At 33.7% G+C, this 72,089-nt stretch overlaps 5 protein-coding genes and 1 pseudogene across 19 annotated transcripts; 2 read left to right on the top strand and 4 right to left on the bottom strand.

Moving 5' to 3' along the window:
* Window positions 1-6,695: 6,695 nt before the first annotated feature.
* LOC108329081 (DNA repair protein UVH3) lies at window positions 6,696-18,058 on the bottom strand. 13 transcript variants are annotated; one of them, XM_052872365.1, is made up of 21 exons: window positions 17,922-18,058; window positions 17,582-17,832; window positions 16,727-16,878; window positions 16,557-16,646; window positions 16,292-16,406; window positions 15,943-16,056; window positions 15,482-15,660; window positions 15,285-15,408; window positions 14,694-14,771; window positions 14,555-14,608; window positions 14,075-14,259; window positions 13,293-13,912; window positions 13,062-13,157; window positions 12,205-12,755; window positions 10,554-10,748; window positions 10,382-10,467; window positions 9,943-10,234; window positions 9,702-9,838; window positions 9,030-9,114; window positions 8,324-8,866; window positions 6,696-7,548 (listed from the first exon to the last, which is right to left on the bottom strand). In XM_052872365.1, the coding sequence occupies exons 1-21, from the start codon at window positions 18,007-18,009 to the stop codon at window positions 6,874-6,876; spliced, it is 4,710 nt and encodes a 1,569-aa protein (XP_052728325.1). In that variant the 5' UTR covers window positions 18,010-18,058; the 3' UTR covers window positions 6,696-6,873. The 13 variants fall into 13 exon arrangements, with proteins under 13 accessions (XP_052728325.1, XP_052728323.1, XP_052728324.1 ...); XM_052872363.1 differs by having other exon boundaries at window positions 12,978-13,912; XM_052872364.1 differs by having other exon boundaries at window positions 13,062-13,912.
* A 17,564-nt stretch (window positions 18,059-35,622) lies between these two features.
* On the top strand, window positions 35,623-38,436 carry LOC108327469 (6,7,8-trihydroxycoumarin synthase). The gene is made up of 2 exons (XM_017561165.2): window positions 35,623-36,585; window positions 37,642-38,436. The coding sequence occupies exons 1-2, from the start codon at window positions 35,692-35,694 to the stop codon at window positions 38,248-38,250; spliced, it is 1,503 nt and encodes a 500-aa protein (XP_017416654.1). The 5' UTR covers window positions 35,623-35,691; the 3' UTR covers window positions 38,251-38,436.
* Window positions 38,437-40,428: 1,992 nt separating this feature from the next.
* LOC108327073 (NAC domain-containing protein 17) lies at window positions 40,429-44,023 on the bottom strand. Of its 2 annotated transcripts, none has more exons than XM_017560777.2 (5): window positions 43,706-44,023; window positions 43,329-43,606; window positions 42,801-42,947; window positions 41,441-42,691; window positions 40,429-41,096 (listed from the first exon to the last, which is right to left on the bottom strand). In XM_017560777.2, exons 1-5 carry the CDS (start codon window positions 43,848-43,850, stop codon window positions 40,833-40,835), a joined length of 2,085 nt encoding a protein of 694 aa, XP_017416266.1. In that variant the 5' UTR covers window positions 43,851-44,023; the 3' UTR covers window positions 40,429-40,832. The 2 variants fall into 2 exon arrangements, with proteins under 2 accessions (XP_017416266.1, XP_017416267.1); XM_017560778.2 differs by having other exon boundaries at window positions 43,329-43,509; window positions 43,706-43,845.
* A 1,424-nt stretch (window positions 44,024-45,447) lies between these two features.
* On the bottom strand, window positions 45,448-47,225 carry LOC128195582 (protein NTM1-like 9). Its single transcript, XM_052873623.1, has 5 exons — window positions 47,044-47,225; window positions 46,653-46,930; window positions 46,326-46,457; window positions 45,922-46,243; window positions 45,448-45,787 (listed from the first exon to the last, which is right to left on the bottom strand). Exons 1-4 carry the CDS (start codon window positions 47,186-47,188, stop codon window positions 45,968-45,970), a joined length of 831 nt encoding a protein of 276 aa, XP_052729583.1. The 5' UTR covers window positions 47,189-47,225; the 3' UTR covers window positions 45,448-45,787; window positions 45,922-45,967.
* A 12,992-nt stretch (window positions 47,226-60,217) lies between these two features.
* On the bottom strand, window positions 60,218-61,096 carry LOC108327468 (heat shock cognate 70 kDa protein 2-like; annotated as a pseudogene).
* Window positions 61,097-64,340: 3,244 nt separating this feature from the next.
* Window positions 64,341-71,845, top strand: LOC108327929 (WAT1-related protein At5g40240). 2 transcript variants are annotated; one of them, XM_017561665.2, is made up of 7 exons: window positions 64,341-64,585; window positions 64,670-64,735; window positions 64,917-65,030; window positions 70,013-70,256; window positions 71,023-71,181; window positions 71,262-71,413; window positions 71,560-71,845. In XM_017561665.2, the coding sequence occupies exons 1-7, from the start codon at window positions 64,389-64,391 to the stop codon at window positions 71,726-71,728; spliced, it is 1,101 nt and encodes a 366-aa protein (XP_017417154.1). In that variant the 5' UTR covers window positions 64,341-64,388; the 3' UTR covers window positions 71,729-71,845. The 2 variants fall into 2 exon arrangements, with proteins under 2 accessions (XP_017417154.1, XP_017417155.1); XM_017561666.2 differs by lacking the exon at window positions 71,023-71,181.
* Window positions 71,846-72,089: the final 244 nt, after the last annotated feature.

Raw genomic sequence — 72,089 nt, 5'->3', positions numbered from 1 at the left:
TCCTAAACCATCATATTTGCCTTAATTTGGAAGTGAACTAGTCAATTTTGAGTGCAATGTGTTTCTTTGGTAGGTCAGTGTCTAAACACCTTCAAATTGATGATACAAAGTTGCTAAAAACATCAATTTATATTTCCAAACTTGTTTATGAAGATTCACCCATTAAAGCACCAAATTTGGCCTAAAATTGGAAGTGGACCACTGATTTTCTGGTGTAATCTGTTTCTTGGCTATTTAGGCTACAACTTGATTAAGTTAAGTAGTCTTTTAAAGTCCTATGGTACTACACACATTCTCAATGGAATGAGAATGGTGAAAGTATCTTAAACACTTACAATGTACATAATATGTTGAAGTACTGTATAAAATAGAACTTCAATAATGTCAGAAAGTTGACTCCCCCAAATTTAATACACAAACACTTAGGATGTCAAACACATTTCAATACTGAGGACTTGTCTTTGCACGCCCTTATTGAATGCCTATGACAATAGTGTTGAAATTGCCTTCCATGTTCGACTTGAGTAGTAATAGGTTTATTACTTATGTCACATGGATTGTTGTTGTATTGGCTAAGTTTTGATTACTTATGACAGGACAAGGTTCAGAGCGTCCTGATAAAGGAAAAGGGGTAGCAAGGCCTACAAAGAGGCAACGGCAGGCACCAAAGTATGTACTTAGGGTGCCTGCTAGACTACCTACCCCTGCTCCCGGTAGTACATCATCTGTGGGGCCTCCTCCTACCCCTAGTATACAGACTCCTACACCTGTAGTAGACCCTACTCCTCCTCCTGCAGTACACCCTTCTACAACCACTGCAGTAGACCCTTCTCCTCCTCCTGCAGCACACCCTTCTACAACCCCTGCAGCAGACCCTCTTCCTCCTCCTATTATTGCCACCCCCACTCCTCCCCCTATTGTTATTACCCCCACTCCTCTCCCTGACCCTACTTCTATACCTTCCTCATCTTCTGTACCTCCTTCTGAGACTGTCACACCACTTGGTGATCCAGATTCAAGTGGTGATGCTGAAGATCTTGAACCGCCCCTCCATGATCGACCATGGATTGAGCCCTATGGTAAAGGGTAAGTTTATAATCTGTTGATATCATTTGATGTTTAAACCATATTGTAATTGAAATGAGTTTTGTTATGCAGGTTTATTCCATCTAGGGTTGCTTCCCAGGCCATCACACGTTCAATAAAGCAACAGTTTTTAAGTCCATGGCCTACTTGGGGAGCAATACCTCATGACGACAAAAAGGCATTCTGGCAGCGCTTTCAGGTGAGCAATCTATTACACTAATGTCCGTCTTATTTTAGTATGTTTTGTAATCAATGTTTGTTCTCTTTAATGTTACAGATGAAGGTGCAGTGGAAACCTGAACATGAAAGTTAGATACACAGAAATTTCCACATGAAAGCATCTCATCGGCTATCAGAGATGTTTAGGGATGCCCGCAATGCAGGACAGGGCCCTAACTGGCTGGGTGAACACATTTGGAACTCTTTACTGGCCCATTGGAATACAATAGAGTTCCGCAATAAGTGTGCCAAAGCCCAGCGGAACAGAGCGTCTGAAAGGGGTGGCGCCCTACATACTGGTGGGTCGATCACCATTCATGAGCATGCCATTCGTATGGTATAATCTCATTACATAACTTTTTCTTTCATACATAAGTTATGTATATTCTATTTCATATGTACGCTTGTAATTCTTAATTATGTTACAGGCACAGGCTCTAGGACGGGCGGTCCATGTTGATGAGGTCTTTGCACAGACTCATGTTCGGAAGAGAACTAATGAATTTGTTGATGAAAGATCTCGGAAGACTCATGTAAGCAAATAACACTATTACTATTACTAATTGTTCATTTATGTTATACTATCGTTCCCTGACATTGCTTTTAATGTTTCAACAGGAAGACTTTTCTACGAGACTTTCACAGGTTAGATCTGAACATGAGTCAGCTCCTACACCGGATGATGCCAATAATGCAGATGATGACATCCGTAGGACACAGTGCTGGATCGACATCGTTGGTGGGAAGAAAAAAGGACGAGTGTATGGTGCGGGACAGCTTGCTGCAAACTATACAGCATCCAGAGGAGGTACTCTGAAGCACCAGCCTTCTTCTTCCACCAGTACTCCTGACGAGGTCGTTCTTCAACTCAGGCAGGAACTCCATCAACGTGACCAGGAGATCACTGATCTCAGAGCAGAGTTTACAAACTTTAAGGCCCTGGTCATGAGAGTCTTGCCTCAAACCTCACAGGACGTACAAAATATCCCTCCCACCCAGTCACGACCCTCCTCATCACCTGCTGCCACTCAGCAGCCCACATCAGTCCAACCCTCATCAGTCCAACCCACACCAGTCCACCCATCAGTAGAGGAGCAGGATGATGAAGATCATTCTGATGATAGTTATGTACATTATTAGTTTCATTTTTTTATTATAACTTAGACAAACATTTAGATATTATAACATTTTGGACTTTATATCATTTTAGTGTTAATTTTATCTACTTCCAGACTTTGGATGTTAGAACATCCTTTTGTTACATTGTTTTATATTTGAACTATAATTACATTATCTATACATTAATGGATGTTCTATGGATTAATTGATGTTCAATGTATTCCTGATAATTGATTGCATCTTTGAGATGCACATTATGCATGTTTGTATGTGCTTGAAAACTGATATGCAGGTTTGTTTGTAATTGAAATTTGATATACAGGTCTGGGTTGCACAAGAAATGTCATTTCTCTGAAACCTGCTCTGCAATTTACCGAAGGCTTTAGCCCTTCGGTAAATTCCCACTGTTGGTCATTACCGAAGGCTTCTGCCCTTCGGTAAATACCCTCGTTTGGTCATTATCGAAGGCTTTTGGCCCTCGGTAATTACCGAGGGCTTCTGCCCTTCGGTATTTACCGAAGGCTTTCGCCCTTCGGTAATTACCGAAGGCTTTTGACCCTCGGTAATTACCGAAGGCTTTTGGCCCTCGATAATTACCGAAGGGCGAAAGCCCTCGGTAATTGTTAGCGACAAGGGATTTACCGAAGAATTTTTGGCCGTCGATAAGCCTTCGGTAAACACCCATTATCGACGGCCTGTGGCATTTACCGAGGGCTTCTGGCCTTCGGTAATGCCCTACTTTTTTGTAGTGAAAGATATTCACGAAATGTTCTCTATATCAAAAGTCGTGCTATAAAGTTCCTACAACCTACTTTTGGTAAAAAACTAAAAAAGCATACATGCTTTGACAAGTTGACCCTAACCAACGGTTGCTACCTACGACAAGGCTAAAAAGATTCGAAGATTAAAGCAAAATATTATCTAACGAACATTTTCTTGAAGCCTATATTTTGAAGAATGTAAAAGAAAAAAACAAGAGAATAAGCACATGAATATGAAAGAAAATATTTGTGAAAAAAAGAAAAGCTCAAAAGAAAATAGAAATACTCTCAAGTTTCATAAAATCATAAGCTTAATTTTGTAAGAAGAAAGAAAAATTTGAGAGTCTATTAGATTGAATTGTATTATATACACATCCTCTCTATGAGAGTAACGATCTAAGGACTTCAATTCAATCTGTTTGATTGTAAATTTTGAAGAGAATTCAAACATTTACGCTTAACTTAGTGATGTTAAACGGTAGCTAGACGGGTCTAGTGAAAACCAGGAATGAGTAAAAATTAACTAGACAATGTATCAAGAAGATACCGAGAGTGTGTGGGGATACCAAGAGTGGTGAAGAATACTACGCAACCAGGAGTGAGTGAAACTCGGTTCTAGTCAAAGTAACGAGGGTTACTTGGAGTGACTAGGTGATATTAGGGTGGTGAAAATACTCAGTTGTAATCTTATTGAAGATTATAGTGGAACCTTCTAAGATGTCATAGAGGAGACTAGATGTAGCTCGGTGGAGCGAACTAGTATAAAAATATTTGTGTTTATTACTTTAATCTTGCTAAATGCTCCTTTTACAAACTCTACAGTCGCACACTCTCTTAGCCATCATAAAAGCTCTTGTCATCAAACATTATTTTTATTATAAGAGCTGGTTATATCAAAATGTTGCACCTAATTCGTTTAAATGACAGAAAAATATTTGTTGAGAACTTATAGTTTGAACATAACTTTTAAGTCAAGTGTTTAACAACTTATATAAAATTCTTTTAATCCTTGACAAATCTATTAAACTATTTCCTTTGCGAAAAGTTTTCTTATAACACTATTCAACCTTCTTCTAATATTGTCTAAGTACTTCACAAATATCATAATAAAGAGAAATTGTGAAGTTAAGAATATTTGCTACTTTGAACTGAAAATTCAAATATAAAAACCAAAAATTCTAATGAAAAATTTAAAGATACTTTAAGATGTTTTACTAATATTTATATATCTATAAAGAAGTAGTATTTTTATAATAACAATAATTTATAATTTTTGATGTTAACAACTTAATATATATGATTTTAATTGGATCCCTACAATAATAATCATATATTTATTATGTTTTTTAGAATTATTGTATGCTTTTCTATATACATATATCACCTATCATATCCTATCATTTTTAAAATAAATATAGGACACATGGATCCGTGTATCATAACTAAAAAATCTTTAATTACAAGAACTATAAAAAAAAACAATTATGAGACCTAATAAAAGAAAAATACAAAAATCTTAATAGAAAATTATATCTTAACCTCAAGCCTTTATGTTTCATCTGTAACGTGGTCACAACCTCATATAGTGCAAGACACTCTTAATGATTTTTAGAACTGAACAAAATTGTGGAGATCCTGATCAATAATATGTATTTGCAAATAATGAATTACCAAAAAAAGTGATTATAGGAGAAAGTAATCTTTTGAAAGAAGTCATGGTGAGTAAATCATTATTGCTAATTATAATTAATTATCTACTTATGATAATTAATTATTATAAAACATAATTGATTAATTGGTCTATTAAATCTTTTACAAAGTTTGCCAAAACCATTGAACATTTTTGTGAAAACTTTAAAGATTTCTGTTTAAGATATCAAACAATTATTATCTGCATGAATCACACATGTTGAATTATGAAAGCTTATACGAATATATGTTTTCTCTGATGACTTCACGAATATGGTTTTCTTTCAATTTCATTGGTTGTCTTGCATTGATTCAGGTATCTAAAACCTCATTTATAGCGGTAACACACTTGGCTTTTATTAGATTTCACTAATTTTGTTATTTTTAAAACAAAAAATTAAAAAGCTTTTTCTTTCCTCTAGAACCAAAAAGTTTTTTCTTCCTCCATAAATGATGAGAGTCACCTAAACAGTCATAAGCCACTACATTCACGAAAACATTGTGAATGGCAAACCAAACCAACACCTAAACTAACAACCACGACCAGAACCACTCTGCCTCCATTGTCTTCCTCAGAGAAAAATGTGAGTTCACTACCATCTAACACCTTCGCACCTGCAAAAATAGATCTAGGTTCCTTTAACCACAAATTAACCAACAGTTCAAGAGTCTCATCCTCAATCTTCTCTCACAAAACAACAACTCCAAAATGTAGAAGTCAAATAGTGGAAGTCATTTGAATTTTCAAATCACGTTGCCATGGAAACCTTCTGCAGAAAATCAGAAACCAACATCTCTTCATCCACTACAGGTCTCTCGCACCAACAACCATCACAATCCTCAATTTCACTTAATCAATCCCAATTTGAATGATAAAACACATAAACCTTAATTTCGCCAAATGTAAATTCCTTAAAAGAAATTCCAAATTTGATTTTAATTATATTTTACTAATTTTTTTGTTTAAAATATCAAAATTCACATCACTACCTCACGTAAAATATCCTAAGTCTTCAGCCAATTTAACAGCAGCAAAGGTTCAATTGTATCATTTTTTTCAAAATTAAAATTCAATTGAAATAAAAAATAACTGAATGAGCTATTTAAGAAAAATAACCATAAATAAAAATCAATGGTAAGATTAAACGATTTTATTACCAACTCATGTAGCTTCCCACGAGTATAACCAACAAACTTAGGATCTTTGAATAAGGTTTGCGTCATGCTTGAGTTTTATTTGTTGGAAAACTAGAGCATGCACATGCTTTCTTGTTGGATTGGCACACTGCACTGTAAGATCATCCTACCGGGATGTAAAATTAATTTTACAATTCAGAATATAAATTTTATATGAATTATATAATTTGTAGATTTTATATTCCAATTTGTATAATTTGATTTGTAAATTTTATATTTACGTTACAAAATTTAATATATATATATATATATATATATATATATATATATATATATATATATATATTTGGTTTTGAATTACATAAATAGAAAGACTAACAGATTATACCATTCAAAACTTAAATTGTAAAATGAAAAACAAAAAATATAATTGGTATTTTAAAGATTATGGAGATGACGAAAGAAAACATGTGCAGGAAAGCAATGACCTTTTATAAGTATGCTGATGACGAAAACCAACTTCTATCGAATTAAAAACTACAATGAATTCCAAACGCACTTATGGTAGGATTGGTGGTCATCCAAAACAGATACATTACTAACAGCTATACGTCTTAGGATTTAATGTAGCCACTTGACAATCAAAATTTGATAGTCACTTGACAATTTACATTCTCTTCGATATTAAGTTAATGAATATGCAAAATATATACCTCATAAGAGTCACCATGAGTGTAAAGCCAAAGCTTCCAAGAATCCCTTCTCGTAACAATTAAATAACAAGAAAATAAATAACTAAAAAGTCAACAATTTGGAGGGTTGACCAATATGTGCTCAAGCCTCACTCTAAGTTAGAGAAGTTTCACTTTTTCCTTCTTTTCCTCAAAAAAGGCATAGCACTGAAAACTCCAGCGGAGGCTCCACTATTGTTATGAACATTCTCTGGTTTCAAGATCCCTACGTCAGAATGATCATAACTACTAGTATTTACAAGGTCATTTCGCTTTATACCAAAGTCATAAAAGTCTACTCCACCTTCTGACCCATTTTCAGGCTTTTCAGTGCCAGAAAATAATATATCTGAACTGTTTTTATCACGGTTAGTTTCATCCAAACAATCAGAAAAGTGTGAAAAGTCTTGAGTAGAATCCACTGTGGCAGTATTGACATCGTCAATTGTGTCCAGCTTGTCTGTCTCACCATCATCTAAACAGAATCCACCTCCCATTTTAAGGTAGTCATCAGAAGAGTCATGATTTCCAGTAGAAGAATCATGATTGCCAGTACTAGGATGATTAATTTCACCTGCATGCACGCAAAACGGACCTTCTGACTTGAAAGGGTCGGTTGGTGAGTTCTCCCTTAAAGGAAAATTCATTGCACTGAAATCTGTTGGACCATCTTCAGATGCACCATGAATCTGAGATAATTTTTCTTCAATTGGACCAGTCCGATTACTACGATCAAAGGCATCATCGGCATCTTCATCTTCAGGATCTTCGAAAGAATAGTTGACAGGTTTCCGAGATCGCAATGACTGCAAAGTACACAAATTATTAGTGAAACATTCTTATTCATTTTCATACTGTTTTTTTTCCGAATGAGATCACATTCAATCATCTTCAAATGTTTTCAACACACTATAGAATTTGTCTCATTCACTCTGATTTTTTGACAGTGTTAAGATAATGATTCTGTTTTACTTGAGAAATTTCTCATTCCCGTTCTCTTCAACGAAACACTAATTTAAGTAACCAAATCAAGATTTCATACTGACAACTGACAAGTAACAGCAGGTTTAAATCCAGTTTATCAGAATGGCGGGTTACTTTTTGTTTATTACCATTTCACTTAGCACTGAACACAAGTGTGGATCTATTCTTTTACACATAGAACTTCATAGAGTTGAGATGACTGCAAGGACTAAAGGGCAGCTGTCTGTTTATTACTTTATTATTAGTGATTAAGAGAATAAAGGAAGGTTGTCAATAAAGAAACAAGTTGATTACCGTATAACTGTCCTATTTGAATATACTTTTCGACAAGTACTTGTAAGAGAAGAAAATAATGTAAAACAAATTGAGCTTCTCACATAAGCTAAAATCAACTTGCAAGCTTAACTTTTATAGAAGCCATTTTCATTTAACTTCTCCAAAAGCTAAGGCACATAAGTTGAATATAGGCTATGGAGAGACTCAGTAATAGTAGTAGTACAGTGTTTTTTTTCTCCTACATGTACTGGATAAATTTATCAAAATAGAGCTTATACATCTTTCATTTCATAAATCAGAAAACTCAAGATGGAGGTTTACCTTTCTCACGTGTTCTGAAAACTTATCCACATGCACTCTTGATCCCTGATCATCAATGTCACTGCTAGCAGATGAACTGAGATTCTCATTGTCCCTTCCTCTTTTTATTCCCATACCTCTATGTCTTCCTCGGCCACTTGTATTCTGAATTAATGCCTTACCATCACACTGTTCTTCTGTCTGCATACTTGGCTGTAAATTCTCCATCTCTGATGTACCAGGTGCTGAAGACGGATCATCATTGTCTTTCTTTTTCTTTGACTGTTCCTTGGCAACAGTATCATTCTTTCTTTTCGTTGACTGTTTTATTTTTGATTTCCTTTGACGTTCAAGACGTTTGTCTGTTCCCCCTGAAATCTCTAATGTGCTATCCTCGGGTTCTCTCCCAATCTTCCTACTCTTGGACAACACCTCTGCAGAATCATCTATCATATCTGAAGGCAGCTTACCAGTTATTCCTTTTACTGCCTTCTTAATTCTTTTGCTACGGATTTTCGCAAATCTCTCATTAAAACTGTAAAATGCTTCCAACCGCAATTGAGTCTGCATTAAAAGATTAACGTTTTCATAATAATATGAAGATTTGAGAAGACACTAGACAATCAACAATTGGAAATCTTGCTTATTTAGTGATCACAGTAATTTTTTAGTACAATAAAAATGTCAGTAAAAACAGGGAGGAGATTATTAAAACAAAGTTTCTAACCTCACGTTTATTATACTCCTTTAACACAGGTAATAGCAATTCGTCTGCTTTCTGGCCAATCCAGCCAAATTTCTCCCAGCACAATCTGTGGACAGGAAGTAACTTAAAATTTCCAAGAATATACAAACATATTACATACGGGTTTGATAGAAAAAGATTAAGTAAATTCCAAAAGTGAGATCAATAGTGTCTCAAAGGTCAATATATACAATAAATATTTTTAGATTTATAACTTCAGAAGAAAAGCATGGACCAAAAGCCTGCAAGTTTATCAAGCCATAGTGCTCACGTACAAAAAGTATCAACCCATTTGAAGAATCAAAGATAGTTTTCAAAGAAAAGCATGGACCAATATCAGGGAAAACTTAAAGTTTATCAAGCCATACTGCTCACACATGGCACAAAGTTTCAACATTCAAACCCATCAAAAGAATCAAATCCAATTCATGTACAAAGTAACTGTCCAAATAAGCACCAAAATACCTTAAACTCTCAACTAATCCCAACCCCCTAAAGGGCTTGGTAATCAGGCAAAGTGGATTTTCCCAATAGAAAAGTAAGCAGTTGAGGAATAGAAGCACCAATAGATGAATAGATGAAGAGAAATGAGAGGCTGGCCCATTGATTTAACATAAAAGTTATGGAAACAAGTACATTAACATATAAACTCACTTCCGAAGAACAAGGTGATCTGGCTTCCCCCATGTGAAAGGCTCGGTTGATTTATCAACATGTGGAGAACAATAAGCAGAAATAACTGTTTCACTTGGAAAAGAAGAAGGGATGTGCCAATTCTTGCTAACATTTCTCTATTAAAAGAGAAAAAGAAAGTCACAAACAAAGATGATCTAATAAACGAAAACCTATACTTCATTATTTTAACGCAGAACACCAAAGGCTGAAAATCAATTACATGCTTATTGAAGAAAGTTTGCTTTGTTTCTTGAATGTAATCTGGCAACTTATTTTGCTCCAGCGCATGGGGGAGGTTCTGCTCTGATGGAGACTCTTTAGCATCACAATTTAAGGAATTTATCTTTTCTTCAACTTTTGATCCTTTCTTTCTGGAATTTGATCCACTTTTTGCATCCAACCTTCCAAGGATGGTGGGATCTGGTGACTCAACCCATTTCCGGAATTTCAGGAGGCCATCTTCCTCAGGGAATGCATTCAAAACCTCAATAGCATTAACGATGCCAATCCCACTACATACATGCAGCAACACCAAAATTATCTAGTCAAGTTCATCGATGCAGAATATATATGTGTGTATGTATATATACATAAATTTACAAGGACATCTACTAAATATTTTATTATAAAGAGTAGGACAAAGGTAAGAATGTTCACACCTTACACCTTCGGTATAATCACTCCCAAGAAGTAGAGCCATGCGTATTAATTTTTCTCTAGTCAGTCCAAGCTCCTTTTCAATGTCCTGAACCAATCATAAAGAAAGGCATGAAAACAAAATGTTATTACAACTGAAATTTATTTAAGCTACAGTATTTAGCAAGTCTAGACCTCCATGAAGTATGTCTCTACATATTTTCGGTCATCAAATATATTTTTGTAGACACTGCGTGCCCCAAATAGAAGGACATCAGAGTCATCAGTTACAACACCATCAACTAGTTTCTCAAGTTCCAAATAAGCACATTGAGCTTCTGCTTCCATTGGAGCAATAATATATGGCAAGCCAAACATTTGCAGTAGTTCCTACAGAGTGTCAGATGCATCAGAAACATACGGGATTAACATACTAAATCCATGGAAAATCATTACTGATCAATGGCATTTGTGAATAATAACCGATATATAAAGCCATAGTCTAATCCAAAAAACTTCCAAATGGGTTCGTGAGGTGGTAGTAGTAGTAATACAAATGATAATAATAATAATGATAATAATAATAATAATACAAATAATAATAATAATAATAATAATGATGATGATGAAATAAAAATAAAAAGTTTGCTATTAATAATAAAAAAATATTAAATATCCATTGTGGGGATCCTGACTTCATCTAATTGACACACAAATTGTTATTAGGCTTATTGGGTCATGTACTATTAGACTATTATTGGACAATTCATGGATGTTTTGGTTCAGGAAAATTCACATGTACAATGTCTAATACTCAACGCAACTGGAAGTGTTAAAGATTCCACATCATCCAATGATATAGTAAAATTAAAAATATATAAGCAGGGGCAACTGTTAAACTAGAAACCGGTTTCAAAGGATTGAACCACTACTAAACCCAAATTCTAAAGTTCATTTATGTTAGATGGGTTTAACCTTGCGCAACCTACTAATGCAGTAATCAGATATGTTACTTCTTGATTGCACAATAAGATATACAAGCATAATAATCATCTTTAGTCACAATAGTATTCGAAGGTAAGAAATATTTGTGTCAAATATTTGTGTTCTAATTTTAAGAGTATGAATACCTTCTTTCAAGACCTAATTTCGAGCAGAACCTTTCACATATAACAACTAGGTTAAAATTCTAGTTCAATGTGTGCAGGTAACGTTTCTCTCTGTTATTCTGTGAAACATACAAGTTCCATCCTTTGTGCTGTCAATGCCAATTAATTTCTGCTATATTCTTGAAGGCAGAAATAAACAATCAAATACGAGATAAAGTTTCATACTCAATCACGCACCACAAGAAGGAAAAATACATACCATACTACATTTAATTTTTTGACTACCACACACACCTCCAAGAACTTAGCATATGTGAGTATTTGACAGGGGAAAACTAATTGTATGTTTGGGTAGCACTTGAAATCCTGGTCGTGGGACAAAAACTGTTTTAATAGTACATTTCTTGTTTGGGTGCCTTCCAAAATTTCAAAATGAATTTTGAGGCAAGAATTGATATCAAGAACTGGAAATATTTAACTTTTTCTAATAAAAGAATTCATTGTGGGTGAGAGATCTTAAATATATCTGCTCTTACATCTAAAAGTGATTCTAACATACCATCCATACAAATTCTTTTAACCTCACTTTTAAAATATCCTTCTCAACCTAAATCTAGAACAAATTAGTTCCTAAATTGGATGAAAAACAATGAAAATCCAAGTAATAGGTTTTATGAAATTTAATAACTAGTCACAATATAAATCACATGTATTATAGATCAGACTCAGTTTAGCACCTGACATTCAGTGAATAATTCACTGTTTACTGACTCTGCATTCCGCTCTAGCTTCCTCTGCTCATTCTCTAGGTTAATATATTCTTGACCAAGAATGTGAATTTCTTTCTCCAGGCGAACCTGAGTTGCTAGAGCAGGAAAATCCCCTGGGCTGTTAACCGTATCACTGCCATGGCTACTGTTCCTTTTGTCAAAAAAAATTCCATTATTACCCTCTGAAGCCAAGTTTGGCTCAATAAGCTCTTCTGTTACTCCTTTCAAGGATGACTCCCCCAAATGAATAGTGGGTTTGGTAGTGTCAGTACAATTACTAAATGGTTCAGGTTCCTTAATATAGTTCTTTTTCTCCTCTTCAGTTGCGCCAACTGGAACAGCCTTGGGTGTATTCTTATGATAGGAAGACACTTTATCATTATCATGTTCATCAGATAACTTCTTTTCAACCACAGGGACCTGGTCCTTCGTCATTATATTTGTATCTGAAATTGAATCTTCAGAACAAGGGTGACTGTCCCATCTGCAAGTTGTGTCAATCAATGTCTCAGCTTTATCTGAAATAAAAGTCAAAGCTGGCTTTGAAGGACTTCCATGAAAATGGAAAGTTTGTGCATTATTAACGGAAACAAAATCATGCGTTTTATCTCTATCTTCAGTTTCAAGTAATTCCTTTTTTTCAGTACCATCTTCCCTACACAAAGTGATTCCCTCCATTTTATTTTTATTATTCAGGAACCTAGTGTTCTCATTTAAAGCCATTGGGTCAGAATGATCACCATGTTCAGAATGATCACCATGTTCAAAATCGTGATCCAATTTGTTCTCATAAGTATTTGAATGCGCATCAAGCAATGACATACATTTGTGTTTTCCATCCCCTGCACTTTCTAGACTTCTCCTTATTGCCTCTTGCAAATTGGACTCCTCCTCCAACTGCCCTTGGGATGCATATTTTCCTGACAGTAAGCTGCTGTTAGCACCATCACAATCTCCTTCCTCCCATTCCACTTCACTTTCATTATTATTATCGTCATCTGCAACAGAAGACTTCAATTCCACCTTATCCTGTTTGGGACAAACAGTACTCTTACCTTCAACTATTCCTTCTTCCCAATCAGAATGAGAAGGTTGCACTGTTGCTGCAGAATCATCAGTGCCAAATATCGCCAATGGATTTCCTCCTACTAAACTAGAAAATATATCATCCTCACCATTTGCAAACTCATTTTCGCAACCATATTCAAAAGATATATCGATAGAAGCATTCTGGTCTAGCATAATTTGTTCATTTTGCACATTCTCTCCAACTAAGTCAACATTCACCTCTTGTGATTTACCAACAGGCTGGATCCCAGAACTTTCTGATGAACCCTTATTTTCTCCATTTTTAATTGTTCCAATATTTGAAGCCTTGTTCACCTGTGCACTTTCCTGCTCGAACTCCTTCATCAAATCCAAATTTCTTTGTATATCCCGGGTCATACGCATCCCCATTGCTCTCAATCTACTTACACGAAATTGACCTCTGTCATCAATATATGTCTGAATATTTTCATCAGCAGGCTCACCAGGTTCATTGCAAACCAATTCACTTGATTTATTAAAATCATTTCCAGCCAAAATGCTATTTGCAAGATTCTGAGAATAATGTGTTCCTTGTGCCTTCTGTTTTGTACTTTTATTTTTCTCTAAGCCGGTGGAGGTAAGTTCACTGCCATATTCAGGAATGCAAAGGCCAAAGAAGTTGTCAATTAAATTTCACAGATTATCATAATACACAGGAAAAGCACCCAACCATTTTTAAGACTAATATTTATTAGGACTAACAATTTATTCAACTATGGAAAAAATAATTGAGAATAAGGTTACTCACTGTTTATCACCAGTAAAAGATGATGAAAATATATATTCTCTGTTGGCTTCAGATGCAATCCGTGAAGTCTGTACACCCTCTACTCCTCCTCCAGCTGCAGCTTTCTGCACTTCATTTATCTCCCGTCTGAAAGCAACAGTTTTAAGGTAAGCTTGTATTTGTAGCTCAGAGAATTTTGCAGGATCCTGGAAGGAGCCAATTAAATGATATATTTAGTTCAGTGTGCAATCACAACTAGTACAAAGGAAAAGTATTTCTCATGCCAAAATGAAATAAAATAACAGTATCAATGTCATCAAGAATCAGTATAGTGCCAAACAAAATAACTTAAAAGAACATGAAGAAGCATAGGTTTTACATTTTAACTATCCATGTCAACTCTAAATAGATACACAACTATCCAAGAAAATTTCAATATTGAAAAGATACAAGTTTTACATGTCAACATATCAAAATTAAATACGAGTTCTTTCCACAAACCTTCTTGACTTTCTGATACTTGTGTCTGTTCTCTGCAATTAAACGCTCTCTCATCTGCAGAACAATTATTCCATCACTGATGACAGAATAAAATGTAAGAGGCACTTGAGCTAAACAATAATTTTAAGAACTCAACTACCTGAACAAGAAGGTCCAGCTGCATTGATGGAGGTAATGAGGCTAGAACAAGTGGATCAACTTCACCATGCATAGCTGGCTGAAAAAAGGAAAACAAACATAAACTATTTATTTTTGTTTTTTATGCATAGATTACACATCAAATCATGCCTTTTAGGTACGGAGTTGGGGAAGCAAGGTGAAAGAAGTACATAGTTAAGTGTGTTCAGGAGCTGGAGGACAGTTATATCATGTAATGTTCGACGGTTACATGTGCATTTCTTAAAAGAGCCATGTGATAGATTTCTAATTCATTGTGTAAAATTAATAAATTGTGTTTGAAGGATGAGACTCATTGTTGCTGCTTAGGCCTGCGTTAGTATTATTTGCTACATATATGGATTAATACTAGAATCCTTTCAATTAGATCATGCAGATTGTATTTTCAAACTCAAGTCTAACACAAGGATTGATACTAGGGCAATCAGGAATCAATGTGGTTTTCTATTAAGATTACTAAAATGGAAAATGACCAAGAGCTGTCACCTAAACTCTCAGGCACAAACTAAATGAACTAACTGAAAGTCATAGATGTCTCAAAATATAGACTGACCAGTATCATCTCTTCATCTTCGTCATAGTCAACTTCATCTTCCTCAATAGTGGAAGCCCCAACAGAAGTTGATGCATTATTTACTAACTTTTCATTTTCCTCCAGAGCAATAGATGCAGCCAACCTAATACCCATCAAAACTAACAAATAAGAAATAACATTATAAATCCAAAATTACAACATTAAATGCAGCCTACATTTCGTCAATTGAGTCTTGATTGTCAGTCCTTGGTGCAATAGTGTCATGTCTGGAGCTACAACCAACCATGCCAGCTTCACTGAGCAGAATCCCTTTGCCCTTGCCCTGATAATCGACATCATGTTGTTCGTGATTGTAAACTTCCTTTAGTAACCCTTCCTTTTTCTTTCCTTTTAGCTGATATCAATAAACAATTTTATTTTTACATCTAAACTAAATGAAAGACAATATATCATATGTAGATGAGTTGTTGGCATGCCAATATTTCATATGATGCCTTAACACAAATATCATTCGAAAAATGAGAAAATAATCTTGAAAACATTCTATCTAATCCTTTATTTCATGCCAATTAATTTGTTAGTTAGAAGTGGCAGAAAGCTTCTTTACAATAACAAGAGCAAGACAAACGGCCAAATGCATGGCAGAAGGTAATATCCTTTATATTTAAAATCTGACCTGTGCAAGAATATCGAGTTGCATAGACTGTGGCAAAGCAGCCAATACAGCTATATCAACTTCTGCATTTACTGATGGCTGAGGAGGAAAAAAATATAGATACAGCCACAAGAGCTGAGAAATCAGAAAATTTACTAGCAATTAACAAAGAAAATACAGAGTAACAGCAAAAAGAAAAAAAAAGGATGAAATATTTCCTCATTCCCCAGCAATCTCTCTATTGTTACAAGATTGGAAAATTCATGGGCTTGATCAAGAAACAAAATTATATACACAAAGATAATAGAAAAAGCATATCATGGTAATGGCTAATTGTAACTATTCCATTCTTCTACATTTGCAAATTTACCAGTAGAATCTGTTCTTCTGCGCCATGTTCTTCCTCTGAAGGATTAATTATAATAGACGGCACTCCTTTTCTTGCATGTTTTCCACTTTCCTCTGCAGCTATAGATGCTGCCAACCTAAATGAACTCGGCCAAATATTATATATACAAATTATCAGTCATATTCAAGATCAAATACATTAAGATAATATTTTATGTATTATGTGAAAGATAATTCAAGCCTTTTAGTCCCTTTCATTTAGGAAAAAAAAAAATAAGGTTGATTACATTTCATCAAGTTCCTCCTGGTTGTAACTTGAGGATAATGTTGCCTGTGAAGAATTTATGTCCTCCTTAGTTGCAAATTTAGCTGCAGACCTAAACAAATAGTTCAAAACAATAAACATAACTCTGATAGAAGAAGACATCTACAATATACACCAGCATATTCAGATTACATTTCATCTAGCTCTTTCACGTGACTTCCTCTTGAATCACTACCAACAAAGTCCTTTTCTTTAGATACATTCTGACCCTTAGTATTACTATTCTTCTGCATCCTCTGGCTCTTAATATCATCAGCCAGTTCCTTCAATCTTAGTGTCTTTAACTGTAAGCGAAGTAGAAAAACAAACGTTAAGATTGAAATACGTAACCAAAATCTCGATACAATGGACCATATTAACGTCCGAATATGCGATAACTGTATACACATTGGCATAAATGATACAACAATTCTTTGTTTGGTAGTATTATAGGAAAGCAGAGTGGAAAATGATAATCTAAATTAGCTACCCTCAAATATACAAGGTCCATCAAATAAAAAATGTTATACATTCCAACATTAAGATTTAATGCAATTGAATTCTTTTCACTTTGCAAGTAACAGAAATAAGCACAAGCGTCCCTCAAAATTACAGAATCAAAACGCTTTGAACCACACCACAATAAACTCAACATGCAAGTGAGCAAGAGACGATGAAAAATAAACACATTGCACCACCATCACATGGACAATAAAGTAGGAGAATGAGAACTCAATGGATGAAGAGTTTTTGTTCTTCGTCACTCATCGAGGTACATCAAAGAATGGAAAATCATTTATAACTTATAACTCGCTTTCTTACTACAGAAATACCCGACAATCGAATGAATAAGCTGCTCTCGATTCTAACCCCTCCAACACTCTTCTACTTCAAAGCGAATTGAGCTATTTTTTTTTCCTTCTATCGGAATCGAACAACCAATTAAATCACCAAAATAGGGACAAAAAAGTGATCATAGTTTCACACTTGGCAACGAAACGATCGTACATGATTGAGCAGCATTTTCTCCGCAGTTTTGCGGACTTTAGCTTGAGCGTTTTCGCGCTGCCGGCGGCGGGCAATGACGGTGCGGCGCTTGAGGGCGGGGGTCCCGCCGTCGAAGACGAAGACCGGCTTAGTGCGGAGGAATAGAAGCTTGCAAATGCGTCGGAAAAATCCCAGCAAATGGGCGTTGCGAACCATTTCCCCCTTCTCGTCGCGCATCGCTTTCATAAACTGCACCATCCATATGCTCGCATCTGCAATTAGGGGAAATAAAGAAAAAGGATCAATTACTTAATGCGGGGAAGAGAGATATAGAAAGAAAGTGATAGGGTTTGAGGAGTACCAACGGCGAGGGTTTTCCCGGCGAGGGTTTCCACGGAGACGCGGCGACCGACGGGTGAGAGTAGTTCCCAGAGACCGTGGACTCCCATTGTATTTCTGGTCAGTTACGTTAACGCGCCAAACAGCCAGTCCAAGTAATAATATAGTTCGGTATTTAAGTCGGTTTATATTTTTCTTAATACAACAAATATAACAGGGTAAATTATGCAAATGCTATTTTATCTTGCTTTTTGTTCAGTTCATTTCCTTGTATTTAAAATAAAAGTCAAATCATCTTACGGACTTTTTAATTGATTACAAATAATTCTTTTAACTTAAATTTAACTTCGTTAATATTTAAAAAGATTAAATATATTTTTAGTTCTTAAACTATCAAGCGATTTTGTTTTTAGTCTCTCTTGTAAATTAAGTTACATTTTGATCTTTCTTCTTAAGGAAACCATAATTTTTCGTCCTCCAAAATCAATGGCATTAAAAAAAGTCTGAGTTGACTAACGGTGGAGTGTCACGTCATTTTTTTTTCTGAGTCAATCTCCCTTCCTCACTGGTGTCGTCTCGACTCCTTCGCGATCTCCGAGTAGTTCCTCCTCTCCAACTTGGCCCTCCACGGTGAGACCCGCCTTGACTCCTTGGCGGTCTCCGCCGCCCCTTGCGGCCACTACCGACAGTTCTTCTAGGAACTCCGCGACACCCTCGATATCTAATTCCTGATCACCTCCCACGCCAACCCTCACTTCACCCCTCTCTCCCCCTTCCTCTCACACCGCTTTGGCCCCCACGATCTTCTCTACACTTCCTTCACCCTAGAGCGACCCTCAGATCAACACGTTCTCGTTTTGCTCGATGATTTCGCTGTCAAATCCTCACACTCTTTCTTCTTCAACTCCCTCAAATCTCGAGGCTTCGATCTCCATTTCCACCTTGACGATGACCCCCAATTTCAGATTTTGTTGATTCGGGTCATGATTTGATTGTTGCTGTTGATAGCAATGCTTCTGATTTAATCAAGGAAATCGCCACTGAGTGTGGAGTGGACTTCGATGAGGTGCTTGCGATCTTATTAACTGAATTGATTTTGTGTAGATGGTTTTCCTTCTTGCACGGTTGTCGTGTTCCAGTACTACAGTCTTGTAATTTGCTTAGTTGTTGTTATTTTTTGTGTTTTCAACTCAAACGATAAGGAAGGGCATCCAAAACGAAATTAAGAAGAAATTTTCTGAGTTTCTGGGTTTGATTTGGGGTTTTTTGGGCTGTTGCGTTTTTTGGATTTTGTCTTGCAGGTCAAGAGGAGAAAGTCGGGAGGAGCTTCGCCATTTGGATGTTCGACGATGTTGCTTGCGGCGTAGGGAAAAGTCTCACGGTGCAGGTTTCCTAGAGGATTGGGGGTTTTGCGATTTTGATCGTTATGCTGTGGAGGCTCGCGACGACGGTGAATGGTTGGTCATGGTGGTGGTCCGATGCGAGCTTGTAGAGGATGAGGAGGTTTTGATAGCGGCCTCGCGATGATGAAGGGAGAATGGTGGCAGAGAGATTGAACTTGTAATGGCACTGCTCGCGTTGGGTGGTGGCGCGATGAGGTTGCTCGCGTCTGGGTGTTGATGGTGGAGGTGCGTGATGGAGGATGGCGGTGGCTAGCGTTTCTACTGTGGCGGTTTCACGGCGGCATGGTGGTTGGCTGGCGCGACATTGTGTTGGCAGTGTGGTGGCATTGACGACGGGAAAGATTGACGTGGCAGAAAAGCGGGGAAGGTTTGCTCAGTGTCAGAAAAAAAAATGGTGTGACACTTCACCGTTAGCCAGCTCAGCTTCTTTTTAACGCTGTTAGTTTGGATGACGAAAAATTAAGGTTTCCTGAAGGAGGAGGACTAAAATGTACCTTACATTGAAAGAGGGACCAAAAGTAAATTCGCTTGATAGATTAAGGACTAAAAACATATTTAACTCATTTAAAAATTGACTCACGTTTTTTTTTCCTTCCTTCTTCTCTCTTCTTTCTCTACCTTTTAAGGAAAGTCTCTTTCTTTGCCATATTTAATCTTTTATTTTCTTCCTCCTCCTTATAACCTCTTCTTCTTTACTCTCGTCAATGTGCAAAACAATTTTCTTTTAGATAACCTTTTCTAATATTTGATAAAAGATGCTCCTGATGGCTTCTCCTATGGTTGCCGTATGATTGTTTTGACTGCTTTTTCTATAAAAGTTGATGTTCTCTAACTTATGACTTATTAGGCTAATTGGTATAGCTTGTGGGACAAATTGACATAACTCAATTAGACAATTTAGTCTTCTTCATTAAGCGAATTGGGCCAAACTAATTGGCTTGGAAAGTTTACTTAAATAAATATGTGATTTCTTCTCATCTACACAATATTCCACATATATAAATAAAATACTTCTCTTTCCAAAATTATTTAATAAAACCTTAATAAGTAATAATAAAAAGACCAAAGGATAAAAATAAATATAATAAAAACAATGATAAAATATCATTGTTGTATGTCCGGAAAAGAAAGGCTTTCTCTATTTAAGTTGCTCTCTCACACCTATATCATTCCTTTTTTTTTTTATCTTCTTCAATTAATAATATTTTGTTTTCCTTTTTTCTTTTATGTCTTCTTTTTCTTTTTCCTTGTTCTAGTTTTCACTTGTTTTATTTGTTATCATGTTACATATCACTTTCATTGTCTTGAACACAACCTCTTTGCTTACTGATTATCATAATGTTGACTTTGTTATGGTATCAGAATTCTTATTTTGAAAAGCTTTGTTGAGTGACTCTGATTCCTTTTTTTTTCTCATGAGTGCATATTTATTTCTGCATTTTAAGTGTAATTTCGAAATTTTGATGGAATTATTGTGTTTAAATGATTTATTTGAATATGATTTCTGACAATTGAACTTATAGAGTTTAAAAATCAAAAGGTCTTAAAAAGTAATTTTTAGTTACATAAATTATTTTTGGATATTCTAATGTTTGTTAATGCAACTAAAGTTAAATTTTGAATTCATTCAAAGTATGAAATTAAATTTTTCGAGTTACAAAATAAGGTCAAAATTAGTTTATTCTGGAAAGAAATATACAAAGAGCTAAATGTACCCCTAGTTTTCACTTATATAGTTTTTTCAGCATTGGATCACAAAATTAAGGTTTACACCTACTGATTTTCCTATTCCACAACCCTCCTACTACATATTAAATCAGGTCCTTTAAGATGTTGCCACGTGCTGTAGAAAATGCACAGCGAAATGATTAGAGCGTATGAAAAACCAAGAGGGGATGAATTAGTTCGAGTCAAAAATCGCTTTACTTAGAACATATTTTTCCTTTTCAAAGTTTCTTCGATAGAAATGGAAACTCACGTTGTTCAAAAGCAAATAAGTAAAGTAGAGTAAGGAGAAGAAGAATTACACAAGTAAATTTTATACTAGTTTGAATCAAAATATTTTACATCCACTTGTTAATCTCTCTAATGGAGTGATTAACTTTTCCACTAAAAATGTAAAGTAATTTACAAAATGATAATAAGAATGAGATTAAAAAACACCTCTCTTAACGGATAAGAGATGACAACACCTTCCTTTGACCCACAAAGGAATGAAGAACTTGATTTTGCTTGGTACAAAAACACCTCCAACTTAGACACACTAAGTAATAGATTTTCCTTCTTCAAGCACCAAAAACATAAGCTAGCTTAAACAATAAAAGTATTTCAGACAGTTATTTGTACTTTGCAATAGTTTAAGTCACCTTTAATGAATTATGAAACATATTATATATAACCCAAGGTTCGAGCTAGGTCAAAAGTTGAACAGACAACTCCCAACTGTCAGTGATAATCGATTATCCCAATTGATAATCGATTATCCCAAGTGATAATCGATTATTTGAGAACCTTGATAAGCCATGCTTTCAGTGATAACACATTATCCTGAGTGATAATCGATTATTGTCGAATCAAAGTGTTTTATTGATTTTCTTGTGATAATCGATTATCCTTAGTGATAATCGATTATTGTTGTAAGCTTTCTATACTAAATAATAGATATAAGACTTATTTGAGTTACAAATGAAAATCTAAAGCTACTACTATGAAATCTACAACAAAAAGCTTTAACATGAATTCTTCCAGTCATGTAATTTGTTGTTCAAGTCTTTAAGTACATCATCATCAAAATCTCTCAAGGCTTCAATCCATCCTATTGGTAACAATCTCCCCCTTTTTGATGATGATAAAAAATTCTTTGTTTAAAGGCTTTTTGTTGATACCTACATGATTTCCTTTTAAACAGAACCAAAATCATTAGTTGAATAAAAATCAGCAAAAACAATTATTGTAACCTGTTTCTCCCCCTTTTTTTATCATAAGCAAAAAGACCTTAGAGACTCCCCTAAAGAGAATATCCCCCTTAATATGACAATCATCAAACAAGAAAACAATTTTAGACAACAGTAAGCATAGTTGTACTGATATTGAAAACAACATTACAAGTTCTAAAAATTGGCACTAGGGGAACCATTAGAATCGTAATCTAAGTAACACTCAATGTTTGTAAGCCTATTATCTAAATCACAAATAAGTCCACAAAGATGATCATGTTGAGTTACTTGAAGATTAAGAAACTCTTAATGTCTAAACCACTGAAGATTACACAACTCCTCCATTTGGCGTGTGAGATTTGCAAGATGTTCACAAAGGAGCATGGGAGACACCAACATGAGATGGACCAACTACATTAAATAGTTCAGTCAACTCAACATCTTCATCATTATTATAATCTTCTTTGTGAACGAAGATGTTATCCCGTGGGACAAAACCCATCTACTTCAAGGCGCCTTCCCCAATCTCGTGTGTAGACAAGACATGAGAGACTTTTTCTCCAATAAAATTTATGCCATTGTAATCACAAATTCTTGAGACAAGTCTCAAGATACTACAAGCTTGTTACAAGACAAGCTCATCTAGCAAGGGTTTTGAAGTTTAACTAACTAAATTGAAATGAAGAAGCCTATGTGTATAGAAAACTCTAAGTTATCTCTAAGCTAGAAAAACACTTAACAAACCAGCCAGTTCGAAAACACCAAACATTGAATTAGAAAACCCTAAATTAGGATACCAACCTTAAAAACAAAAAATAGACACCAAACACTAAAGTAGAAAACTTCAAGATCAAGCTTAGGATAAGAAACAAACATTAAATATTAAGGTAGGATATCCTAGTTTAGAAAACCAACTTTGAATTAGGAAAACACTAAAGAAATATACTAGGTCAGAAAACACTAGGCTAGAATACTATAAAACTAGAAAGGTCAAATGAAAATAACAAAATAAAGAGCAAAAGCTAAATACTTAAAATGCTAAGGTAAAAACCCTAAAAAGAAAATCGTATAGGAAAAAGTCCAATGTAGAAATCCAGAGAAAAATCAAACTAGGATAAGAAACTTAGGATAAAAGAGAAATAAGAAAACATAAGATTTAGAACCAAAACTCTCAATATAGAAAATCTAAAACCAACAATAAGAAACCTACACAAGACATAGAACCTGAATACCTACATAGAGAAAACCTACACAAAAAACATAGAATGAGAATCCCAACATAGAAAAGCTTAGGAAAACACTTAGGTAATAGATAAACATATAGGATAAAACACTCAGATGTAAGACCCGAAAAAAAATGAGGGGTTTTAGTAATAAAGTTTTGTCAAGACTTAAGTATGTTTATTTTAAGAATTGATATGTCTAGTAAGTTGTTGTGTGTGAATATCTTTATTATTGTTAAGAAAATCTCACAATACACACTCAGATATTTTCCTAAAATTAAGTCTTCTATTCATTGATAGTTGAAGGACTTTAAATAGTTGTGATACTTACAATATTACAGAAATAAAAATAATATCTGAAAATAAAATATCAATTATCTTAAAAATAAAATCTGCTTAATCTATCATAAAATAATATTGTACCTAGATAAACAGAAAATCATAACTACATATCCCAGTTTTATCTCTATCAAATCAAACTAAATATTATTATACCCAAAAACTAATAAAATAAGATTTAAACAAAATTATTAATAAAACCTTAAAATTTAAGTTTATCCCAACAAACTCTACCATAAACTTAAATTCTTCCTTCCTTCACTCGGTTTTCCATGTGTATCATCCCACACCGAGTTTGCTTCTTTCAATTAGATTTGAGTTATTCTTTTTCCTTATGACCCTCTTGTCTTTTGTTTTGGTTGACCTCTTTAATGCTTTGACTGACTTTGTTATGCCCGACTTCTCAATAACCTTGACCAACTCGTTTTTGACCTTAGGCGACTTCTCAATAATCTTGGCCGACATCTTCATCGGGTTCTTCTCAACATTTTCATCTTCCTCTTCGTCTAGTTCAAGAACACTAGATGCTTTCTCTTCCTTTTCAAGAGTCGCCTTCTTCAGCTCCTCAAGCTCAACCTTCTATTTATTCATAATTTCATTAGCTTCATCTAGAAGTGTCCCTATCCGCTGAATCTCTTCATCTTTTTTTTTTGAGTTCTTTCTCCAAGATTTCGTTTTCCAAAATTGTTGCATCCTTTACCGAGATTACTTCATCCATTGTTGGGATTGGACTCTCCATGTCCACTGCATCTGAGCTCTTAGCCATTAAGAGAATTTCATACCCTTCTTCTGCATCTTCAGTAACGAGATTAGTCTCCCCCTTTATCTCGATCTTGTAATACTTTGCAATATGACCAACTTTGCCACAATTGTAGCACTTGCTTGATCTACACTCGTTTGCATAGTGGTCATACTTGCTACACTTAAAACACTCAACTCCTAACCGATCTCCTTGGCCTTTCCCTTGTCCTCGATCATGCCAATTCTGTTGACTGGTTTGCTCTTCTCTATCATTCTCAAAATTACCTCAGCCAAGTCCACCTCGTTCTCGGCCTCCTCGCCCTTTGCCGCTAGGACCTCGACTTTGAGTAATCCGAGTTTTATTTGAGTCAAATTGTACCTGTAGTGTTTGATCGTCGGGTAGAACCTCATCATCCCAACTTCTTCTCCTTTGTTCGTGGGCTTCTAATGACCCAACAAGTTCATCCACTGTGAGAACCGACAAGTCCTTTGATTCTTCGGTGGCGCACACAATACTTTCAAAATCTTTTGTAAGGGATCTCAAAAATTATCCCACAACCCGGTTAGATGGCATTTGTTCTCCATTCCTGCCGAGTTGGTTAGCCACCTTCTTCACCCGAGTTATGTACTCGGTTAATGCTCTTTGGGCTCCATCTTTAACTGTTCAAACTCTCCTCTTAGAGCTTGTATTCGGACTTGTCTAACACATTTATCACCTTTATATGCAACCTTCAATATCTCCCAGGCTTCCTTTGCTAATTTGGCATTCACTATTTTTTTGAATCCCGACTCATCTACTACATTATAGAGGAAATACAATGTTGACCCATCTCTTGCACGTGATTTCTTTAACGCGATTATTTGTGCCACCGTCTGATGTTCGTCTTCATCATGTTCAACGTACTCGTCTTCCACCATATCCCAAACATCTTGGGATCTTAATAATGCCTTCATCTGTAGGCACCAATTATCATAATTGGCTTTTCTCGTCAATTGTGACACACTCATACCATTTACAACCTTTGTCATCTCCCTCACAAAAAAATCAAGCACTTAATTTTTCTCTCACGGTGTTTGAGTCTTTCCTCTCTCTCAGTACTCAGAGCATAAAACTCTGATACCACTGTTAAGAAAATCTCACGATACACACACTCAGATATTTTCCTAAAATTGAGTCTTCTATTCATTGATAATTGAAGGACTTTAAATAGCTGTGATACTTACAATATTACGAAAATAAAAATAATATCTGAAAATAAAATATCAACTATCTTAAAAATAAAATCTGCTTAACCTATCATAAAATAATATTGTATCTAGATAAACAAAAAATCATAACTACCTATCCCTATTTTATCTTTATCAAATCAAACTAAATATTACTATACTCAAAAACTAATAAAATAAGATTTAAACAAAATTATTAATAAAACCCTAAAATTTAAGTTTATCCCAACAATTATAACATAATTGTGTTAATTCTTTAACTTATTATTAATAAATTGTACCACAAGGTTGATATATTATCATTTTGTTGATTGACTAATAGAAGGGTTATTTAAGATTGAATAAATATAAGTTCTAGAGAAAAAGAGAATTAAATGAAATTTTTGTTTTGTTGTATTTTGGGTCTCGAACAAAAAGGTTGTTTACCTTTATTTAATTGGTGAAGAAATTAATTAGGGGTACGTAGGAAGAAAAATAAATAAAATATAATAAAAATGTGGTTAGTAGACGTGAGATTAATGGGAGATAAAGATTTAGATAAATTTAACTTTTAAAATATATTCTTATAAGTGAGGAGATATTAAAGATAGAGTGAAGTTATTTTATAAATAATAACATATGGAGGGAGAGATATTTTTGGTGTTGAGTTAAAAACTCAAAATAAAAAAGAAAAACATAAAATAGAGACTTTTGAGAGAGAATAGAAAGAACATAAATCCTCGAAGATTTGTCAAGAAGATTTGTAGTTTTAAAAGTGTAGAGAAAGAAAACTATAAGATTGACCAATATATAAGAAAACTTACTTTGTTTTATTACATGAGGAATGAGAATACGTGATTTATTTTATGAAATTGTTAGTGTAATTGTGAACGTTAAATGATAATTGCTATAATTGCGTTTCAGTGTAGATTGAATGGGTATATTGTTTCTTAAAAATTACTAGGCTTTTATCATATCTATACAGGTGTGGGCGGCTTATGTTCTGCAAAGTTTTGTTTTGGTTAAGCAACTTATAGTCACGGTGTAGTCCTTGAGTTCTATCCTAAATATCCTATGCAGCTTTATGAACCTTTTTGTGGGATACGGTGCAGTTAAAATTTTCGGCATTTGACATGCGACGTTTTTCTTACTCCCTTCAGATATTTTTTTTCCTATTTCCCTTAGTGGTTTCTTTTCTTTCAAAGTGGTGCTTTGCAATTTACTTGAATGACCTTTTATATAATAAGGAGAGACAAAAGAAAATAAAAGTTTTGGTGCATTAAATTCTGGGATTTCATCAAAAGTGGGGGACACTTACTTGAATTAATAGGTGGGACCATTATAAATTTGATTCTACAGTTTTGGGATTTGCATAAAACCCTGGTCATGCAGGCAACATTTTTATTTGGTTTTATCTTACGGTAAAGATTCTTTTACATATCTAAATATTTTAGATTGATTTGATACTATCTTACTTATTTTCTATTTTCTTGTTTTTTTGAAACGATATAAAAATTTATATTTTTTTTATCATTTTAATTTTATAATGTGTCAAATGAATATATTTATGTGATGTTATAAATGCTCTTTGTCTTATTATTCTTTACTTTCAGTGCATTTATTAGATCATTTAATGCAGGATCGTGATACGGGTGACAACGCAAATTTGATAACATTTTGACAACAACATGTGTCAGCGTTGTATTGGATCATTTTGAATTTTTTTAAGAAATCTGATTTGAAAAAGATCAGGGTTTCAGATTTCATTATTCCGAAAGCACCCTTCTTCATTCAACACTCTCTTTCTTCTCTCAATTTTAGGGTTTTCATGATTTTCATTTGAACTTTTCTCTCCATTTTGTGCATTTTTCTCTCGACGTTCAGCAATCTCTCTCGACACTCAGCAATCTCCGTCGTCGTTGGCCCCATTCGAAGTCTCTCTTTCTCTGTCGAGTTCGTGAATTCGACGATCTACGTTCACTAATCTCCGTCGTTGCTTTGTTCAAAGTGTCTCCTTCGGTGTCGATTGTGTCGAAGTTTTGAGCTTTTTTTGTGCAATGGGTTCGTCCGCTGACATAGGTTATTCGAACAAGGTATGTACTTTTTTCCTTTTCCGAATTCGTATTTTGGGGTTGGGTTTTTGCTTTTGGCTTTTGTTGATCATTTTGGTGGTTTTTGTTGATTATTTGTAAGCAAAAATATATTTTTTTTCTGCAGTTTGTTCGTCATTCATTGAGAGGTGAGGTCTTGCACCATTGACACAGGACAGATGCACTTGTAATCGATTATTGGGACCCTGTAATCGCTTACTAGGGAAAAAAAATCCCCTTTTGTATTGAAAGCTGACAAGAACTACCCAGGCCTGGCTTAAGCACTCCCAAGGTTATTTTGGAGTCCTTATGATTGTGTTTTCCGGATGGATCACCCTTGTTGCTAATGGTTCAAGGTGTCCACAACAAGAAATGTGAAGTTTGGTCAGTCCTATGTGTAGAGAAGACCCATTAAGGGTGTTTATAGGTTGACAAGTGAGGTCCTACACCATTGACACATAACAGATGCACTTGTAATCGATTACTAGGACTGTGTAATCGCTTACCAGGGAAAAATTCCCCTTTTGTACTAAAAGTTGACAAGAACTACCCAGGCCTGTCTTAAGCACTCCCCAGGGTTATTTTGGAGTCCTTTTGACAGTGTTTTGAAGGTTTTCTGGATGGATCATTATTGGAATACTTCAAGTTGGAATACTTCAATATTAAACAAATAAAAAGGAAATAATGAAGGGTATTGAGTAATGAAAAATTATAACAATATTAAAAACCACATACATTAATAGGAAAACGTAACAACAGTTCATCAAACCACAAACTTTGAAATTAAAAAGTACATAAAAGTATTTACAGGGGTCTTGTAATCAATTACCAGAGGAAAAAGGGTCATTTGTACAAAAACTTCAACTGTACTCCCCAACTAGATGAACACTACTCCTCATGCTCTATTTTTGTTGAATTTTTCATTTTTTGAGATGGGTGAGTGAGTTCAATGTTATTGGGTGTGCTCCGTGCATCAATAATGAGGTTAGGTCATTTATTTCTTCAAAAAAATGTCCATTTAGGTAGTTTTTTTCAACTGAGTTGAGGTGCATGACCATTGTTGTAACACCCCTTCTCGGAGTCTCATAGGAAAATTTTTCATTTTATTAATTAAGAAATATGTCATCTAATGTTGTTACAATGCACAAATTTTAAAAGGCATTTTCAATAAATAATACATCTGTCAACAAGAGGGAAAGATATATGTATAAGATAACATGCTATCAACTTTGACCTTTGCTGACTATTTTAATCATAACTTTTTTCACAGACCTTCAAATGATGAGATTCTTTTTTTATTAGAAAGTAGGCTCAAAAATCAATGACTACTAATTTATAATTTTTGGACATCTGAGTAGGTGCATTTAATTCCTTAAAGTTAATTTTTTATATATTTCTACCACCTCTAACCTTTGCTGGTTGTTTTGCTCATAACTTTGTCCACCGAACTCCGAATGAGTTGATTCTTGTTTTGTTGTAATGTAGACTCAAAGATCTTTCAAATGATAACTAACTCATAATTTTTAGACAACTTTAGTAGATGCAGTTAATTTCCCAAAAAAAACTTTTTCTAAGCTTCCCAAACGAGTTTACTTTCAAGTTATTGTCTCATGTTTCTTATATTATTCTAATTTATTTTATTTCTTTATAAAATGTCCATAAGTGAAGGTAAAATAATAGTATAATTAAGGTGTGATGTGATTCTACTAGCACAAGCCAAACACTTATATGGACTTCACCTACCTTGGTTTAAACACCTATATGAACTACTTTGTCCATAATTGAGTGGGGTAAATTGTGTTTTGATGCACTTGACACCATCAATGATTAGCAACATGAGACATCCATGCAAAAACTGGAAAAAATCACCCATAAGGACATAAAAATAACCCTGGGGAGTAGTGTTCCTCTAGTTAGGGAGTTAAGTTGAAGTTTCTGTACAAATGACCATTTTTCCTCTGGTAATCGATTACAGGGGTCTTGTAATCGATTACCAGAGGAAAAAGGGTCATTTGTATAGAAACTTCAACTATATTCCCCAGCTAGATGAACATTATTCCCCATGGTGGTTATTGCTCTATTTTTGTTGAATTTTTCATTTTTTGAGATGGGTGAGTGAGTTCAATGTTATTGGGTGTGCTCCCTGCACCAATAATGAGGTTAGGTCATTGATTTCTTCAAAAAAAAATTCCATTTAGGTTGTTTTCTCCAACTGAGGTGAGGTGCATGACCATTGTTGTAACACCCCTTCTCCGAGTCTCATAGGAAATTTTTTCATTTTATTAATTAAGAAATATGTCATCTAATGTTGTTACAATGCAAAAATTTTAAATGGCATTTTCAATAAATAATATATCTGTCAACAAGAGAGAAAGATATACCTATAAGATAACATGCTGGCAACCTTGACATTTGCTGACTATTTTAATCATAACTTTGTCCACAGACCTTCAAATGATGTGATTCTTTTTTTTTATTAGAAAATAGACTCAAAAATATTTCCAATGACTACTAATTTATAATTTTTGGACATCTGAGTAGGTCCAGTTAATTCCTTAAAGTTAATATTTTATATATTTCTACCACCTCTGACCTTTGCTAGTTGTTTTGCTCATAACTTTCTCCACCGAACTCTAAATGAGTTGATTCTTGTTTTATTGGAATGTAGACTCAAAAATATTTCAAATCATAACTAACTCATAATTTTTAGACCACTTTAGTAGATGCAGTTAATTTCTCAAAAACAATGTTTTTCTAAGCTTCCCAAACGAATTTACTTTCAAGTTATTGTCTCATGTTTCTTATATTATTCTAATTTATTTTATTTCTTTATAAAATGTCCATAATTCAAGTTAAAATAGTAGTATAATTAAGGTGTGATGTGATTCTACTAGCACAAGCCAAACACTTATATGGACTTCACCTACCTTGGTTTAAACACCTATATGAACTACTTTGTGCACAATTGAGTGGGGTAAATTGTGTTTTGATGCACTTGACACCATCAATGATTAGCAACATGAGACATCCATGCAAAAAATGGAAAAAATCACCCATAAGGACATAAAAATAACCCTGGGGAGTAGTGTTCATCTAGCTGGGGAGTACAGTTGAAGTTTCAGTACAAATGACCCTTTTTCCTCTAGTAATCGATTACAGGGGTCTTGTAATCGATTACCAGAGGAAAAAGGGTCATTTGTACAGAAACTTCAACTGTACTCCCCAGCTAGATGAACACTACTTTTCATGGTGGTTATTGCTCTTGTTTGTGACTTTTGCATTTCTTGTGAATGGGTGATTGAGTTCCATGTGAATGGATGTGTTCCCTGCACCAATGAACACATTAGGCCATTGAATATATGGCAAAAATGTGATGGATCTCATCTAGCTTATATGAAAGCACATAAACGACCTTTTTTTTCAACAATTCAATGGCCTAACGTGTCCATTGGTGCAATAAAAACCGCCCATGACCATGAAACTCACTCATCCATATGAAAAATTGGAATAAAGAACCCAATTGAATGATGAGGGAACTCCCTCTTCCAAGGAAAAAACATGACAAAGCTTTGGAGAAATGGCGCACAAAAAGCTAGTCGTAATCGATTACACACGCACAGTACTCGGTCTTCTACTAGCTACTCGTAATCGATTACACACGCACATAACTGTCTATCTTCCTCTTCCTCACAACACCACTTGGATGCAATCATAAGCAACCAATTTTGTGGACACCCTAAGTCCTTTCAACCACTACTAAGTACATCCACACGTCCTTGGTCATAAAAATCAACCAACCAAGTGAAGATATTGCAATAAATTTCACCAAATTAGGTCCAACCCCTCAATGGGGAGCTCTTCTTCCATAGTAGGGGAGTGGCGCTACACTTTCGGTACAAATTTGTGATTTTCCATTGGTAAGCGATTACAGACTACTCGTAATCGATTACACACGCACATAACTAGGAACAATTGTCTTCCAAAAACAGAACTTCCAGGCAATCAACAACAACCAATTTAGTAAACCTATTGTTTTAGTCCAACTCGTCATCAGTACAGGGACATATCAATTTTGACCCAATAAGTTAATGATTAAACTCACTCAACCAAAAACACAGACAAAAAAAATGAATATGAAGAATAATTAATCAAGAATAGTTTAGCTGTATTCATTTGTTATAATTCTGTACAATTCTGTAAAAAAATTTAATAGTATAATTTTGTACAATGTCTATTCATTTTCTATAAAATTAGAATCTAAACCAAGAACACATTTCTAATGCTATAGTAATCCAAAATGTTGCAGCGTTTGAAATCTTCGGACGTTGTCTTCGTCTAGGATCCAGTCACATATATACTTCTTCCTAAACGCAGCCAAGTCCTCCTAAAATGAACATTTTGAAATTTAGAAACAATATGAAGACAACGATAATGTAATATTTATAAATTCATAATTTTACCTACATTTGTATAATAAGGCACATGCAGTAAGAACTTGGAGAAATTAAAGTGAGGGAAGAGAAGTTAAGTCATGAACTACTCAAGGGAACAACTAGACTCTACATTTTTGTCGTTAATGACACATTATTTGAAGAGAAAGTCTATGAGCTAGCCTATGCATGTGAAGATCTTGAACCTAAAAGTAATTTTAAAGACATGGAAAGTGAAATATTCATAGAAAGAGTTTGCAAGTTGGAAGGGGAAAATGGGTAACCACATCCATTGCACGATACAGAGTACAAAGAAAGGAAGAAACCATTGACAAACCAAAAAACTACAGGAACGAAGCGCGATACAGTGTGCGAATAAACAATACCTTTGGATAAAAGACGAAAATCGTTGCTGACAAAGTGACCACCGCACCCAATCGACGAAGGACCAACGGCGACGACAAAAAAGCGAAACCTTTCGACAAATGACGCCAACGATGGACCCAAGCGAGACTTCCTCCCAACACTTCAATGACGGACCGACACACACAACTTCGTCCAGATAGAACGGTGGACCCAAGAACGACTTTCACAGTGGTGGACAAAGAGAGCGAGAGTTTCGAATGGAGAACGAAAAACTGGTGAGAGAGTTTCGTAGGGATGAATTTCACTTTGTGAAAGGCGCCAACAGGTTCAGCATTTTTTCTTTCCAAAAACACCCTCGAAAACAAAATTAAACTTTTAAAAAAAATCATTTAAAACAACAAATGATAGAACGACACGTGTTGTTGTCAAATTTGCGTTGTTGAAGAAACGTTTTCCTTTAATGTATCATGTGACATGCCATTATATTATACATTTTTCTTATAATATGTTAAGTATATAACATACGAAAGTAGAATTATATACTTATACATATATAAATCTTTTGAATGTTTCGAACATAACTGAATATTATATTATTTTAAATAGGAAGTTAGCGAAAATTAATAATTTAGAAAGAATTTTTAAGATTCTAATTAAACTAAGTAGACTATAAAAATAATATATATATATATATATATATATATATAAATATTTTTAATGTGGAGAATTTATTTATTGTTAAATAAACAGTGGTTGAGATTTTTTTAATGGTATTGTAAATGTAACTAAATTAAATTTTATGTTTGACAATTGGATGTATTATTTTACGAAAAATTATAGAGTTTTGTAGTGTGATTGGTATAACATGGCAATATGTATCTGTTTGAAATGGTTGTTGGACTGGTTCTACTTTTTTTTTATTTTTTTTTTTTGTGATTTTAGACTGTTGCTATATAGTTTGAGTGTGTGACTATTACTTTATTATTTCGATGTGTATCCAGATTATTGCTATGTAGGTTGGGTATGTTGTCGTGTTTCTTTAGGACGTGGTCGTGTTGTTTGGCTATGTTAACAAGTTCTTTCGATATTTTTCAAGGGGAGTGCTTGATGTTGTGTGGTATGTGTTTGTGAAATATTGTTCAAGTGGAATTCACATCGGGTCCATATCGGGTCCATATTGAGTTCACATTGGATTTTTAAAAAGGACTTTAGATGTTGAGGGTTGAATAATGTTAAGCAGGGAATGAAAATAGTTGTTGTGTTTAGAGTTAGGTTTGACCTATAGTTGAGATTGGATTATGAATGAGTGTTGTGGTGTATATGAATAGGTGAATGATGAGCATGAAGAGTGGAGGATAAAGTTTACTTGTTGTAGCTAGTAATTTCTGATGCTATCTATGGATATGTGTTTCCTTTTTCCTTGTGTGCATTGGAAAGATTATTCGGATATTGAACCTTCCTTGTGTGGGGTGAAAGTGTCTTCCTTGTCCTTGTGTGGCAAGATTACATGTTCCTTAGCTGGATTGCGGGACTACTCGAATGTATCTATGGAGAATTTTCATATTGGGCTATAGGAGCAGCTATAGTCGATGAGGTAGGGTACAGGAGTGAGACTGACTCTTTCCACTATGATGTTTATGGTTTGGTGATGCTCATGGTTTGTTTATAACTGGGATAGTCATGGTGGTGGTATATCTACAATGATGATCGTGGTATGGAATGCTCCAGGAGTTGTTATGCCTAAAGCATCTAAGAGAGTTGAAGCCAAACACTTGATGATACCTGAAAAAGGTACTCAACGTAGCTGTCGAAAACAGAATAGGTCGAGACAATGTCCCTGACAAAATATCTTAAAAGACATAAAAATAAAAACATTAAAAGAAAGCTTAAACAAGTTAAACGCTATTTGTCTAAAAAGAGACAAAACCAAAAGAAGCGTCACAACTGTCTCCCTCAATGGTGATAATTCAACACAAATGAAAAATATAAAAGACGATACAACATCGAGCAACCAAAGTATAGAACCCCTTCGCAACTTATATAGTGCAAGGGCTTGGGGTGTCGGTGTACAATATGTCTTGTTTGGTTAATTCTTAGTCAGACAGTTAGTTATTCAATTTAGTGAAATCCATTCCAATCAGACGAATGGTCGAAGTATCTTAGAGACCGAATAGTCAAGCCGAAGGGGATTAATTCCAAATCATTTTGTTTAAAAACTTAATCACGAGTAAACATGTTTGTATCGTAATTAAGTCGATCCTAATCAAAAGTCCATCAAAAAGTAAATAGAGATTGGAGATAAAGTAGTAGATTATACATTAATACATTAATTACACATCTATTATCCTTGCTAACCGAACCAAACTGATTTTGTAATCGAAACACCTCTGATAAATATTCATCGATTGGTATTAACGAACAAGAATTGAACTTGAAAACTAAAAGCGAAAGAACTCCCACTAAGAAGAAGACTGTATCCATATACCCGAAAGAATTCTGAATTACTTTCTTACTATGTCTTATGCTTTATAGTTGTAGAGTCCTCAGTGATTCCTTACAAATTGAATAGACTTGTATTAATTGCCTGACTCATCAAGAATAATTCTTTGGTTCGTGCAGGATCAGCATGATAACGATGCATACATTTCACAAACGAGTCACATCTCCATTTCTAAATCACATCATGGCATGGACTGATTTGTACATAGCCAATGAAACATTTTACATCATAAATTAAACATGAAAGTCAAATCATTAAAAAGAGCCAAACAACGAGGAAAGAAGATGACATAAACATCTCGCAAAAGCGTTAGATAAACAACTACCCTCTAATAGTATTTTGCCTTTTCACCACATTTTGAAGTTCAGAATCTTTTCTCTCTGTTTTTTCTTAAGAGATGTTATTGACGTTAACCACATTAATAATCAACCGAACGTAATTGTTTTACCAAAACGGAACGAGGGAATTCATACACATATATATTTACCCACTTGATCAAGCAAATCTCATCCCACTGCAACGAAAACTCTTGTTCTCTCTCTCATTTTCTAATCGTTCATGGAAAAAATGTTACCGTTTGTTCTTTTAGCTTTCCCCATCTTGCTATTATTCCTCTTACGAATACGCAAAACATCTAAGAAACCAACCTTTCCACCAGGCCCTAGAGGTCTTCCTTTGATTGGCAATCTTTATCTACTCGATAGTTCTACCCTTTGTTTGAAGCTATATGAACTCTCCAAAAAATACGGTCCCATCTTTTCTCTTCAACTGGGTTCAAGGCCTGCCATTGTTATCTCCTCACCAAAACTAGCCAAGGAGGTAATGAAAACCCACGACCTTGCCTTCTGTGGCCGACCCTCTCTCCTAAGCTCAATGAAACTTTCCTATAATGGGCTAGACATGGCCTTTTCACCCTATAGAGATTATTGGAGACACACCAGAAAAATTTCCATCATCCACTTCCTTAGCCTCAAGCGTGTTCTAATGTTTTCCCAGTTCAGAAAATGTGAGGTATCCCATTTGGTGAGAAAGATATCGGAGCACGCTTCTTGTTCCAAGGAGACGAACTTGCATGAGCTCCTGACTTGTCTCACAAGCGCTGTAGTGTTTAGAACTGCTCTGGGGAGAAGGTATGAAGAGGAAGGAATCGAGAAAAGCATGTTCCATGGCCTTCTTAAAGAAGCGCAGGAATTGATAGCTTCAACTTTCTACACAGATTACATTCCTTTTGTTGGTGGTGTGGTTGATAAACTCACAGGGTTGATGGGTCGTCTTGAGAAAATGTTTAATCTGTTGGATGGGTTTTTCCAGAACGCCATCGATGAACACCTTGATCCTGAAAGGAAGAAACTTACCGATGAAGGGGATTTCATCGATGCATTGATTCAACTGAAGAATGACCCTTCCTTCTCCATGCATCTCACTCCTTCTCACATCAAACCCTTGATGATGGTTATTATATTCTAACCTTTTTGTTTTTTCTAAGCACCTTCAAACTTTTCTACTTTTTTTCTCACGTCAGTTGTCTACCAGGTAAAACAGAAATCAACACTGGATCATCACGTCGTAAATGTGTATCTCCCACACCAGAAATTTTCATCAAACGAAATCACTGTTTTAAAACAATAAATTATTTATAGAAAACTATATCTTTATGAAAAAAAATATATTTTAACGTACATTTTTTTTATAACATTTTAAGAACCGTAAATTTGTCATCTTCTCAGTAGTTTATTATTTATTTAACTGACATATTCTAAATCTAATAAAAAAATGACATATCAAAATGTTATAAAAAAAATGTGTTAACATATGATTTCTCATTCTTTATAGATCATACACATATTTGACACATATAAAGGTAAATTGTCATAAATGAATGAATGTTTGTATTTGTTTTTAAAAAAAATGATATTTTGAGACATAAAAAAAATGATCATAAAAAAATAAATTTTTGTTATTTTAAGAAAAACAAAAGAGTAAAAGATAAAAAAAATAGTAGTATAAAATGAATGTTAAAAATTTGTATGTGGTTGAAGTGTCATTTGTCTAATTTGTGGATTTACTTATTCTTCTCTCATGATATACACTAGTTTTTCTTATGTACAACACCTTCTTTCTAATTTTCAAAACCAAATTATATGAAAAAGTACATACGTTTCCATTTCAAAAACTCAGAAAAAAAAATTATACTTTCGTCAATGAAGAGTTTCAGTAGAAAAGAACGGTGGGAAAATTTGAAATTATTCATTTGTTTAACTAAACATAATGTAACATCATATTCTTAAACTCCACAAAAGTTAAGAGTTGAGAGCCTCTTATACCACTCCCGGCAACCTGTGTTGGTTGCTAGTTCAAAAGTTTAAATATATGGATAATTTGTGTAGATGTGATGTTGTAAGGATCATAGCAACACAATTTTCTTTAAAGAGTTGGATTGTTTTGCTATAAAAAATTTTGGGCTAAAGCTTTCTAACAGAGGAGTTTCGCATATTTTGTGTGAATCAGAATATAATTTTGGCGGGGACAGAAACAAGTGTAGCCGCAGTAGTTTGGGCAATGACGGCACTGATGAAGAACCCGAGAGTGATGAAGAAAGCCCGAGAAGAGATAGGAAATGTGTTTGGTGGGAAAGATTTTATAGACGAAGATAATATCGAAAAACTTCCTTATCTTAAGGCAGTTATAAAAGAATCAATGAGATTATACCCACCACTGCCTCTGCTTATACAAAGGGAAACGATTAAGAAGTGTAGTATCAGAGGGTACGAAATTCCGGAGAAGACATTGGTGTATGTGAATGCTTGGGCAGTGCATAGAGACCCAGAAACATGGAAGGATCCAGAAGAGTTTTATCCTGAGAGGTTCTTGAACAGCAAAATAGATTTTAGGGGATATGATTATGAGCTGATTCCGTTTGGCGCTGGGCGAAGGATTTGCCCCGGCATTCACATGGGAGTTATGACAACGGAGCTTGTGCTCGCTAATCTTCTGCATTCATTTGATTGGGATTTGCCTCAAGGGATGAAAAGTGACGACATAGATACTGATATGCTTCCTGGACTTATCCAACACAAGAAAAACCCTCTCATCCTAGTTGCAAAAAAGCGAGAATGATATGGAATTTGCATGACGATGTTAAATAAGAGAAAATAAGACAAACACTAGAAAATTCTCTCAGCCTTGTCCTACGAGAATTCGCAATTATCATGACAATGCTAATTGTTAGAAGCAAATCATGCACATGTAGCTACTTTGTCTTGCTATATAAATCATTTCTGTCGTCTCAGTGTAACAGTTTAATATGATGTCTCGTGTTTTTCTTTTGAACACGGCCAAAAGAGATAAATTAATATTCTGTGTAATAGTTTCTTAATTAAATCTTACAATAAATATCACTTAATGCAATAACAACAAAATCATGGCCTAAAATATAAAACCCTTGAACTTTAGACAATAGTTTTTCACAGTTTTGATAGGCGTGGTTACATGTAATACGCATATATGGAAATAATTAGTATATAATTATTATTTATGACTTCCAAACCACAACATTTATACAAGTTTAAGTTTGTGCAACTACTTTAAAAAATAGACCAAATAAATATAATTGGATCCATAATAAACAATATATTTCAATATTAGTATATAAACTACATGATCAAAACAATGGTCACATGACAAAACTTTTATTCTTCTGGAAAATTGTCTTTATTTTCTTCAAGCTGCAAACAATACAAAATATATTATGTCAGACTTTATAAACATGTTGTGAATTTTGATAAAAGTTAATTGAGTCTAATTAAAACCAAAGAAAATGTAGCAAATGCCAACATATAGACAACTACATTTTTCATTTAATGCCAGACGACCACATTTAGACAAATGACATCTCCCTCCGTTAGCAACATAACATCACTCAATCCATATCACTAAACTTACTAAGAGGCATATTGAAATTCAAATATGATTATCTATATGTGTTTATATCTGCATGATCTAAAAAAATGAAAACTAAAAGATAAAACAACTAATTTTTACAGGAACTTCATATCCAACTCCTCCAACATTAAAAAACAAAACAATTCTGGGTGTAACTTGAAAACATTTTTCAAGCCCTTTGCACTACTTTTTTTTTTTTTACCTAAAATACGTGTCATTGTATTATTTATGTTCTCCAAATATGGATTTTGTTGCTTTACCACAAACTTTACCGTTGCCTCTTGATCTTCAAATTTTTGTAATGTCACTCCTTTCATTTGCATATTCTCATTTTATAAAAACAATTTCTTCTTTTTTTTTTCTTAAACATTGAAGGTGTTATAGCCTTTTCATAACAAGTTACTCTTCTATGCTTGTCCCGCATATTCATTTGAGTTTTGAATGAAATCTTGAATCTTAGTTTACTAAAGACACCCAATTTCGATTGTTAAAAATAATAGATTTACATTCACTTCATAAATAATGGTAAAAATATCATTATGTGTTTCTTCATAATTTCTTTTCCTCTTTGACCTTCTCGACGTTGACGAGTTGTAATAAACATCCATTATGATTGTGTATCATGAATAAGTGTTATAATTTCATCATGAACATACAAACCTTTCTTTAGTACTTCAACCTGACAACATAGCATCAAGATGATGGAACATCCTCCAAGCTCTCCAAGACAATAGAAGAATAAAAGAAACTTGAACTTTTCCCAACTTTCTTATGAGAAACTCGACACTAATGGCTCTCACTTTGAAGGAAGGTTCTTTGGCGGCGAGCCTAGAAGGAATACTCTCATTTATGATGACTTTCAAAGAATAAATACACTACCAAAAAATTTCGGTTATCAATTCTCGTTCAATTCAAAAAGTGAAGATTACAGGGGGACAAATGCTTATATATATATATATATATATATATGGGGATCCGGAGCCTCTTAATTAAATAGGGATAGATGAAAGGTTTAAATAAGTGTGAGATACGATAAGGGGTAAACAAGTAGAAAGAACCTAAAACAAGCTAAGTATAGGATCAGACAAAGCAGATGACTGTAGTAGACGAGACCTAAGTAGACAAGTGTAGTAGACTGATAAGGAAAAATAGCCTTGATTCGAGGTCATGGAGCCTCCTACAGAAATGGGATGGAGAAATGATGGAAATATTCTTTCTTACTTCATTCATTCATTACCAACAACTATATAACAGAAAAGTTGATACCAAACCTACAAAGATTTGAGAGAACAGGATCAATTTTTGAAGTTATTTAAGCTTAGTTACTGAATTTCTTAAACTGTCAAGTAGCACCAAAGAAATTGATTAGAGAATCTCACCACGACATGGATATGCTCTAAAAACATGAATTCAATGGATAAATACACTTGGTATCCTAGAGACAAAAGTTCACTACAAAAAAGTACTCTTACCAGAAACTACAAATAGCCATACAAACATCCTAGTACACAATCTACTATCTTAAATGCACACGACTTCATCGTTTATAATACTTTCTAATACATTTCCTATTATACATACTTTTGAATTATAATGCACAATTGTCATTATGCAAATTCTAGTAAATTGGCTATTTCAGAGCAAGTTATTTTTAATAACATATACTCTTATCCACTAATCCAATAATGGTACGAAATTCTTAGTTCGGACCATATGAAGTTGTTCGGTCTTAGATGATACTGATCTTCCCATGACCTTTAAGTGCAAGGAAAACTAGATATTTCATTCCAATTGATCTCTTCAGGATTATATACTGTAGAGTCACATGAGGATGTCTCCATTCCCCGTAAATTGTCTTGAAATATACTTTCTTGTTTCTGACTTGCTTCTTGGTTCGAAAATAGAAGATGTGTGTCACCATTTACAACATCATATGATGTTTTAAACATTTTTGATGAATGGTATTCATCTGAATTAAGATATTTAGTACACATAGTTGAACTATCATCAATACAAGCGTCCTGCAATGATTTCAAAAGAAAATAAACAGATGAATTCGTTGATAAAAGTGCTTAAAAGAATATAACAATAGCACAAACTCAAGAAAAAGTGTAGTTCTCAATAATAGCCCGTCAATGACTCATGAATCACAAGAACGCATCAAAGTCAACTCAAAAAGACATTTTACGTTAAAATCATGTTGTATCTACTCGAGAAAATCCCGATACATTGTGAAAAATCTAACAAAATTCAAATCATAATAATGCACTCTTAAATTTTAATTTAGTAAATCAAAATGAAAGTTCAGAAATGAAAGGAGGCACACTCCTCAGTATTATTTGGACTTTGCAAAATAAATATTTACCAGTTTAAGGACGACTTCTGGATTTATGCAAGTGCTTTCACAATATGCCCTTTTCAATGATTTAGGGAACTCAAAAGGAGTCTCCGATGGAGTATGTGTATTTTGAAATGGAATTTTCCTACTTTCAAAAGGAATCTGCATAGATCCTAAAGGAATATGCGTAGATCCTAATGAAGTCTGCATAGATCCTAAAGGAATCTGCGTAGTTTCAGATGGAGGATGAATCATTTCAGGTGGAGTATACATAGCTCCTAAAGGAGTCTCAATAGTTTCAAAAGGAGTTTCCAAAGACTTCGAAGTTTCAAATGAAGTTTGTGTAGTTTCAAAAGGAGTTAACATAGATCCTAAAGACGTTTGTGTAGTTTCAAATGAAGTATACATAGCTCCCAAAGGAGTCTCCCTAGTATCAAAAGGAGTATTTGTAGTTTCAAATGAAGTATTTGTAGTTTCAAATGAAGGATGTGTAGTTTCGAAAGGTGTTATAGATCCTAAAGAAGTCTGCGTAGTTTCAAATGAAGTATACATAGCTCCTAAAGGAGTTTGCATAGCTCCCAAAGGAGACTGCATAGCTCCTGAAAGAGACTCCAAAGTATCAAATGGAGTCTCCATAGTTTCAAAAGGAATCTTTATAGTTTCAAATGAAAGTTGTGTAGTTTCTAAAGGAGTTAACATAAATCCTAAAGAAGTCTGCGTAGTTTCAGATGAAGTATACATAGCTCCTAAAGGACTCTGCATAGCTCCCAAAGGAGACTGCATAGTTCCTGAAAGAGTCTCCATAGTATCAGAAGGAATCTCCCTAATTTCAAAAGGAGTCTTTATAGTTTCAAATGAAGGTTGTGTAGTTTCTAAAGGAGTTAACATAGATCCTAAAGAAGTCTGCGTAGTTTCAAATGAAGTATACATAGCTCCCAAAGGAGTCTCCATAGTATCAAAAGGAGTCTCCATAGTTTCAAAAGGAGTATTTGTAGTTTCAAATGAAGGTTGTGTAGTTTCAAAAAGAGTTAACATAGATCCAACTTCAAATGGATTTTGGGTAGATCCTAAAGAAGTATGCATAGCTTCAAATGGAGTCTGTGCATATGGGATATGCCTATTGTTGTTTTCCTTTCTAAAATAGGCATCGTTAGATGGGTTTGGGAAAGATGCTTCATCCTGCTCAATATCAATTAGAGACTGTTCTGCTGGGGAGATATTTTTTTCTGCCTGATATGTTAACTGACAGATTGTTTCCATTCTGCTAAAAGTATCTCCCTGAAAAAAAAATGTAAATATATATATGAAATGACAGAAAGAAGCATAAATTCTCGGCATGTTCGCATGTCACAGTGTATATATGTTCATGAAAGATGCTTCAGCTTACAGATGGAACTCCTTCTGCTATTGCCTGATTTTCAGTGTCAGAAACCACGCTTCTACTGGATTCCTCTTCATCACATATCAGTGCAGCAGTTCCTCCTTCGGTCGTTTTCCCATGTTTCTTTTTCAAGCGGCATAACACAAAAGCATTCTGAAAAAAATTGGAGTATGGTAAGCATTCATTTGGCCCAATTCACAAAAGTAAAAGGTCAACACAAATGAGGCAAACATGCAGAAGAAATTGACGGTCTTCGATGAGAGTTAGTGATGAATTTTGAGTGTTCTTAGATAGAAAGACTCAATTAAACACATCCAGTAAGTAACATGAGAGGTTCTCCATAAGCTTTGTCGAGAAACTAATTATTACCAATAGTCAAGATTAAAGCACAAAATTACATGGGATATTTTAAAATTTATAAAGTTTTTTAAAAGTTAAACCCAGGCTTCAAATACTCATCTTGGTTCGACTAGTTTACACTCGTTCCACACACTGTAATTTAGTTACAAGTTTCTTAAAAAATGAAATACAAACCTGGCTTTGGAGAGAGTTAAGAGCATGATATTCGTGAATAACCCAGTTGGAATTGACACCTTTGGAAGCACGACCACTATGGAAAACAAGAGTCTTCTTAGTCCCAATGACAGTGTTGGTGTCCCCTGTTCTAACATCACGGGGTTTTCCCGTGGGTTTCCAGAACCCACTCATGGTTGTCCTGTTAAACCTTTCACTATTTGAGTATTTCAACCGAACACGACGGAAGAAAAACCATTCTGAGTTTTTGAATGGTATTACTGATTTTGCTAACATCTCTATTTAAAACAATAAAAATTGAAGTAAAGATCAGAACAAGACAAAGGGCAATGTTGATTTCACGAAGATTCATGTAGAGTTTGGCTTTGGATTATTACCTGGTACTTCCCAAGGTTCCACATCGCAAAGATCTATATCAGTCATGACATGGACACGGGGATCATCATCTAGCAACTTGTGTTTGAGGTAAAAGTGGACAAGTTCTTCATCGGTGGGACGAAAACCGTATCCTACAATCTCCATTTTCAGTGTTGAATAAGAAAAAAGGGTGGATGACGAAACAGGGGACTGAATGAAGAACGCTACTTTGTGTTTTCAGTGATTGTGTGGTGAAATGAATTTATAATTTCACATTCATTGACTTGACATGACTCCTTAGTTAAGAAGTTGTCTTTGGAAATTACATTATAATAATACAAAGCTCTTATTTCAAGATTCGGAATATGAGGCAATCTTTCAAACTTTATAAAAAGTTCGTAAAATTATTCTATAAATTAAAACTTTAGATCACGCACTTATAGTTCAAATATATTGCATCTAAGTGATCTTATTGGCAGGTTATTTTATAAGAAAATTCAACATATAAAGTCTAAATATATGAAATGTTATCGTGATTCTAAAATCAAAATTTTTAAGTAACAGATAGATACAGTAAAAATGAAGTGACTGTATTGTACTAATACCGCGTGAGAATGAGACTCTTTTTCCTAACTCAGCACTTTCTACGAAATGTACAAAAATATATTTAACAAATTTTCTCATTCGATAGGATATAATCTGTTATGAGTGTCTATGAGAAGGACCAATGCCTTTTAAAGTTATTTGAGCCTTGGTATCCAAGTTTCTTCCGTGGCCCACCATTTCAATGTTCTTTCAAAACTATTGGTTAGTGAATTTGCTTGGATCACTTGCTTTATTTTGGAGGTTAGTTATACTCATCACTACCAATCAAGAACATGACTCCAATGGTGGATATACTTTTTAAGATTTTAGTCATGTGCTAACTTCCAAGAACAGACAGTGAACTCCAACGATTCTTTTATCACCTCAATTTTTCTTTTCACATCCACGTTTTTTCAGTATCCCCGTAAATGAATTTTCATATGAAGATTCCAGAAAGAGATTGGTTAAAGTTAGCATTGCTGAAACTTGGACATGCATTATCTTTTCAATAAAATTCCAGGTAGCCTTCATTTTTTAATATTTTTTTGTGAAGATTTGCTTAAAAATCTTTATTGGATAGGAAAACAATCATGTTATTTTGAACATCTGACCTGACATACATACCACCATGTTTTTGAACAGCAACAAAAACATTTTCATTACTGATGACATAGGCTTATTAAGATATGTTTCAATATGAATGAACACTGCTTATAAGAACCACCAACTAGATTAGCTAGATATCAAATTCGAGAATTTACATAAATTAATGAGAATCAAATAAATTTTAAGAATTTACTTCAGATGAAAAAAATATTATAAAAATAATATCTTAATTTAAATAAGTCTATAAAATTATATAACTTTAAATAAATAAAATTTATAGTTATATTATTCATAAAAATAAATATTGTAAAATATAAATACTTAGATTATTGTTATTAATTTTGATGTATTTCATTACGGAGGTGAGGAGAGGCGATGACCATAGAGAGAAAGAAGGACGCGAGAGATAGTGACAATCAGGTCATGAAACCCTAAACCCCAAACAATCTCGTTTTTTCTTAATTTTTTTCCTTTCAAGCTCGCAGAATCTTTACAAACTCGCGATTTTGCACCATTCAACCAATTTCACAGTCGATTTGACTGAATTTACATAAAAAAGAGTTTACTTCCGAGTTAATTCAAAAGTCATGTTCATGCGAGTTTACGAATTAACTCGAGAAGTTGATAACTATGGCTACAAATAAGAAACTTCATCTCAATTCAAAATAAATAACATGATAATACAAGAAAAGAAAAGGAACTATGGAACAGTCACCATCGACCCTTTACATACACTACTACGTGAAATTGATAATACTTCCAAACTAACGTGGTAATACACACATAAAAACCCTTAAAACTACGTTGTCTTGATGACGTTGTCTCCATATAGATGAAAGAACTTTAGTATTGTTATCAGAAGATTGATAGCTTCCGGTTCTTCTGATTCACAATGAGAAAATCTTCCGAGCCTACAAAATACATCACGTGAAGCAATGGTATATCAATAGTATGTTACAGTGAAAATCAGTTCAAATGAAGCATCTGCCTCATTCGTCAAGAAAGTAATCTTCATTTTTCTAATGAATCTGTTTGATTTTCTCACCTCTACATGGAATACTGCATTCTTTTGAAACCTTCCTCTGTGATGATTAGAAGAAAGAAAATATGCTCTTCTTTTTTTTCTTCTTTTTCTCTTGGTTTGTTTCATGGACGGAAGTATTGTCGAAGGTATTTATATTTTGTTCATTGTTCACATAACCGTCATGAACAAAAATAGAATTCAGGAATTCTTCTTCCTGGGTAGTTTCATATGAAGTATGCTCAATGTTAGATTCATTTCTAAAATAGGCATCGTGATATGAGGAGTTTGGAAAAGACGTTTGGTTTTGCTGTAAGGTCGTTTCTATTCCAGTAAAAGTAGTTCTCTGAAAATACACACAAGTATCAATTCTCAGCATTATCACATGACAGAGTGTTAATATGTTCGTAAAGAATGTTTCAGCTTACTGAAGGAATGCCTCCTGCTATTGACTGATTCTCATAGCCAGAAATCATGATTCTACTGCTCTCCCCTTCATCACCTCCACCTTCAGTTGTTCCCCCAGGTTTCTTCATCAAGCGACACAAAACGAAAGTCCTCTGCAAATCAGAAGTTATTTCATACAATTTGCAGAAATGAAAAGCCAAAACGAATCAAGAAATGCTAAAACGACGTGATCATATGCTAAAACTAAAAATATCCATTGATATATGTCAAAGGCTATAGAACAGTGAAGAAAAATCAAGAAAGAGTATTTCCAATCAGTGTTAAAATTCTCCAAAACGCATACCAACCTGGCTTTCGTGAAAGGTAACAGCATGGTATTCATGAATAACCCAGTTGGACTTCTCAGCACGTGAAACGCGGCCTTTGTAGTAAACGAGAGTCTTTTTTGTGGCAATGAGAATGTTGGAGTCGGAGCTCCTAATCTCACGATCTTTTCCAGTGGGTTTCCAGAAGCCACACTTGGTTGTCCTGTTAATCCTTTTACTGTTCGAATACTTGAAACCAACAGGGCTGAAGAAAAACCATTCTGGAAAATCAAATTGCACATCTGATTCCCCGAATAACACTGTTTCAAACAAGAGAAAAAGTAAACATCAGTGAAGAAATTATAAGAGAAAGATAAAGAACAAGTGATGGTTGCATGAAGATGCATGAAGTGTTAAAGGTTTAGATTATTACTTGGTACGTGCCAAGGTTCCACTTCACAAAGGTCGATGTCGGGGATGACGTGGACTTGTGGATCATCACCCAGCAACCTGTGTCTGAGGTAATAGTCGACAAGTTCTTCTTCTGTGGGTCTAAAACCGAATCCTTTAACATCCATGGTAACAAAGATAGGAAGATGAGAAGCAAAGGTGGTGAAGCAGCTACTAACAAAGCTCAGTGTTTGTTTTGTGTTGTGTTGTGTTGTGCTGTGGCAATGAATTTATAATGCAAAAAAGTCATTGACTGACTTTACTCCTTAGCTGACAAGTTACAAAAAGGAAAAGCATAAGAACTTATGTTGTGCTGTTAAGTCTTAGGTTATCATGTGGACGAATATATGATATGTAACAAATGAAAACCGAACATTCTAGAGGTTATATATAATAATAATCAACAATATCTTATTAATCCAAAGACAAAAATTATGTCTGGATTTCATGACCAGGAAACAATTTAAATTTTCAGCTCACTGTAATACTTTACTTGCTTTAAGAACAATTTATTTTGCATGAAGATTTTCCACATATATATATATATATATATATTATTTTTCGTTACATGATTTATATGGTAAATAATGAAGAAGTTAAAATTAGAAAAAATAGACGTTAAAATTAACTTATATTACAATTAAAATTTTAATATATAAACTAATGTTAACTCTATGTTTTGTGCTTTATTATTTTATTCTCGATACTTCTTTTTTTCCATGACCAATCATTTCAACTCCTTGCTCTTCCGACAACAAAAAAATAGACAGAAAATTGTTTAATTAAATATGGCCACTTTTGCTTTTCTTTTGGTGGTTTATAGTTATGGTCCCCTTTACTGAGAACTTGGTCACAAAGTATAACCTTTTCAAGATTTGAGTAGAGTCATGCAAACTTAGAAGTTCTAGATGATGCAAACTTACTAACATTTTGGCATCTTGTTCTCAAAGGTTTTTCGTTTCTCCTACCATATCCACTATCCTATTCCATTTACTTGTGACTTTTGAGTCAATTTTTCTTTCTGGTTGGTCCCACCAATCCAAGTCATTGTTTTTGTCCTTAGGGTGCATTTAATGGTGTGATTTGTTATGGTCCCTTGAGCTTCTGAAAAAAAAAACACGGAAACTCATTCTGTCAAAATATGATTTTTTTCATAATAGCCACCATAATAGGTTTGTTATGGCTTACCCTTCCAAGTCATCTCAGAGTATATCACATTTGTGTGTGATGCACCTTAGATTTGCATGTTAAGAGAAATATATTAACCTGAACATATAGATTTCTATACTGGTTATTAAGCATTTCTTTTATTACAGCCCAAATCTTCATAAATACAAGAAAAAGTTCAAAAGATAAAAATAGGAAAAAAAAAAAAAAAGAACAGTCATAGCATAGGAGTAATCTATAAGTAAGTCTATGTGAGCCAGTCTTACGTCAAGAAAGATGATATTAAGTTTGACTAAGTCAAGTAAGTCATTTAAATTGGGTCTAAAGTTAGATTTCATTTAGGTCAATTGATAGGTTTTAAGTTAAGTCAAATATATTTTATGTTAAGCTTGAAAATTGAGCCTAGTCACTTAAAATCGAAGGTGAAATTGAGTCCGTTCAGGTTGAAATTCGAGTTGGGTCTATCTAGATGAAAGTCAAACTTAATTAATCAAACCAAAGAATCAAGTTTAATTGGCTCGGACCAAAGAGAGTCAAGTCGATGGCAATTAGTCCAAGACAAAGGTTAAACGGAGTTTGTTCAAATCAAAAGACGAGTCAATGTGATGAACAGGGAGAGAGCCACGATGAGCCTTAAGCACTAAATAATGAAAAACCGGATGAATTTTGAAAGTTAAAGGCAGCTCTAGCTTGTAAGCAACAGGTCCAACTCGCTCAAGTATGTGAAAGGGACCATAAAAACGCTTGCCCAACTTCTCATAAACTGAATCTCGGACAAAATTATGGCGGTAGGGTCGCAACCGTACATAGACCCAATCATCAACCTAATAATCCACCTGCCTCCGCTTGCCATACGCAACTATCTAATTTTGAACCTTATGAAGTTTCTTTCGGAGGGTATTCAACGTGTCTTGGCGAGTTGATAACAGACAATCAATTGCCTCTAATGACGAGGAACCTGCTAAATATTGAGGAATCGAAGGAGGTTCCTTGCCATACGTGACCTGGAAAGGAGACATTCTAGTAGCTGAATGAATAGTGGTATTGTAGCACCATTATGCTAGACCCAAGTATTTACCCCAATCAATTGGTTTCTAGTAGACGTTGCCTTGTCTTGCGTCAAACGATAGAGTACATGGGTATTTATAGGCCCGTAGATTATTCTAGAACATGTTATCCACAACTTATGTGGAATGTCCTAGAATTTTACCCATGTAGAATGTTCTTGATTTTTTTCTTCCTATCTTAGGTTTTTCTACAATATTCTAGAAGTTTTATTACATTTTAGTACTTCTACCTTAGGATTTTCTATATTCTTCTAGAATTTGCATTACACATTAATATGTATTGTAAAGTTAATTTCAACACATATAGAGCATAAACCATTATGACAACTACATGCATTAAAACTTTCTAGAAAAGTGAGATAAATAAAAATCCAAATCTATCTTGTTTTCATTTTTTTCTCCTCATCTTCTTCAATCACATGTTGTACATAATAAAGAATGGACAAAATCAGCTTGTTGTTGTGGCTCATTAAACTATGAAAATTGTTTCATGTCATCCAATATAGTATGTAATTGATTCATTTTCTTTTTCAAATCTTGAATGTATGCTTTAAATTGTTATTGAAACTTTTTCATCAATTCCTATAAAGATGTTTTAGAAATGTTTTGAACTTGTGGTTGAAATTACTAGTCCAAAATTTGTGAAAACTACTCATTATGTGACCCATAATAAGGTATTGGTTTCTTACATTATGGTTCAAAAAGTGATTATAATATGGCTTAGAAAATTGTTGTAGTAGTTAAGATGACTATACAAAATATGTTTGAGATAGTTTCTCACAATGTGATTCGTATGAATTATTATAATATGTCTTAAAAAGTTGTGACACATGCTGGAAAGTTTTGACTCATAAGAAATGCTAGAATGATGGTTGATAAGAAAACTACAACTCATTTTCATCATAATGCATGTTAAAATTATGTTGTGGAACATGATGTTGGAGAGGATCTTTTACATTATTTTCATAAAGTACGGGGACCAACAAAAAAGAATGATTGCAGTCTTGATACCAAAACTATGACCAGAATTGTCGAGGCATCATTTGACATAAATGAGTATTGGAGAACTGTTGACTTCTTCATCATAGGTATGTTTCTTCATTGACACCTTTTTCATAAATCTTTAACACTACAGGAAAAGGATAAATTACCAACAGAATATTACCCACGGACATTAGGTCATTGGTAAAATGAATTTATTGATGGAATTTCCGACGGGTACTACTATTGTCTTTATCGACGAATAAATTCGTCGGTAATGGCATGGTGAATTTACTTATTGGCGGATATATAGTCGTCGGTGAGTTGCTCAATCAGCAAAGCCCAAAACTTGGAATTCCCTCCCCCTACTTTCATTCTTCGAGCCAGAACCTTCCCCCAACTTTCACATTTGCATTCCATCGAATTGGTTGCTTCAAACCATAGAATAGTAGCTTTCATTCACGAATGCCCTCTTCGTCATTCACGCAGGCATTCGCAGACCCTTCATTGCTGACACTTCATTCTGTCGTTATAGAGGCTAACCATCGTGACCTCATTCGAACAGAGGAACACACAGGGTTCTTGTTTCAAGATTTGGTTAAGGCTATTAGCAGAGCATCCATCTCCTTCCGTCACACGCAAAGACAAAACCATTCGTAGAGGATTCCTCACAGAATTGGTAAGTGTCTTGTTCTGCCACTTCACAAATGGGCATTGTCCTAATTTAAGGTTTTTCCAATGCATTTAAGCTCACATTATTATACATTTCAATTTTATAAAAGTCACATTTATATGGAGATCTTTACTTCCTAAAAAGGGTTCACAGCTAACTCCTCCATATTTGTTTATAGATTTCTACTGGAAGAATTATTGTCTGTCTTTAGGTATTTATTAACTACATGTACACCTGAAGTGTTGTATGTTTAGCATAATTTATTGGTCCTTCTCCCTATGCCTACAGTGGGATAATTTTATTTCGAAGTTGCAAGACATGACTATATTAGCTTCTCTTAAATTTTGTTTGTTGTGTTAGCTTATAAAGATAATAGTACACCTTAATTTTAATTCCTATGAAGAACTTCCAAACTGAAGAATAATGTTGAAAGTTTAGCCTTACCATTTCCCTTAGGTACAAATAAAAGAAGGAAATTTAACTAATTTTAATCAATTTACTCTTATGCTTGTATCATTTTCATATTTGGCAGGCTGATGTTGGGGTCTCCTTCTCTTGTAACCCATGATACTGAACAAAACTCAAATAAAAATTCCAGATAAATAGGTGATAGACCAATATCTCTAAATTTGTTTTATTAGAAAATAGAAAAAGCCTTGTACATTAGTTCAGAGCCAATGCATCTGTCTCACGAGCCAATCATCAATTGCATCTTCCATCACTATTTGTAATCTCTATTTTGACATCCAATAGACTTGCCTTCTGCATAAACATAAATGACAATTTAGTAAGTTGCAAACCCTAAATTAAAACAATTTAAAAATGTCATGTTGCCTAATATTTTATAATGTCAAACAACTTATCTTAAGAGACAAAGTTTAAGGCATACTATGAATATTGAAACCTGTTGATGGTTACACGACATGTACAATAACTTAACATGAGCAAGTTAATTAATAAATTATTCTTTTCGAGTTAGGGGTTAAAGAATTGAAGGTGGTGAAAGGTAACACTAGGATTTCTATTATTGAATAAAGGAAACTGAGAGGAGTTAGTATCTATGTGTAAGTTTGAGAGAACTTATGTGAGCCAAAAGTCTAGAAAGTTTTGTAAAAAATACAACCTAGTTATCCATCAAAAGTGTTCTTTAACTCACTGGCCCTTAAATATAAAACATAAAATTATCAAGAATCTTTATTTCTTCCTTATTTCTTGAATAAGAAGAACCCAACCATTTGTGGTTTGTCTCGTTCTTCTCTCAATCAGACTCTACTCCTTAGTAGAACCTTAATCTAAATTATTTTCCTACATCAATTAAATGCATCTAGACTCATTCCCTACCTCAAAATAGAAGGTGGGGATCCCTTTGACCTTGAAGCATGGTGTTGGTGTTAAGAATTTTTTCAAGTTCTCAAAGCATCACTTTAAACGGTTTCTGCCTATTTATGCATTTAATTTTCAATTCATTAAGATTGGTACAAGCTCTAATTTCTTTACAACTTCTTAAATTACTTCATATAGCACTAGTAAAAAAAAGATTTTTGACGCGCTATATACACCTCAGTTTTACAGAAACAGAAGCGTATAAAAGTGCGATGGCATTTTCGTAGTTTTAGCGAAAATTTATGCCTCAATTGTCCAGGAACCGATGCCTATATGGGGATACTGTCTCGGTTTTGTGAACAACCGAGGCAGAAAACATTGCTACCCACCTGTAGAGAGGACTTTTCACCTGCCAAACTTTTTGAAATGGGGATACTGCCTCGATTCTGTGAACAACCGAGGCAGAAAACCCTGCTACCCACCTGCAAAGAGGACTTTTCACCTATTAGACTTTTTGAAATAGGGTTATTTCCTCGGTTCTCTGACTAACCGAGGCAGAAAACCCTGCTACGCTTCTGAGAAAGCACTTTTGACCTGACAACCTTTCTTATATAGGGTTATTGCCTCGGTTCTCTAACCAACCGAGGCAGTAGAGTTTGACAAAAGGTATTTGGAAGGTTCTATGCACTGACAACCCCTTCTTCAACACGTTTTGTCGTAGGCTCTACAACATTGGTTGCACTTATGATCGAGGTAGTAAGGTTGTTATTGTCTCGGTTAAATGGAGAACCGAGGCAATAGCCTGTTTAAATTTAAGAAATCCCGAAACAAAAGCACTCTTTCCCTATTCATCTTCTTCCCCGCGAATGAACCCTTCTCATTTGCTTCCCTCGCCACTCTTTCTCTTTTGCTTCCATCGCCGATGACTGTCGTTTACTGTCGTCATCTCGTCCTCTCCATGTTGTCTCCACCGCCAACTGCTTTCGCCATTTCCTCTGCCACTTTTATCCCACGGCCTTTGTCGTGCCTCTCCTCTTCCGTCATTGTCGCCGTCGCGAGACCATTGCCCCCAACCGGCGTGCGTCCTTAGTCGCTACCTACCCGCGACCATTGCCCCCAACAATCGTTCGACATTGTTGTCGCGCCAAGGAGCTATAAGACATTAGAATATCACTTTTTAGACATTATATGTTAATGAATTCATTAAAAGTTTGGGCGGGAGGGTGAAAATTTATTCACTTTATCTTACGTGAAACTTTCTTCTTTGTTCAAACCCTTATCGGACGAAGTTTTCGACGACCAACACATGTAATCTTTTTTTTCACTTAACATAAATACACTTTAATTAACTACTTTAGGTATGATTTTTTTTTCGTTTTGACTTCTTGGTTTCGTGCACAAGTACCCTTTAGAGCATAAACGCGTTCTCCTTTCTCCATCACTAACGACAATACTTTATTCCGACGACGAACCCACCTTCAAACAGCTTAGTTTCATTTTGGGTTTTTGATGAACTTTCATTTTCGTTTTCATTTTTTATAGGTTATAAATTGTTTGAACTTGTTGTTATTGTTAAACTTGTTTGTTGTTCATACATCGTATACATCAAAACTTAGGGTAAAACTAATAGTATATGCAAAAGAACTTCAAATGACCTAAAAATTTGTTCAAAGCATCAAACAATCATGAGAAGACCCCACAAAAAATTTGAGATCAAAATTCAAAGTCTAAGTATGTGAAATAATTTTGCAACGTTTGAAAAAAATAAAATAAATTGACGAAAAATAGAAAATGACCTTTTTCTAATGTAGAAGGAACAGTCGGCTATGTAGGCTACCACGGCATTGAGAATTTTTTTTCTACCCCAAATCATTATAAAATAATGCAAAATGTGCCAATCAGAGATTTTCAACAACTAACTAACTTTTCAAATAATTTTTAAGTTTCAGACGAACCCAAAATAAGGACTTTTGGTGGTTTTTACCTTAAATAAGGGTTCCAAGGAGTGGTAAAAAAATATTTCAACCAAAACTAATAACCATAGCTATCAAAACCAAAAATCACAAGTAAATAGTCAGACTACAAGTAAATAGTCACTATACACCATTCACCACTTCTACTACTACACTACTATTAACATACATAGTAAGGATTCTCATAGTTTTTCGAGTTTTTATTTGTGATAGCTTTAGTTTATATTAGTTCATAAAAATTTGAAAATGAGTTTTGGATATATGAAATGCCAAAATTGGACTACATTTGTTGGTTTTCTACTTTTTAGGTTTAGTAAAACTCTAAAAAAGATTCATTTATTAAAAAAAGAAACAAAGCAGAGATGTTTGGAAGTGTATTTTTGGACGTCATTTGACTCATTTAATATCAAAAATGGTCATTTCCAACATTAATCAACGTGTCTCACAATGACGTTGGTATTTTTGCAAACGTTAAAGGTTGAAAATAACATACGTCAAAGTCATTTTTCTATAGTGACAATCTTGTTTCTTTCTTTGCATCGTGTGTTTAATAATGAATTTCGTTGTTTTTTTTTTTCTCTAACGAGGTTTTTTAACAAGGCTTGCAAGAGGAAAGGTAAAGAGAAAGATTTGGACTGGTAATTTGACACGTTCTTTTTTTGCTTCATTGTTGCTACCTTTCTTCGAGCTGATATGTTACAAGGCAACAACATACCAAGGTAAGTTGAACTATGAAGACAATGATTTTAGTTTTTATAGTGCCATAATGTTTGCAGAAACTCATTCTTTACTTCACAAGAGGCGTTTTTCAATTCTAACCTTTTTGGAGGGAGAAGGGTTAAGAGGTTCTCTTTCTTTTTATGCTTCTTGATATGACCTACATGGGACCAACTTTAAGAAAAGAAATTCCTAGTGATTTCCAAAGTAACATAGTATACCTAATCGCATTAATATTTGAATCATTCGGAGTCAGGTCCATTCTTAGTTGCTGACATCTAATTTTGGATTTAGGCTACGTGCGGTTGTGTCTCTTCATAAACACTCATTGAATAGAAAAATAGGAAAATGGTTTTAAATTAATTTCACTATAAGTTAAACTTAGTTTATATATAATTTGAAAATGTTATTGTATGTAACTTCTTTAAATTTAGTTTACTAAAAAATCAATTTCATTTTTTTTTTCTTCTAAAAGTTCATCCAAAAATATCTTTACTTGCACTTGATCAGTTTGTTCATAATTTGTGAGACTTATAGTTTCTCCATTGGTGTTAATGCATTTATTTTTTATGTCATTGTGTAACCTCAGGGAAGATGCTAAGAAGAACTACGTACCAAAAATCCAATGGACAAGGCTGAGTTGAAAAAGTACGTGCCAGAATAAAGCTAGCAGATTGTGCAATTCTTGTTGACGTTTACCTTTTAAAGAAAATAAAGTTGAGTTTTTGGAATTAAAAGTGAATATGGTTGAGGTTGGCAATTTTGGTGCAGAGTTGAAACAAGCAGATTGCGCAATTCTTGTCGACTTTTACCTTCAAGGAAATTGGAATTAAAAGTGAACATGGTTAAGGTTGGAAATTTTGGTGCAGAGTTAAAGCAATGCAATTTTAAGTAATGATTGGAGAACACATTTGGAAACTTGTTACCAGTCTTGTAATCTGTAGATGCCAGTGCTAGAAAGGAAAAATCAGTTGAAGGTTAATTGACACTAACTTGTTAAAAGAGCTGACACATTGGAGCAATCATTAATATTAGGGAACTCTAGGCTTTATTTATTAATTCTAGGCTTTATTTGTTAATATGTTTGAAAATCTTTGACTTATTCAACATAACTAGAGATTTGTATTTTATAATGTTTGGATACTAAATCTTTTATGTATGAATAATGTTGTATGTTGATATTTTATGCTTAATGATTATTTCTTAAATATCATATATAAATTCTCTATATCTATACTTTAATTAGTGTTCAAGAATTCATAATTGTTCTAAAAAATAGGTTCATCAAGTTAACAAATACATTACATATGAATTTATCCATAAATAATTACAAATAGATTTATTCATAGATAATTACATAAGGATTTATTTGTATGTATTATCTATGGATTTATCCATCTGTAACTACTTACAAAAAATTTTGTAGGTACTTATAGACTTTTTTGTAGGTATTACTTACAAAAAAAATTCATAGGTAACATTACCTATGATTATTTTATCTATCTAAGAACTTTTGCAGTAGGTAATGAATTATTTCTTCTAGTGTATAAGTTATACTAAGTATTATATATTATGTACATCCATCAAACCAAGAAACAAACACTACCCTAAAGAGCATTCACTCCTACTAACTATCACCACTAGCTCCTGAAACATCCTCTACTCATGCCAAAATTACAATCATCACAAAGGAAGAGAAAACATATAACCACACACAAAAAAGGGTAAGGTAATGCTAACATGAACATACATAAATAATACATAACTTCATATCTCAACCAACCAAACATAACATTTAATGATCCAGGCATCATACTATTCACATATACTTAAGTAAAAATATAATACTAGACTTATGCATTGACTCAGACTCTCGAAGTTTGATAAATGTCCAATTTAAGTGAGTTTTAAAATAAATTTGACATTTATCTTGTTTTGATTTTGTTTAGATTATATACTTAATTTACCCCTGTTTAGTTTGTTTTGTAGTTCTTTATATCAAATAGAGAGTCAAAGTGGGAAAATGAAAAAAATAGAAGAATTTTAAGAAAAATACAACAAACTGAGTTTAGTAGGATTGTAGCGTGAAATATGGGTCTTGAGTCAAATGAAGAAAACTCACCTTGGAAGAAAACCTTAAGCCCTGACTTGAGGCTTAAGGCATGAAGAATCCTTCACCTAGACATAGTCTCAGGAGGCTCCAGCATAGAACACAAGGCCTAAGCCATAAAGGAAATCCACCTTGGAGGAAAACCTCAACAAACAACCTTTGGAAGGATCTGGAATATAAATTTTATGGTTTGAGCCCAAAAATGTGCAATTGAAGCTACAAAAGGGCAATTTTGAAAGATCTATAATAAATCATCTACGGCTAAAACACCAAAAGTTGGGGCTCAAGACATGCCATGGAAAGTTATAAATATAAACTTCATGTCTTCATTTTTTAGGCATTGAGAGGAGGACCAAATATGTAGTAATAGAGTATGAATGGGTTTTTTAAGGCTCAAGAGACATTATTTCATTGTAAATTTTATGTTTAGATGTTGTAGGGATTGTATTGTAATATTCTATGAGTAGTTGAACTCTCTCTTGTCGAGGTGCGATGTAATCAATTCTAACTCCTTGTGTACTTCTTGGATATTTATGTTTGCTTTCAGTCAATCTGTTTGTGAATTGGTTTATACTTGTTGGATGAACTGATTACTCGTATTATTTCACTGGCTTAGGATTGAGTAGAAATTAGTTTCAAGTTGTGGTCTAATCAATTCTTCTATATGCTTTTAGATGTTAGGAAATAGATCTAAGGTTACAATTGGATATAGTTCTGATCTTAATGCAGGTGATCCATTCAAGCATTCACTAAGGAATCATATGAAGTTTGGTGATATTAGGTTTTAGGTGTCAAGAATGGACCTATAGTTACATTCAAAGGAACTCCCATAACTTGATTACTTGCAAAATCATATTTAACGATAAGAATATTACAAAAGAGGGAGAAAGTGGTGGAATCAAACTTCAACATGTTTTAATCATCTAAAAGTCACTTGGTTTTAATCCAAATAGTTTTATCACGCTTTTTACTCTGTTTTCATGAACAAACTCTATTTTGAACAACTTACAATCCATTCATTGTTTTATCAACAATGAAACTAGTTAGAACATTGTATTTTTTACTAAATCTCTATGGATATGACACTTGTTATACTACAAACTACCCACTATACTTGTTGGTATATTTGGTTCTTTCGTGGCTCCTAGCAATTACCAATAGGTTGTAATCGATTACCAGATCCAAAATGGTCTACAGATAACAAAACCTACAATTTCCATATGCCACTAATACAAATAATGCATCCCATGCTTTACGCAAATCATAAACACTTAGAATAGCATATTGAGACAAGTCGTTCCATCAAATAATTATGTAATTCGCAAGTTCACTATTCATTCCATATCTAAGAAAACATGCATAAAATTCCAATTTTCTCACACATACACATGATTCTGCGTTTGAACCTCTATGCCCCATTTCACCAACAAACATACAAATTTCTCTTATCATTATAGATTTAACACACAACAATCGATCAAATCAAAATCAAACAATGCAATAGCTAAAATTAACTTCCCTCACATGAGATAGGGAAAACTCATTTATTACTTTATTTCTCCCTAGACCTCTATATTGCAAGGGATCACCTAAACCACCAATCAAAATCATGATTAGAGTTTTAAACATATCCTCGTGATTAGAGAATAATAAAGATTCATCAAGAGTAACCTTAAGTCGCATGCACAATTTTAAACCCCACATGCAATCCAAGATCAAAAAATACCTAAAAAAAAGAGAAAATGAAAACTTACTCTGGTCAACTCTTTGATCAGTTAAACATGTATAATTCCTCAAGAAGATCTATCTTATAGTATCTAATATTCAATCAAATGAAAATTGGAATTAAATGAAAATTGGAGTTAAAAAGAAGAGAGAAGGCGGAGAAAACTTAAAAAGAATGTTTTTATGAAAATGTGATTTTTATAAAACTGAACATTTTATTATTAAAATGTTATACACTCTTTTTAGAAATATCTTTATATATCTTAACCTTTTATTATGTAAAATATTATGTACTCTTTTTTATAAAAATCATCACTACTCGTTATTTTCTATATCTATTATACATTAATATTCAAAATTTCTTATTTAATAATTTTTTAAATTAATTATTGAAATTAATTAAAATAGAGGTTTAATTATGATCAATCAATTATACCGTAGCAATATGTTTTGTAAATCCACTTTTATTTCATTCACTCTTAAATACGGTTTTTTAGTTTTTAATATTTGCAATTTTTATTGCTTTTAGTTCTAATAACTTTTTTAATTTGTGTCCTAATATATCATGTTTTATTTTAATTCATACTAATAACAAATTCTTTATTGTAATTCTTATAAATATGTCACTTTTTATTTTAATTTTTCTATTGTATGACCACTCGGTCAAACAAGAACAGACGGTCAACCATTCAACGAGGAAATGGTCAACCGGTTCGAAACAATTATTAATTAATAATTAATCTGATCAATAACAACTATTAATTGACAGTTAATAAAAATAATAGTCATTAATTTTCAATTAATATGAATAATGAAAGTCATTTATTAGTAATTAATGGATCAAACCTAATTGTAAGTCCATTATAAGATTTATAAATATATGTTAGAGATGGAGGTCAGGTAATTAATTCTGATAACTCATTTTTATCACAAAATTATTGAGTAAAATCACTGACTTGAATATCGGAGTGTCTTTAATAGGTATCCACCCACACAGTTCGGACAAGAAGGAGAGAGGGTGAACAACATAACTTGGATGATGAAGGATCATTAGGGAGCCTATCTGGTCTTCAGGACAGCTTGGAATGACCTCAACCCCTAAATCAAAACATTTTGTCACCCACTATGGGACCAAGCGGCATCCCCTCTAGCCACAAGGAACGAGATGAGCGGTACAATGGAAGACAATCACCTAGTCGCCTATCCCCAGGTTTCTCGCTGTGTAATGTGCTCAACCTTGGCCAACTTTGAGCAACCGGCCGACAGATAATGTTTTTCAACTCTTATCGAGCCCTCCACAGGTGGGAATTCTAGTAGAACCACCAATAAGAACAACATCATGGACAGTCCTCTTGTCCATCTTAGCATCCCTTAAACACTTCTCAACTGGTAATGGTAATGGTGGAACAGAAATCAATTCCTTAATACAAAGAATCAATTTCAATGGTGGTTTGGGCAGTGGAGGATAGAGTTCTCTTTGCCCTCTCACAAGCAACCTCTTAAGTGCTCTGGGGTTGCCATTGATATCCTTCTTGTTCTTTCTCTTGAACTCTTGAAAAAAATGATTCACCATCCTGTTATCAAAATCCTCACCTCCGAGATGAGTGTCCATAGTTGTGCCTTTCACCTCAAAGATACCTTCTTCAATGGTTAGTAAAGAGACATCAAAGGTACCACCCCCTAGATAAAAAATCAACACATTCTTCTCACTAACGCTGGTAGCCTTCTTGTCAAGACCATAAGCAATAGTCGCAGTAATAGGCTCATTGATAATTTGCATGACATTAAGACCAACGATAACATCAGCATTCTTGGTAGCTTGACGCTAGGAATCATTAAAGTTAGTAGGGATAATAACAACAACATTCTTGACTGTAGTTCCAAGATAAGCTTTAGCAATCTCACGCATTTTCATAAGTACCACAAAAGAGATTTCTTCGGCGGAAAACTGCATATCTTCACCCTTGTAATTAACCTCCATCATTGGCTTATCACTAGGTCCAGAAAGCACCTTAAAAGGCCACAATTTAATATCACTCTGAATAGAGGCATCGATGAACCTACGACCAATCAATCTCTTGGCATAAAAAACGGTGTTATTAAGGTTCATGGCTACTTGGTTCTTGGCAGCATCACCGATGAGACGCTCGGTGTCGGTGAACCCTATGTAAGATGGCGTCGTTTTGCTACCTCGGTCATTGGTAATGATCTCGACGCGATCATACTACTAAACACTTGTTGTAGGAGTACGTGGTTCTGAGATCAATTCCAATGGATGGACCCTCACCTTTGTTGGCCATGCTAAGTTTGATGTTGTGTCAGCGGACGAAGAGAGATCTGAGAGGTTTAGAACCGCGGCTGGGTTTCGAAGTTGAGAATGAACCCTTGTTTAGCATATTACGAGGGGTGACTATCCATATTGTCACGGTCAACATCTTCATCTCTTATACAGGTCACAAGGCATTAAACACTAATATCTCGATCGTGACACATCCTAATATAGATTTTTTATTTTGGCCTTCAAACGTTCAACCGAAGACCAAACGGTCTTGCTTGCATGGTCATCCAACCTTATAGCCTAAGTCAGCTTGATATTAACTGTTTAACCTCGTAAATGTGTTAGCCTGATTGACTACACTCTTTCTGATCGTTCAAATTTGAATTGCTTCTTTTCTATTGTGGAGATGATAGGACCTTGCAAATAAAACAGTTGGCCTAAAGTGTTCGACCTTAATTGTTCGTCTTACTTTGGCCTCAACTGCTCGGCCTACCCTGGTCTCAGGTACTAGGCCACACCATGGATCTTCACCAAAGGAATCATGGCCGGCCTTACCAAAGGTCGGTGACCATGGATCTTCTTCAAAGGTGTAACATCCCGATTTTTAGGATGTCCCGATCACAAGTGAAATTTAAAAATTTTAAAATCATAACACCATTGTGGAAATCCAATTATATAATACCGAAAATAATCAAATAAAAACGAAATAAAGTAAACTCAATTACATTGTTTCTAAAGTTTATAGCACAAAAACTTTAAATAACCAAGTCTTTTTCCCACTCTCGCATCTTTATCATGCATCTGGAGCATCTGCAACATTCCTTGCTCCCGTATAACCAAAAGTTATTGATCATTACAATACACAACCACAAACAAATATGGGTAAGCTACTATAGAACAATCAATAACAATAAAATTTGTACATAGGAAGCGAACACAACTTAATAACAAATCAATCATCTACAGCGCTATCATACTAACAGAATCATTTCTACACCATGATCATCATCAACATTCTCATCATTCATACCATAACTATACCATCAAGGTTATCCGTATAATATTGTCTTCAAACACATCGTTATCCATAAACATCAACACATGTACCTCCATCAGAATTAACCTCATCATGAATCATTCATCACGAATAACACCATGAGCTTCCACAATACCATAGCTCCATAGTGAAATGAATCAGTCGCACTCTTGTACCCTACCTCACAAACCTGTAGCCTCCCCTACATGTCTGCTCGAGTAATTTTGTCATCCTGGCTAAGGAACATGTTTCCTGCCACACAAGGACAAGGCAAACACCATCACCCCTATACAAAAAAGGTCCAATGCTCGAGCACCCCCTTTTCTCACACAAGGCCAAAGGGAGTTGTTATCTCGTATCAGACGATCGATAATCTCAAGTTTTACTAAGTACAACAAGTGGACATATCCCCCACTCTTATGCTCATCAACCATACACTGAGGTACAACTCCAACACTCACTCATTCCACTCATCAGTCAAAGTTCATCATATACCTAAGTACAACAATCATTCTCATTCTTTGTCTAACACTATTCATTCATCATTATCTAAAGTCTCATTCAAAACTACAATATACTCAACATAAACCTCTCATAAGTTATACTCCAACAATAGATCAAAATAAATAAATAAATAAAATTTAATAGCAAACTAAAAATAATAAATTATTTATTAATCTAATTAATGATAGTAATCACATAATTTTCCTTTTTTATTAAACTAAAATTAGTAAGTCAATTAATATTCTAATTAATGATTATAATCTTATTATTTTTCTCTTTAAACCCAATAAATGTTTATTTCTTATTTCCAATTTTGTCAACTATTAATTAATTGATTTTATTACTCATTATTTTAATTTTAGAGACATAATTTTTATCTTATTATTATTTTTGGATCACTGCACCTTCGATTTCCAATTAATTTAAAAATTTCAGGGACATCCTAAAAATCAAAATGTTACAAAAGAAATCTCGGCTAACCTAACCGAAAGTCAGTGATCGTGGATCTTCACCAAAGGAATCTCGACCAGCCTCACCGAAGGTCGATGACTGTCGATCTTCACCAAAGGAATCCTGATCAACCTCACCAAAGGTCGGTGACTGTGGATCTTCACCAAAGAAATCTCAGTCGGCCTCACCAAAGGTCGATGACCATGGATCTTCACCAAATGAATCTTGGCTGGCCTCACTAAAGGTCGGTGACTGTGGATCTTCACCAAAGGATTCATGACTGGTGTCACCAAAATTTGATAACCATGGATCTCCATGACATGTCGCTTAAGCAGGATTAGTAACCTATGTGTCTCGGCCGTTACAACTTATTTTAGTCTTCCAACCAATCACCTTAATCAACGTACAACAATAGACAAAGACAAGTGTCGAAGATAAAACTAATCTACACCAAAAGTGGACTACCTAAAACCCCTTCGCATATTATATCATGCTTGGGCTTAAGGGGGTCTGTGTACTGTATGACCACCCGGTCAGGCAATAATCAGGCAGTCGACCATCGAACGAGGAAATGATCAACCGGTCCAGAACAACTTGAAATGCTTTAAATAAAGCTTGGGCTTGAATTTGAGTGTCAGAATATCTTTGATGACAGATACACATCCATACAACTTAGACAAGAAAGAGAAGACAAACAACAGATGAAGAATCATTAAGAAATCTATCCAATCTTTAAAAGAATTTGAAATGCTTTGACTAAGTAACTCAATCCCAACAGAAAGAATTCGTGATAGGTTTAATGACAATGTCAGCAAAGTTAACAATTTTACGATGACATTATCTCAGTATAAGTTAACAATTTTACAAATACTTTTATTTATTCAAATCAGAACTTGTTAAAAAAGTACTGTTAAACATAACTCTTTTCCTTTAAATAATAGGAACGTTATTTTTGTTTTGGTATATTTGGAAATAAAATAAATATTAAACATTTACTTGCTTTTTTTCTTTTGTAAAAGTAGCAGAATAGGTTTTTTTGTTTGCTATATTGGAAAATAAGATATGTGTTTAAACATGTCCAAAAACACGTATCTAAACAAGCTAATAAACAGAATCAGATAGAATTAACAGAAAATGTCAACTGGAAAAGTTAAAATAGAAAAAAGTAGAAAAAACTAAAATCAAACAAAATGTTAAAATAGAACCAAAATCAAAATACTGAAATAAAAAGAAAAATATGTATAAATAAATAAAACTAATGGTAGCGGTGACATTAGTAGAAAAAGAATAACCAGAGAGACCTGAAAAGTTGAAGCAGAGAGAGATGATGAGAGAGAGGTACTGTTACAGGGAAGTGCTTCCATTCATTGCAATGGTTGCCATAGAGTGCTCCAACGTTGGTGTGAACATTCTATTCAAAGCTGCAACTCAGAAGGGATTGGGTTATTATGCCTTCATCGCTTATTCATATCTCATCTCTGTTCTCTTTCTCCTTTTGCCTTTGCCCTTCGTCTTTCGATGGTTCTCTATTACCTCTTCATCATTCAAATCAATTCTTCTACGCAATTCGATACCATTCTTCATCTTCTTTCTGCATTTCTTCAGGTCAAGAGGCCTTCCACAGCTCAACCTCTCTCTCATCTTCAGAATTTTCCTCCTTGGAGTAATCGGGTATGATCAAATTATGCAGTTTTTTTACCCTATTTAGACAATTCAGATCGGTTTGAACTAGATTCCACACGTAATTTTCCTCGTGAGAGCAATTGTAAAATTGTAGTTAAGAAAAATCTTGATGATCATGTGATTGAAAATGTTGATGTTAATTTTTGCTATTGCATTGGGGAGTGAGCAGAGTGGCAGCTCAACTGTGTGGCTACAAGGGACTGAATTACACATCGCCTACGCTTGCGTCTGCTCTCAGCAACCTCATACCAGCTTTCACCTTCATATTGGCTGTCATTTTCAGGTGCATTTCTCGTTCATCTTCCAAACTTCGGTTTTTTCAAAGTTTTTCAAGTCAATTTCATATAATTAATCACTTCTATTGATTCTCACTTCTATTGATTCTCACTTCATTAATCACTCTATTGACTTTTTTTTTTACTTGCACAAGATATGAGAAGAAATTTTCAAAAGTTAAATTATTTTTTCACAATTAAAATTAAATTATACACAGATTAGCTTGTAAAATATTTCTTGGTTCATTTGAGCTCAGATTTTTAATTTATCATAAATTATATTTGGTTTATAATAAAATTATTTAATTTTTCGTACTTTTAAATATTTTTAGGATAAGATTATCTTAATAATAATTTAATGTTTGCCAATAGATTAGACTGGTATAGTGTCATATTAGAAATACCAAACGTTGGTTTCTTTAAGTGATTATACATACGTAACCTAAAATTTGAAATAATAAATTAAGATTACAACGTTATTTTTAATGTTGATTCATTACATCTTATCAACATATATTCATTTAAAAATTATGCACCTTAAAGAGTTTTCTGAATTTTGTGGGATACTGATAATTTCTGTATGTTCTCCGTAAAGGTTAAGAAAAAATTAATTTTCCCACCACCATTAACTAAAAATATCTATGGTAGAATTATTTTTTAATAAACTGTTATATTATAATAAATCATAAATTTATGCGGTTATAGGATGAATGTAAAAAGAAAAGGTAATATCAAGAAATTACCATTTTCTTATACGGATTGCATATATTATATACTAATATTTATGTTATTCTTTTATTGTTGAAAAAAATTAAAAACACATTTATTATAAAGTGGAGGAAGCACGCAATTATTATAACCAAGAATATTATACCACTAAACAGAAAGATATCTGTGAACCTTAACATATCTAAAGGCCCTTTATGAATAAGTCCTAAAGCTTTCAATGAATAATATGAATTATGTCCTTTTCACTTTATGTATATTTAAATTCAAATTTGGTGAAGGACACTAAAGAAAGTAACATTATTGATGACAATCAATTTGGACCCCACGGACAAGATATTCCTTTGAGATATGTTTATTTTCTGACAACATACTATACACTTTTTTTTATTATTTACTACCGTCACCTATTTTAGTTTTATGTGTATCCTCGTCACTCCTATTTTCATAATCTCTTTGATTAAACTTTATTATAGTAGGATAACTTTAATTAAAACATCCTCACTTGTAATAACTGTGTAAAAATTGGTTAGCTCACATTTTATATGGTTCTTATAATGTCACATGAAATTTAAAAGATTTTATACACATTAGTTTCACAATTATTACAAATTAATAAAATGTTTCCTTTTTATATAAAGATTTAATTATTCATTTAATAATTGTTTTTGTCTCTAAAAGTATTAAGTTAATCATGTACAACTTTTTTATCAATTTGGTCCTCATATTTTTTTTAATGAGATTTATTTTAATCATTTTCTTTAATAATGTATAAACGGTATTAAAATGAGTATTACTTGTCAATTTATGTTTTTTTATTTTTTTGAATTTTTTTAATATTTTTCACGTCTTACTTCAAATTATCTTACTTCAAAGTATGTAGTATTATCAATGTTACGTGCTAGAATCTCATTTTAATTTTAATTGTTGTGAAAATAGAACAATGTTATTTCCTTTAAATATGGACAAAATTTATTTTTTGTACAAATATTCTATTAAATATTTTTGAAAAGAAAAATAAACTATACTAAATTGAAACTAAGAAATAATATTTGAAAGCAACAATAATTATATATATATATATATGGAATTATTTTTGAATTTTAAGAAATTATAATATTTAACTCATTCGTTTTAATTTTTTTTTTCATGTTGTATTTGGAAATCTGATTTATGTTTTGTTTCACATTTATTTAATAATCATATTTAAACTCCAACTACATGATTTTAAATAAATTTATATGGATTTTAAAGCTAGTTTAAAAATATTTGATAAAAACTTCAACTTTAATAAAAACAACAACATAAGATTTATAAAATAACAATAAATTTTTCCATAATTTTAAAAAAAAAACATTGTTCAGTTTTTACAAAAAATGGGATTAAATTAATACTTTGTCACTACTATGTCATATTAATATTATTATGTGATATTAATACTGTCACATTATACTATATCACGTATTACAATATTAAAGTGACATGTGAAAAAAAATTCATAAATAAAAATAGAAAAAAATAAAATAAAAGTTAAAAAATAAAAAATAAATACAAATGAACTTGACAGTGAATTTATTACCAGTTATAAGGTCCTAACAAAAACAACCATATTAAATAACTTTTAAAAATATCAAGACCAAATTAAAATGAAAAGAAAAAACTAAAATATCAATTTAACTATTTTCAACAAAAACCAAATAAATATATAAATCCATATGAAATTTTTTACATATACGTCACGTTAAATGTTTCAGTAATTAAAATATATAATAATTAATTATTAAAGCTAAGAACTCCAAAATAAATAACTCTTATTAAAGATTTATTCATAGAAAAAAAATTAATGCAAAGAGAATAATGGGTCCATTCTAGACGTCAACGGGTGTACGATATTATTTATTAAATCGTGGAATATCTATGAGCAAATTTTCATATAAAAAAAAGGTTTAATCATTCACTAAGTTCCTATTTTCGCATATGGAATCTCAATTTGGTCCCTTTCTTTCTGGAAATATCAATTGGGTCCCAAATTTATGAAAATTGTAACAATTAGATCCTTTCCGTTAAATTCTCTCTAACAACGTTAGTGTTTGTCTGATGTGGCACGCTGTCTCAACCTTCTCGCCAGAGCTCCCAATTTTCTCATCCGAAACCAAATCATCAATCTCCCTGTCACCATGATGACCACGCTCCACCTCATCATCACCCTTCTCCTCTACATGGTTCTCAATCTCCCCTTCCACGTCACCCTCCTTCGTTACCTCATTTTTCTTAATGATGCTACCCTTTTTTTTTAACTATTATTCAAAAACTATCCTCATTTAACCAGAAAGGGTTTACAAATCACTTTTTAAAAGTTAATCCCAAGAAATATTAAAACTCTCTTCCAGAATTTGAACTGCGAAGTGATTCAGGGAAAAAAATGTTGTTAGAGCTTACAAATCACTCATAGAATCAGACTTCTGAAAAAATCATTACGTTCTGGAATTAAAATTTTGAAGAAATAATGACATTTTCATTTTGTTTTGTAATAACAGTTAAAAAATGAATAAAGGGGAATGAATAAAATTTATTGGTATTTAAGTTTAAGTTGCAAGCACTTTCTTGTACCTAAAATAAAATAGGAGAGCGAAATACAATGCTATACAAGCAATACCAGTAATTACCAAAACCAAATTGAATCCAGATGGATAGTCAAAAACTGTGGTTTCAAAGTTCATTCCAAATACACCTGCTACAGCAGTAAATACTGCAGCTACCAATGTAGCAGCTGTAAGAAGCAGCTCAAACTGTATTAGCCTCCACAAACACCTCGTTACTATCGCTAAAATCCCCGTCCTTCACATCCTCCCCCGATTCCTCCCTCTCACCGCTATTCTGCCAAACGACACCGTCCGCATCACCCTCAGCAACGTCGTCCGCGTCCTCAACCGAACCATCATCGTCCTCAGTGACCTTAGCAATGGGCCTGTGGGCCTCATGGAGAGGCCCATCAAGCTGAGGCTCCTCAACCGGTGCAGAAGTTTTAACAAGAACGGGCCTGGTGGACTCCGGCTCGAAATCCCCCTCCTCACCACTAACAAAGCCGTCGTTGTCGGAGTCTGATGTGGTGTCAAGAGACGGCGATTGGTCAGAAAGAAAAACAGAGGTTTGGGGAAAAGAAGACTCAGAAGAATCCATTGAAATTGAGAGAATGAGATGAATAAGAAAAGGATGAAGAAGAAGAAGAGAAAGAGATAAGGTTTTAGGATTGGGTTGAGGCGCAGTGAAAGGGTTTTAAGCTCTCCGTCAAGTGACTTCACTCAGCCACGTCAGTTAAGAAACTGACTACAGCGTGCCACATCAGACAAACACTAACACCGTTGAAGAGAATTTAACGGAAAAGGATCCAATTGTTACAATTTTCATAAATTTGGGATCCAATTGATATTTCCAGAAAGAAAGGGACCAAATTGAGATTCCATGCGAAAATAGGGACTTAGTGAATGATTAAACCTAAAAAAAACTACTGAATGTGTTTTATTATTTGTCTTACATTTAATATATATATATATATATATATATATATATATATATATATATATATATATATATATATATATTATTCTAAGAGTTATGGTTTTAATAAGATGTTATTAAAATTATTATATGTTGAACGATTATTTAATTCTCATAATTTTGTTTAGAGTAATGTTTTAGTAAGTTGATGCTGTAAAAAATTATTGTGCAAGTTAATATAATTTATTTATAATAAAGATAATCCCTTAAAAAAAATTAAAAGCAACACAAATATCATTAGTTCAAGTCAATAATTTTAAGTATGAATTAGCCTATGTTAGTAACCTCAACATGTCATGAATGTCCAATACATTAGTTATTATTAATACATGCATCAATGTTGAATAAACTTATGCTTTCACTATAAAAATTTGCATCGAGTTATACAATTCAAATTTATTTAAAATTATTTCATTTATTTTTAAATTGAAATCACACCAAATCGAGTTCAGACTAAGTCGATCAAGTTGACTCTTAGTTATTAGCTTTGAAAAATAATTTCTTCCCATATGAGATTCTTTTATTTATACTTTTTTTACCTAAAATCAATGTAGAAAAGATTATGTGAGATAAATAATAAAAACATATGTATTTATTTTCATTTGTTCACGTGTTTCAGTTAAGTTTATGAACTATATATAATTATAACTTTCACTACTGTCACATTTTTTATCCTAAACCATGTTGATGGTCCACTTGTTTGAAGGATGGAAAAGGTAGCTTTGAGAAGCTCAAGCACTCAGGCCAAAATCCTGGGTTCGTCCGTATCCATATTAGGTGCACTCATAGTTTTACTCTATAAGGGTTCCATAATCCTTTCAACATCATCTCCAACACTATCTCCTACGCCTCTTTCTCCAATGGGATCTACATCACAAACAAATTGGGTTCTTGGTGGATCCTTACTTGCCATTGAGTATCTTTTGGTTCCAATCTGGTACATTGTTCAGGTATTAAACACACTCACAAAGATTCTTTTTTCTCTTCCTTTTTTCTTTCTAAATATTTATATAAATAACTAGATTAAATCTCAATAATCATATTTTAAAATTTCTGAAATTTCTATGTTCCTTTTTATTCTTTTGGAAAATATTATATACTAATCCCTTTTATTGAGCACAAAACTTTCCGGTGTGCTTCCTATGTGTGAAAAATAAAACTTAGTATAACTTACTGCAAAAAATAACGAAGAACAACTATTTTTTTCTCTCTCACTGTTTATCTGTAAAGGAAAACTAGAAACAAAGTACTTTATTAGATTCAACTAAAAGGAAAAGTAACTTTTTAATCTCATGAGTAATAATTCTTTTACATTCCTATATATTTTCCATTCATTTCATATTATTCTTACTTACTTTTTACTTTCTTCTTTCTTGAAACAATACAAAAGTTTATACTTTTTTTATCATTTTATCCTTATAATATGTGTCAAATGAATGTAAAAGTATGTCATAGTACCGTTACTCTAATATTAGTATTTCAAAGTGATTCTTATCTTTAAATCTAAGCATCCTCCAACTAATATCACTAACAACTTTTTGACAATAGATTATATGTCATTATTTTATTAGTCGGTATATCTGAAACGGATCAATCACAAGTTATTACGTAAACTGTTATAAAAAATTTATCAAAAAAAATTGTTAAAAAAACATTTTTTTTATGGCTAAATGTAATTTAGAAATACTAAGTACAATTTCTGTTGCTTGGAAACAGACCAATATTATGAAACAATACCCAGCAGAGTTTATTGTGGTGTTCCTGTACAACCTGAGCGGGACTCTGATATCTGCTCCAATTTGCTTGCTATTAGAAGAAAATTTGAGTGCTTGGAAGATAAATCCTGATATAACATTGATAGCAATTGTGTATTCGGTGAGAAGATAACACAAATTTAATTGATACAAGAGTTAAGGAAATGAAGCTAAAACTGAGTTTTACTTTGATTGATGCAGGGTTTCTTTTGCACAGGCCTAAGTAGTTTGGTGCACACTTGGGGCATTCATCTTAAAGGCCCAGTTTATGTTTCAATCTTTAAGCCTCTGTCCATTGTGGTTGCAGCCGTTTCGAGTGTCATCTTCCTTGGTGATGCTCTGTATTTTGGAACGTATGGATTTCGTTTCCTTTTATTTATCCTTCTTGGATTTTAATTCTCCCAGATTTGAATCAATTGAAACTGTCAGAGGACACGAATATTTGATTCACTTTTGCAATGCACTTTTTGACATCTACATTTTGTTTTAAACTTTGTAGTGTTGTTGGAGCAGTGATACTCTCGTTTGGATTTTATGCTGTCATATGGGGTAATGCAAAACAAGATGAATTGAGTGAGGACTTTGACATGCGTCCTTCGTCAAGTAGTAAGAGTCCTTTGTTGCTGAGCTACAAAGGGAAAGATAACGAAGAGACCACCCATTGTTGACTAATGATTTTCGATACTGCTTTGTCAAATCCAATAAAGTCTTGTACAGAATTTACAAGAATTTAAATATATTGCGATTTTGTTTGAAATAAAATAATAAAAAAAAAGTTATTGTCTCATTGTCTATTTCTGCATTTGAGCAAGAATCTACAACATGGGAGTAAGATCTTTATCAAAATTGGTTTAAATAGAATTAGGAGTTGTTATTTGTCGATCTTAGGACTTAATAATAACTAATTCTTTGTGAATTCTAAGATCTAATATCTTTGGGCTTCACCTTACTTGCTTTATGTTATTATGAATCTAATATATGTTACTAACATCCACTACATCGATAAAGAGATTTTTAGGTTCACGAAAA

The sequence above is a fragment of the Vigna angularis genome, chromosome 2, assembly GCF_016808095.1.
Source record: "Vigna angularis cultivar LongXiaoDou No.4 chromosome 2, ASM1680809v1, whole genome shotgun sequence".
Classification (NCBI taxonomy): domain Eukaryota; kingdom Viridiplantae; phylum Streptophyta; class Magnoliopsida; order Fabales; family Fabaceae; genus Vigna; species Vigna angularis.
The sequence above is the reverse complement of the archived record's forward strand: the minus strand, read 5'-3'. Positions and strand labels throughout refer to the sequence as shown.

Excerpts from the sequence above, each read along its gene's own strand:
- LOC108327073 (XM_017560777.2), bottom strand. The coding sequence starts at position 43,850 with ATGGAGATTGTAGGATACGGTTTTCGTCCCACCGATGAAGAACTTGTC. Across the intron at positions 43,607-43,705 it reads GGAACCTTGGGAAGTACCAG|AGATGTTAGCAAAATCAGTA; the intron begins GTAATAATCCAA and ends TGTTTTAAATAG. Across the intron at positions 42,692-42,800 it reads TAGCAGAAGGAGTTCCATCT|GGAGATACTTTTAGCAGAAT; the intron begins GTAAGCTGAAGC and ends TTTTTTTTTCAG.
- LOC108329081 (XM_052872358.1), bottom strand. The coding sequence starts at position 18,009 with ATGGGAGTCCACGGTCTCTGGGAACTACTCTCACCCGTCGGTCGCCGC. Across the intron at positions 16,879-17,581 it reads AGAAAATGCTGCTCAATCAT|TTAAAGACACTAAGATTGAA; the intron begins GTACGATCGTTT and ends CTTCGCTTACAG. Across the intron at positions 9,115-9,701 it reads GATCACCTTGTTCTTCGGAA|ATTGTGCTGGGAGAAATTTG; the intron begins GTGAGTTTATAT and ends TCCTGTCCACAG.
- LOC108327469 (XM_017561165.2), top strand. The coding sequence starts at position 35,692 with ATGGAAAAAATGTTACCGTTTGTTCTTTTAGCTTTCCCCATCTTGCTA. Across the intron at positions 36,586-37,641 it reads ACATCAAACCCTTGATGATG|AATATAATTTTGGCGGGGAC; the intron begins GTTATTATATTC and ends TGTGTGAATCAG.
- LOC108327929 (XM_017561665.2), top strand. The coding sequence starts at position 64,389 with ATGATGAGAGAGAGGTACTGTTACAGGGAAGTGCTTCCATTCATTGCA. Across the intron at positions 65,031-70,012 it reads ATATTGGCTGTCATTTTCAG|GATGGAAAAGGTAGCTTTGA; the intron begins GTGCATTTCTCG and ends ACTTGTTTGAAG. Across the intron at positions 70,257-71,022 it reads CAATCTGGTACATTGTTCAG|ACCAATATTATGAAACAATA; the intron begins GTATTAAACACA and ends GCTTGGAAACAG.
- LOC128195582 (XM_052873623.1), bottom strand. The coding sequence starts at position 47,188 with ATGGATGTTAAAGGATTCGGTTTTAGACCCACAGAAGAAGAACTTGTC. Across the intron at positions 46,458-46,652 it reads TTACCTTTCACGAAAGCCAG|AGGACTTTCGTTTTGTGTCG; the intron begins GTTGGTATGCGT and ends TCTGATTTGCAG. Across the intron at positions 46,244-46,325 it reads TAGCAGGAGGCATTCCTTCA|AGAACTACTTTTACTGGAAT; the intron begins GTAAGCTGAAAC and ends GTGTATTTTCAG.